Genomic DNA, 72,089 nt, shown 5'->3' with positions numbered 1-72,089 from the left:
GCTCCTCAAATGAATCTGAACTGAAGAAGAAGAAAACTGTCGACTTCATTTCAACTCTAGAGGAAGAGTTGAATGACTGGTGGGAGAAAATCAAGGAACGCTACACCAAATGGATCGTGTTTGCAAACATCCAAGGTGACAAGGAGCGCAGGAATGAAGCCTGGAAGTACTTCCTGATGCAATTGGAAGAGCGAGATCTTGTTCGTCGAATGCTGGAAGCTCAGATGGAATATGGAAAAGGCATTCATGACCCTCAGAAGAAAGTAGTGACTCCACCAAGGATCAAGAATGGAGTCGACAGAGAAAGGATCAAGAAAGAAGTCAGAACAGTTTGCAGAATTTGGAGAATTCATCCAGACTCCAGGGAAGGCAGAAAGATATGGGAAGCAGTCTTCAAACTCTACAATCAGAAACCTTGAGTCAGTTGAATGTCCTCTGTAATGTTCTTTTTCTGTTCTCAAGTTGTAATTTAGACTGATGTTTTGTCAGTCTTTTCGTAATGAAAAGAACAACTTCTTATTGATCTCAACCTGAAGACAATGACTCTTTGTCCAGGCTCTGATTATGGTTTTTCTGTCTTCTTTTTGTTCTGTTATAGAACTGTTTTCGTTTTTACTCTAAGTACAAGTTTTTAGGTTCTATTGTTAAGGGGGAACTGTTTTCACCCCATATTTAGAACTTGTACTGTGAGTTCAGTCTTTTTGCTGTCTAGAACTGCTGTGTGGTTTTGGCATCATCAAAAAGGGGGAAATTGTTGGGAACCTTGTGGAATATCCTAACCCTTGTTTTGATGATACCAAAATTCATAGGACTTATATGTAATAGACTAGAATCGTTTTGAACTCAAGTGTTAGAGTTCGTTTCTAGTTTAGTTGCGGTGTCGAAGACTGAAGACTGAAGACTGAAGAACGAAGACTGAAGACTGAAGACTGCAGATACCAACTGAAATATCAGTTGAAGAATCAGTTGAAGACTGATTATTTAATGCGCGCAAAGGACTGATACTAAAGTCAAGTATCAGTTGAACATTCCTCCTAGGACTGATCTTCCAACGTTCAGAGGAAGCCACGTACGCACAAGTACAGCCGCATTAAATGCAGAGATCTCAGAATATCTTATCTCTGCAGAGGTCATTCCTATCTGGTGGTTACTTTTCAGAGATGTCACATCTCCTGTCCATCAAAGAGAGCCGTTTCCACACAGACAAGGAACCTCGAAGATTGAAGCCTCAGCCCAAATTCGAATTGCTCTCCAACGGAAGAAATCTTGAGGACGATTTACGCCAACGGATCTATTCAAGAGTTCTCCTACAAATAGCGCTCGAGGATCACTTCAACCTTCACCGATTCAACGACATAAGCTGAAGCTCTGCCAAAATTGCTACTCAGCCTAAAGCTTAACCTCCCCAAAGCTTGAATCGAAGAAGAAAATTCCAAAGCCAAAATCAGTCACTGCTGATTACATACATTCTCTTAGACCCTAGGCATATATCTGTTTACCCAGAAGCCAAAGGTCAAACTTGCTTCAAAGAACTTGTTCTTTGTAAGTATAGTTGACACTCGTTCAAACCTCCTCCCCATAAGAGTGTTTGAGTGGTTCGGAGTTCAGGAAGGTACTCTGAACTCTGAGTGAAAAGTCTGAGCACGAGGTGTGCTTAGCAGGGAAATCCTACGCGAGGTGTGTGGGTGCTGAAGAAGGGTTTTCTTCAGTTTACGGTTGTGTGCACCAGGCAAGCACACGGGTACGGTTTGCAGTGCACCAGTGAAGCACTTGCGGAGTGGATTGTTGGTCTGATCAACCAACCGTGGATGTAGGAAAGGGTTTTTCCGAACCACGTAAAAGTCTCTGTGTTATTTACAGCTTTCAGTTTTACATTCTTACTTGTGCTATTTCAATTGATAAAACTGAACACTGAATAACAGCAAAGAGAAACCTTAATCCAACAACCTGCTCCACCGAGGCTATTACGAAACTAAGTTTAATTTCCGCTGCGTATGATATCAATCTGACTGAACTATCCTCTGATAGTAAGGAAGAGTGATATCATCTCTATTCTTTGCAAACACGACTGAAGCCCTTACTTGGATCAGTTAAGTTCCAGTAACTTAACTGATAACTCTTTACTGAAGAGCTTTCAGTATCAGTCGTCAACCCTGTTGGTCAAAACTGATTTCAGTAAAACATGAGTCCTTGTTTGCGTGCAAAGTTTCGTTTTGATCTCTGACTGAGATCCCTCTGATTGAGGTCAGTAGATTAAGTCAAAAATAGCCTATAGGTGTATTCCCCCCTCCATACACCTATTCGAGACCCTCTGGACCTAACATCGTATAATCACTTCATTCTAATTTTCCCCAATTTTCATTCATTCTTATTTATTTATACATTTCTAATCAATTTTTATATTTAAAAACTATTAAATAATCATATAAATTTATAGATAAATTCTATACTATTAAATAATCGTATAAAACTATTAGATAAAATCTGTACTATTAAATAATTGTATAAAGCTATTAGATAAATCCAACATATCTATTTAATTATAAATCCTACATATATTATAGCAAAATAAATCTTATCCGACGTGGCATCATATAATCACGTCATTCTAATTTTCCTCAATTCTCATTCACTTGAAAATTTTAACTTAATAAAATGATGGCATCCAGAATAGGAATCCTTATACCCACTTAATTGAGATTGTTCCAAGTGTGACTAAAACTTAAATAAAGTATACCAATAAATTAATCCACGAAAAGCAATCAATTCAAATGTCAATTCATTTTTTAGAAAAGATATTCTTCAACTAAATGTTATAAATAAATAAAATACATGCATATGCCCAATCTATATATATATATATATATATATATATATATATATATATATATAATAGCATAATAAATCATATCCTACGTGGCGCCGTATAATCACTATATTTTAATTTTCTTCAATTTTCATTCATTCTTATTTTTTTCTAAATTTTTAATCAATTTCTATATTTATATTTGTATTTTATTTTATTATATAATATTAGTTTAAGTTTATCACATCATACTCACAAATTAATATGTATATATATATAATACATTTATATATAGATGTATTTACTTAAATAATTAACTATATATATATATATATATATATATATATATGATAACACTCATGTTTCCATGGTTTTAGTGTCCATATGATGTCAATTTTATAGGAAATTGAGTGTTGGATGATTGTTTTGTGCTTAATTTGCTTTATCTTTTGAAACATGATTCTTACTCGAACTTTGAAGGAAATTTCAGGTTTATTGAGTTCGAATTTGGAAAACTGTGCTGAAATACAAGTTTTAGATCGTCTCGATAGGAGTTCGTGAGCACAAACAGATCGCAAATCCGAGTTCGGACGAGAAAGTTATGGCCAAAACGAAAACATCGCGTGCAGTAGTCAGAACCCGGCGGTCAAACACCGTTGACCACCGCCCGAAGAAGGATTTCCGGCGACCTGACCGGCGACCGCCGCCTGAGTCGCCGGATCTTCTGGAACGTTGGAAAAGACGCGGCGATCGCCGCCAGATTAAGGATTTTTGTGCTTGAGCCAATGACCGTCGGATGGGTCGCCGGGCAGGTCGCCGGCTACCCGGATTTTTTAGTTTTGCGCGTTTTTTGAGTTCTTCTGGGTTTCAAACTCTGTATTTTACCCTGGTACTATAAATAGGTCTTCTTATGACCTATTTTGGGTCCCTTTTTCAGTTCCCAACTTTATTTTCTCAGTTTCATAGCTTTAGATTATTATTGCTTTCCAGTTTTTACAGCTTGGATTGGATTTCCACAAGATTGAAGATTCAAGCCGCTACAATTATTTTATTCAGAGTTTTATTTAATTCAGTTCTTTCAATTGCGTTCAATTTAATTATGTTTATGTTTGATTTTATTATGTCTGGCTAGTCTTTTAATCTGAACCTAGGGTTTGTACATAGCTGATTAATTATGTGTGTATGATTTATTGATATCAATTTGCCCTCCAACTTGTGATTCATGATTCCTGGTGCTTAATTTCTTGTGAATTATTTGGCCAATAATTTACATGTCTAGCTGTTCAGTTTGAGTCTTGAATGCGATAATTGTTCAGCCGATTCAGGAATGCATGATATAGTGTTAGCCTTGAGTCTTGAATGCGATAGGTGAAGCTATAGGAAGCTATTCTTTATGTGCTATTTGGAGTTAATTTATTCCTTGGAGTCTTGAATGCGAAAAGGGATTTATTAATCTACGTTCATAGGTGGTCGTTAGAGACGCTTGTGAATAATATAGTGATCTTTCATCAGGGTTGGATTAAAATTGGTAATTGAATCAATAGGTTAAATGCATGTAGTTGATTAGTGAAAGTACATCCCTAGGGTCAGAGTTTTCCATATATTTGAGTTAAGTAATCGTTATTTATATGCTCTTTAGTTTTAGTTTGGTTAAATTTAGTTCGTAATTCACCTTCAATTTCGTTTCACTTGCATACTGTGAGAGTCTGTTTAGGAAGTAGATAGAGTGATTTCGTTTTACAGTCTCTGTGGATACGATACTCTGCTTACTGTTTTAGTACTACAATTACACTGTTTAGATGCAATTATTGTTGCTATAAAAATAGTGATCAATATATATATATATATATATATATATATATATATATATATATGATTGAATATGATTTCAAATTTGACGGTGTTGTTTAAAGTTTGAGGCGAGATTATTCTCATAACTTAATTATAGTTTCACAAATTATAGACAAAATGATACTTACAAGTAAGTTATAATCTTCAAGCTCCATACAAAATGATGCTCAAAATTTAAATGTGGTATTTCAAACTCCAAAGAATATGATTTTCAAAATTTTGACGTTCAAATGTCGTATGTGGTCTTTAGAGCTTCATATTATTATCTGGTCTTATTAGGTCTATATGAGATGATACTCAGATGACATATGTTTAATTAAATTATTTCTTATCCGTCAAATTTAAAGAATTTGAACAAACTTAATACTCCCTCCGTCCCCCAAACATCTTCCTAAGAGAGGATGACACGAGTTTTAATAAAAGTTAGTTATGCATTTGATAAGTGAAGAATGAGTCCCACAAAAAGTGAAATTGTAAGAGTGATAATTAGTGAAAGTGGAGAACGAGTCCCACAAAAAGTGAAACTGTAAGAATAATAATTAGTGAAATTGTTTTAAAAAATATGTTGGGAAGATGTTTTGGGGACGCACCAAAATAGAAAAAAAAAGGAAAATGTTTGAGGGATGGAGAGAGTAAATATTATCGATATATGATTAACAGTAAATGCGACACATCAATCGTACATCATATCATACTTCAAATTTACATATTTTTTTTCTTCTAAAATATTCAATCCCGCATCAACTTTTTATAAACTTCATCAAATGAATATTTATATAAAAATGTATTTCTATTATCACAACCTATATTTAATTGGCGAAAGTGATTATGATTAATATTATTTCAAATATTGTATTACTAATTTAATTTGATCATATCAAATTAATTAAAGAAATAATTTATATAAACTATTTCTTATGTTATAGTAATAAAAATAATTATCAATAATGACATAAAATAATTCCCGTCGAATTTCGACGAGTTAGACGCTAGTATATATAAAGTTGAAGTACGGTCTTTTCTTACAAAGTATTTTAAAGTAATGATAAATTGAACTCTAATATGTAGGGACGGAGCTAAGAATTCAAGAATGCACTGGCCAATTCTATCGAAAACTTTCAAAAAATATTTTTCGAAGACAACAAATTCCTCCTCAATATCGAACACCACTTTAAATAAAGAAACTAAAGTGAAACAAACTAAATGAGAAAGAAATTCAACTTTAATTATATTTTATAATCTATATCAAAAGTTTCTCAAAACAATACAAATAGATAATAGTTAATAGATATCAAAAACTACATGACACATGCACTTTGCAATTTTAAATTGTAACTTGTTTTCATGAGATCAATCTCATTTATAATTGATTTCATGTCAAAGCTTTGAACAATTATTTCTCGATGACATTATAAGAGAACTAGATAAAAAGTCATCTTGCATTTTGTTATGCAACCTTGATTTCACAATCTTCATCATTCAGATGTTGTTGTGGAAATCGAAAGAGCCAAAATAAGTTCAATCAACCTATCAATAAAAGAGTAAATGACCGACTTACCCGTCTTAGACATTTCTTAGCATAATTCAAAAAGTGTTCAACATGCATTGTTTGAATATCAAGTCCATAAAGTTCCAATTGGTACATAAGAAGCACTTCATCTTTACTTGAAAAATTAGTTCGATAAAACTTTTGGAGATAACTTGAAAATTTATCAATGTCAAATAACTTATAGCCTCGTCATGGAACGAAAGGTTAACTCAATTTTAACGATTCACATGCATCTTCATTAAATCTAAATCTCAGTTCTTGCAATATGTAATCTATCGTTCCTGTGAATATGTCAATTCAATGATGTCAAAATTCAAGATTTTCGGTAGGGATAATTTTAAACGAAATGACATATGATTTTGGATTATTTACAACTCAACTTCATTACCAGCATGAATCTCAAGATTAGATTGACCAACATTTAATTCGGTGCTACTTTTCGAAATATAAGATTTGATTCTGCTATTCCTTATTTGAAATTTGTTGCAAATAAGTAAACTAAAACAATATAAAAATGTAATAAAACAATCAAAAATGTTCTTTCCGAAATTTCATTCAGCTTTTACCCTTCTTCTAAATGCATATGAAAGAAAAAAGGAACATTAATGTAAAACTCATAAAACTAGTCGGGTCGGGACTGTCTGAAAATCGACCAGGCTGCAATTTACCAAGTCCAACCCAGCTCCATTTGGGCCATCTGACAGTCAGACCAAACCCGCTCAATGATGTTCTTTTTATTCATAAATCTTTTTTTTTTTGTTACAAAATGATGAAAAATATAATAAATTAAATCAACATTTACAACAATAATTATAATAAACAAAAATTTAAAATTGTTCTACAATTGACATCAATTATTTTAATTCAAACACAACGATAAATAAATGAAAACTTCATAATAGTAGTTTACTAAATGATGAGGAGTAAAATATGTAGAAGTCAGATCAGACGGCCATGAAGATCTCAGCCCTAGAGCCGAAAGAGCATAGAAGACTCCGGGCAATATTCATGGCGATCAGCCCGCATAGTAAAACCTTTTGAGCCAGATCGGAGGAACTCCGTTAAAGAAATTGCCAGAGCTGGCATAAAGAGACGAGTACAGCACGGATCGGGTAGCAGAGCTGGAGTAAAACAGGGAAGAAATGTCTCGCTTCATCGGACTAGGCTGACGCGTCTACTGAGGAAAACCCAAAGCTGGAGATGTTCTGTGCTGAATTATGGGCGAGGATGTACGAACTACTGGCAACTTTTGCGAGAGAATCTTCGTCCTAGCCAGGGGCGGATCTAGAATTTGCCGATAGGGGGGGCTGACCTTGAAGGTAATAAGTGGGGGTTCGAGGGCGGTAGCCCCCGAGCCAAATTTTTTGGGCAGTCCGTACAGTTCATTTTTATATTTAAGTAGAATTTTAATAGACTTAGGATTAGAATTCGATCACCTACTATAATAAATAATTATTCTCTTTCTATTGATTCAATAATATATACACTCAAAGCATATAAAAAGCTACAGCTATATGTTTTTAGAAAAATTAATCTAGCTTCTACAAGAATAAGCTTATTTTTATTAGTATATTAAAATGTATTTTTATCTTTTTATAAGAGCTAGACTGGGCTAAGACTGAACTATAGATTAAATATATTAAATATATATAAGACAAAATTTTGGGCTTGCACTGGGCTGGAGCCCAGTGTAGCCACCATGTAGATCCGCCAATGGTCCTAGCCGACTCGGGGTTCGTACGGGATATAAAATGACTTATTTGCCCTATTTGTAATATCTCTATAAATATGGAACTCAGTTGACATTGTAAAGGGACTATCAGAAATACAATATTCTTTTCACTGCTTTCACTACTTTGTTCCAATCTATCGGTATTTTGCACACTACAGGTGAATCATCCTGCTTTAAGTTAGCGATTGTAATAAACGAACTCATCACTAAACAACACTTCAAAGTATTTAAATTAATTTTTGAAGTCCTAATAGTAACTAGTAAATAATATCAACAATCAACAAATTCAACATCAACGACATTTTGGATCTTCCTTGGACAATCGTATTTCTTCATCTTCTTGTGGAGATGTATTACAAGATAAAAATATACAAATATTAATAACCCAACGAAAATATTATAAGTAAAATTTAAGCATGTTAAATATCATTATCACAATCATCACCAACCGCAACATCAAAATTATGAAACCAATTCTGAGTACAAACGGGTGCTTGTACATTTTCGGTAAATAAACAATTCTCATACTTGTGCAAGATGAAACCACCAATGCTAAATGTTGATTCTGAAGCGATATTTGTGATTGGAGTATTTAAAATATCAGAAGTCGTCCTTACAAGTCGAGGAATCATATGAACTATATTCATAGATGGAAATAGAAATCACTTCATCTTTTACCTAATTCTTTTATTTATACATTTTCACACATATACACACATGAAAAAGGATACAAATTCATATTGGACAGAATAATGAGTGTGAACTTTACATTTTTAACAATTTGTTTCGCGAACAACACCAACTCTAAGTGAGAGAAATGTAATCGGTGATTGACGGTGGCGGTGGGGTCGATGATGGTTTGCAATGGCAGTCGACAGTAGATATGGCGACGTCGATTGAAAATGTGAAGAGAATAGTAGGGTATATCGTGAAGAGTTTGAAATTCATCTATTTTGTTTCAATTTTTACAATGAAACATAAAATTTCGACATATAACTAAATAAAATATGATTAAATAATAAAATAAACGAGCGGACTTTTGGCCAAAAACCCTGAGCTTTTTAGCTCAAAATCCTGGGCAACCCGATTGGCTGACTGGTTAAGTTTTTTAGGGTTGATTTTTTAACTTTTTTTTTGAAAGCCCAACCCTATCCCCAGCTCAAACCTTGTGTCAGCCCATCGAGTCAAATTGATTTTGTCAGCTCTAACTACAACAATCAAATGTTCGAGCATAACAGAAAGAATCCTCATTTCACAATCCAAATAAGAAACAAGAATCTTTCAAACGAACCTATATGAATAAAATAAAGAACCCATAATTCAAGACCCAAAATGTTTATAGATAAGAAACACAATCAATTGCTTTGTATATACTACCCATAATTCAAGACCCAAAATGTTTGTAGATAAGAAACACAATCAATTGCTTTGTATATACTACTATTTTAGCATAATTTCCCACATTTTAATTATTAATTATAAAGCTCAAAACTATGATGACGAATCCATCGTTTAGCATCACGCAAATAAATTTATAGTCATGTGCCCACAACTTAATTTTAACTATCGGCAAGTCCAAGGTCGAGTTCATAAGGAACTGATTGTAACTTCTTTGTCACAGTGTCATAAAAAATGGTTTGAAATTTGCTACCTACTATGACTATTCTTATGGGCAAAACAATAAGTAAAATTGAACTGAAACAGAAAAGTGGTTTGGTCAAAAGACAAAGATAACTTAACTTAGATTTTAATCATTAAACATGAATACTACTCGGTCATAAATGCAATCATATTCACTACATGCATATGTCAATTGGTTATAGGTCAAAACAAATATAATAACACCCTTATTGTCACGTGTCACACACTCTAGAGCCCCTAACCTACTCTTTCATTCCAGTGTTAAAACCCAGAAATTATCAGTTGATGCATTTAACTATTCTGCCCAAAATCCTCTCCATGTTGGCCTTTTGCTTGAGGAGTTATGCCTAGAAAGCATTAAGATTTAGAATGACTCAATTCGGCTACGCATGTCAAAGCCACCAACCGCGACTCAAACATAAGTTGTATTCTTTGGAAGCTATAATTCCTTTTGCATTATGCCCAAAGTTTAATTGTGGCCAAAACCACTTAACCAATTAGTAGCCAGTTAATTAATTAAGTTGTCCAATCATTTGGAATTAAATTACCTAATGTATAGGGAACACATTCATGCAATTATTATGCCTAATTAGATCTCATGTGTTTTAAGTATTCATGCTCAAATCATCTTTGCCAAAATCAAGCCATTAAACTTAGCTATACATAAACGAAATGAAATGAACTAAGATATAAAGTAAAACATACTTCGATTAAAATTAGAAAACTTACGAAATAACAGAAGTACTTACTGCCAAAAGTGTCGCGTTGAACATGAATTGAAAACTAAATAACTATGCCCAACACGGGCTAGTTTGCTTCCTCACAATCACTCGAATTTAAAAGCAACAACAATGGTATCTGAATGTACGCATTTAGCTTGCATCCATGTGGTATTTATAGACGCGGTCTTGGGGTTGTGAAGGCCTAGCCTAAAGGAGTCGACTGGTGCAAAGAGTCTTCTTCCTTGCGATTCATATATATTTTCAGGTATTATCTTCACACATTTGGGTCTTAAGGGATAAGGTAGAGGTTTAACCTTATCGGCCTCTTCTAGGATGACTGCATCACCTTTTGCTCGTACCAAGCGTCCATAATTATATTCCTACCACGTTCACTTGTTATGCTTGCTTTTGCTCCGGACCTTTCGTCCCATGCTACTGGATTCCGTACAATACTTTGGTCAAAGGACTGGAACATTTGAGTAGCTTTACTTCAGACTTTTGCTTCACAATAAAACTTCCTAAATTTCCTTTTCGAGACGTCGACAAAAAAATGTCTCTTTCTATTTTTGGACTATACCTCACCACTAATAATAACTCATTTAACTTTACTTTTCACATTTTCACCACTCTCAATACACTCAACAACCTCATCTTAAAACATGTGTCGATCTCTCTTAGGAAGTTTTATTGTGGAGAGAAGGAGTACAACAATAATATATATGAATTATATATATATATATATAGGGTTGAGTTCAATAGATAATTATCTTTTTATTCATTATGAACAAATCTATTCATTTTACGAACAGATCAACATAAGTAATGAACAATTGTATTTAGTAAAAATAAAGAAACACTCGCCACCAGCAGGATTCGAACCCTTGACAAATTGTTGTTCATGTGGTACATTGATATGTTCATTAAAATTATAGATCTGTTCATTTTTATTTTACGAATTCTCTATTCTCCACAATATTTAGCTTCTCTATTGAACCCTTCTCTCTCTCTCTCTCTCTCTCTCTCTCTATATATATATATATATATATATATATATATATATATATATAGGGAAGGGCTAAAATAAGAGCATTTCTTAAGATATAAAATAAGAATCATTTTCAGTCCTTAGATCATCAAGATCTACGGTTGATTCATAATCCTGTTGGATGAATTTATGGTCCTGGGTTCGAATCCCAGAGGTAGCAAAAATTTATTTTTCACAATTCATACCTTTATACAACGAATTCATACGTGTTCTACATAAAATTCATACATTAAGAATTGCTCTTATTTCTTATTTTAAAATGTGCTCTCACGGTAGCCTATATATATATATTCATCAATTTCATATATATTTAATTTAAATTTAATGATATTAATAAAATTTAATCTACTACTTAATGAAATAATGAAATTATTCTATAACTAAAATTATCATTAATAATTCAAATAAAACGAAAGACCTACACATAAATACTATCACATAATCATATAACATTTACACATAAACAATTTTTTCGTTATTCTCTGTTCTTTTTCTTTTTTTTTGAATGGAAGTTTATTCGTTATTCTCATTTATCATGGAAGATAGTATTCTTACTGGATCTCAACCCGCTATATATAAATTGTTTCACAACTTTAAATGGTTATACTAACTTGTTTATCTTAAACCTTTTTTTACATATAATACATCAGATTACAACTCTCGTCATGGCCTTTATTTTAAATTACATATTGAATATATTTTCATTAACGGCATGATTTTACGAAAGAGTAAAATTATAGAAAATAAAATTGATATCTAACTGTAAATTTATACTCCCTCCGTTCCACCTCACTTGGCCTAGTTTTTTTCGACACGGTTATTAAGGAAAGTAAGATTGTAGTACAAAGATATATGTCTTAAAATGAAAAGACCACACTTATTATGAACGGACGAAAATGACAAAAAAATCATAGTTATCGTGGATCGTGGGAGTATAATTTAAGATGGAAAGGGAAGTGGCCTTCCCGGTGCATGTCGCAAATCCTTGCTGCAAGAGTTACATTGTCTTACAAAATAGAGGAAGAAGAAAGAATTCAACCACAAACATTGCAATTAGAAATGAATGTAGTAAAGGAAAACAAATCATCATAGGCGTATTCAGGTCAATCAAATCAGTAGGCAATAATAACTACACAAATTCAATAATTAAAAGAAGAAAAAAAATGAGGAACAAGTTCACACTAGAGACATGAAATCTCTCCACACTTAATCACTTTAACCACTTGAAAGCAGAAGCTGCAGCAGTCGTGGTTCATATTTTCCTGTTAAAATGGGAAAAATGACCACAACTTGAGCTTCATTCAGGACTTGCACTTTTCAAGTCCACCAATCCACAATCTATCCTATACTATCATACAGGTTCTCCTTAGGCACCTGTATAAGTCAAATCTACCTAGCTTTGCACGACCGATGCTTGCCAGAATCGGGCATGAAATAGCCGCAGCTCACAAATCATAAATACTCATAAAAAAGCTACCTTTCCAGTGACATTTCCTATAGTATCTCACTCTTTTTCGCCTTTGTTTGCTCGATCTATGCTGGTTAGTTCGAAGGGGCACATATTGCTTCAACTGACAGCCGCTTTAGCACATACGGACATGGATCATGCCCAAAGTTACTGTTGGATATTGTCACAGTGCATCTCTGCTGCCCAATGCACTTCTGCAAGGTTCAAAGAAATAAAACAGTTTGAGCATTGAATAAGATAATGCCTTATATATATAGAGAGAGATAATCTCCTGCAGTTTAAAGGAAAGAAGGAAGTATACCTTCTCTAAGATGGCATATGAAGTTGAAGCATGGCAAGCTCCTTGCTGGAAGTTACCACAGGTTCCAAGAGGAGTTCCGAAGCTTGCAAACTTAATGGAAGAAATGGACTGTCCAGGAGCACAGCGCAGATGAACCTTGGGTTTGTGGAACTCTTCAGGCTGGCCGTAGCTTTCTATTTGCCAGTTCTTAATGTTAGGGTGATACTCAGCAACGTCAGCACAAACGCTGGTTAGTGACCTCTTGACAAGAGCGATCCTCGTGGGATCTCCTCCAAGTTCTTCAAAAAGTACCAGCACATTTTCGGTTGGTTTTAGCCAAGAACGTGGTAGATGATACCTGAAAGAGTAGTCGTTTTTCAGCCTCAACTCGTAACTTCTGATTCTTTTTCTTTTGTTATGCCGTACATTCATTCATGCATCGACATGCTAATTAATAAAAGTTCGAATCAAGACCTACCATCTTTGAGTTGGTTGCCCACACCCGAGTTGGCACTTGGTTGGCCGGAAACTTCCTGTGTAACTACATCCATTGCAATCACCGGTGGCATAAGCAGTCCAGTATCTTCCCAGACTCTGGCCATTCACCCACAATTGGCCTTTGCCCATGCTACTCATGTCCAAAGCCAATGGCTCATCTCCATCTGGTGCTTCAAAATAGGCCTGCAGAGTTTGAACAGAACAAATTCACGATGCAAGTCTCTTGTCGACCAGGGTCTATACTTCATTGAGTATTTTGTTGTACCTTATGCCATGTCAAAGGCTGCTGCCTCTGGGCTATTAGTGAACCTTGCATCCACTCAACTGAGGAGAAACTGTTTGGAGAGACAAGATTCATAGCTTCTCCCTTAAGACCAACCTACTCAGGAGACGATCATGAGAGAGCGGTCCTAAACCTAAGACATTATGGTGGAAAATTATGATGTCAGTCGTCACGTATAAATACCTGGTAAGTCCATTTTGCCCAGGACAAATCCAATTTTCCGTGGTCAAGTCCTAGCAATGCAACGGGACCCAAGATTCCAGTGTTCCACGACTCATAATGTCCGCCAACATTCTCCAATTTAAAAGGCACAAATGTCAGGTAGATTCGCAAGCATAAGAGCTCATAAATGATAGATGAGCTAGTAGAAATACCCTTATATATGTAATCAAATCAAATGTTTAACAGTTTAAGTAACTAGTTATACACTGTAATTATATGAAATAAGAATGTGTCTATTAAAGATAAATGATCAAAAGCACTAACTGGCAATCCAACGGCCACACTCAGGAGACTAATCTTGTTAGATCCAGCATGAAAGTTAACTTTTCCCTTAAACATAAATCTCCTGTTTTGCCTCGTGCCAGAAGCAGAACCTAGACAACACAATTAGCATGACATAGATAATTAGCCTTATGTAAAGAAATGTAATATGACGTGTAAGGCCTTGAAAAATTACAGAAGCAGATTATCTACCAGAGAGCTGTCCGTTCACAAAAACATGCAGAGCATGACCAGTTGACTGAACAATAAGAGTTGGGAGCTCCCCACCTTGCAGAAAGGACTCTGATGAACCAATATCAACACTGCCAACACAGAGAAGAACACTAAATATAGTTAACTCTATCACAAGGGACACAATATTGCGTAAGTATCCGAGTTTCATATCCATATAGGCATAACAAAAGAATCACTAGCATGATACAAGTGTTACTTAATTTGAGAATTGCCAACCTCCAAATGATTTGTAAAAAGTGGCCCAGCTAGAAAAAATTTGCAAGTAATATACATATAATAAGAAGCGGTGGACACAAGTGGTTCACTTGCCAATTCAACTTACCTAGTTGTATACCAGAGATAATCGGTCGCATCTCTTGTAACATTTATCTGCTCCAAGAGACCAACAGCAGTGAAGGTTGAGCTGTCATCAAGAGAAGTTAAATCTTCGTTGAATGTTTCCCAGGAGAACACTTCTTTATTAGTCGGTAGCATTTCCATTTGTGATGTTTGAACTCCAACCTGCGATTCAGACAATAAAATCTCATCTCAGGGAGAGAAATTAAGAATAAAAGATACTTAGTTGCATAAAGTAATAAAGTCTCTACGAGAACCGGCCTATCACTGTAATGAATATTACATACTTTGGCTGTATTAAAGACAACGTTTCTGCAGTCAGGAAGGATGCTAATGGACCAAGGCGGCAGGTTGTAGTGCATGTTATTGAACATAACTCTCACCACAGACTTAGTATCATAATTAGAAAGAAATGCTGCACAATCGCCTGACTCTGAAGTGTATACATGAGCCTGAAAGAAAAATGAATAAATATTCAGAGGACAGCTGTCAAAAATGGCAACTGCATCTGGCGACAGAAGGTAAGAGGTAGAAACCTGCTGAAGGCTCCCTAGAGAAGTCACCACGGGATCTGCTGAAACTAGAGCTTTCTCACATAATTTGACAGCTCTATGCAGTTCCTTCAAATGGCCATATTTAGGTTGTCGGATCAAACCTGTCAGGTTAAAACAGCAAGCATTGAGTTTGCTTGGTGGTGTCAAATTTGAATACAACTCAAAAGGGCATAACAATCATCACACTGTTTTTTGCGCCTTAAGCTCAAGCCATACAGGAGAAAGCCTTGTTAACTTCTTTTATTAGTAAAAAACTTTTAACTAGGTTCCTCTCCTGATTAAGAAATCAAATAGATTTTTCTCAGGCACCCACAAACAACCTCCATCAAAAGCATTTACAAATGCACCTCAGTTGTTTCTCTCTGTGCCTTAAAGAAAGATTTTGCTATTTACAATATACCCTACAATGATTATAGCAATTCCAATACAATCTAGGATTGACTTACAGAATAAAGCATGAATTAGAATTATCTGTACCATATTCATCTAGTGGAGCATCATAATCATAGCTTGTAGTAATGAAAGGGCCTCCTGCGGAGCGCCCAAAATTCGTGCCTCCATGGTACTGTTTACAAAGAACAATTGTGTTGCCATGTTAGTTAACTACCATTACTAAATTCTTTGGGAAGAATGAAGCCATGACATTGGTCAATTATGAAACCAACCATGTAATAGTTCAAAAATGAGCCTCCCTTCTGTATAAATCTAGCCACAGCAAATGCTAAATCCTGAACAGGCCTCTCATGCGTTGGACCGCCAAATTCTGTAAACCTAATTGTTGATAAAAGAGAGATTCTACATGATCAATTCTGCGATTCTCCATCCAGTAAGTGATGAGAACTAAAAGATTTACTTACCAGCCACTCCAAGCTTCAGTCCACATTGTTGGCTTGTAAGGTTTGTTGGGGGTGAAAGCATCACAATAGAACCCATTGCATGTGTTAATCTGCCAACAACAGGAAAGAGTGAGAAATGGATGCACTCAGAATTCCAAGTCTTCTAGACAAGCAACGATTTTTTCTTATTTTACTACTTTCATCTGATATTAAAGATAAATATCTGTCTACGAGTGCCGCGAATCAAAATCCAATAAAAGCAATTAGCTAGGACCATTGAGCACTGACGGAAAATGCTGAGTTTTGCTTCAATAATTTCATACCACAGGATCTGGGGCATCTTCTTCTTTGCACATCACCCATGGAACCCCGGTGTCAAGTGCAACAGCCATGTTTGCAGCCCAAGTAGCATATTGATGGCCAGGAGCACCAAGTAGTTTCGCTTGTGGCCCATACTCATTTTCAATCTGTGTATAGACATTGACTTATCAGAACATATAACAAACAAGCAGAGAAGTAATACGAAAACCAACCTAGACAAAAGGGAAAACAGAAAATTAATCAGATGAAAACCACACCTGAGACAATATAATGGGTCCACCCTGTGATTCATACAGATTTTCACTCTTCATGAGATTAACGATTTTCTCAGCAAACCCCTTCATAGCCATCTGCCACCACAAAACCGTATAAATGTAATGCAGCTTAATAACAGTTTGACAAGGACTTCCCGTTCACAATTCTCAAATTTCATGCTTTGGAAAGGTCATATTCTATCTCCCCAACTCCTCAAAAAGAAAATAGTAACAAGCACAGAAGCAAAAGGCAGAACATTATAATAACCTTGAAAGGCTCATTATCTGTCCTGAAACTAATCCCTGGTACATATTTCAGCCACACTGGAAATCCCCTGCATATACAGAACAAGAGCATTTCAAGACACAGAACCTCAAAAATAGAATAGATAACACAATTTGTCACATTTGAAGACTAAGACCTGAAGCCAAAATGCTGGACTCAGTGGTGTGTGTGTGAAGGTGAGTTTGGAGCTTAATGGTTTGTAGGATAGATCTACACAAGATGAAAGGAATTGTTACCCAAAGTTCCATTCGGCACAAACATAAGGCCCCATACGGAGATGAACATACAACCCTGCTTTCTTAACAGTCTTCACAAACCTCACTAGATCATTTCTCCCTTCAAAGTTATACTGAAAAACACACACACACACACAGCATTCCAACCAAATTACAACAAGAAGAGGCAAAAGGTTACAAAAATTGAGAAGAGAGAGTAGTACATTGCCAGGAGAAGGTTCGTGAACATTCCAGAACACATAAGTATCAATGACATCCAGACCTCCATCTTTAGCCTTGTTAATTAGATCTTCCCACATCTAAACACACAAATGCGACCCATAAATTCACCAGAAATCTCAAAAAAGGGGGAAAAGATTACAACTTTACTACCTCAGGAGTGCTTCTTGGGTAGTGTATGGAGCCAGAAATGAGAATTCTTCTCTGGCCATTGATGACCATGGCCTTTCTGTCATAAGTCACACTACACTGCACCGCCCCACATCCAAGGAACACCGCCATGCACGCCCAAAAAACCCACTGCGGAACTCGGTGGTTAGCCTTCATGGTTTCTCTCTCTAATTTACACCTCCCTCTCTCTCTCTCTCTCTCTAGAATGGCTCCCCTCTCCTCTTACAATGTGCAAATTGCTTGCATTATACTATTGTTGAGTTTACGAAGCCAAATCTAAGGAAGAATGTGGGAATGTGACAAGTTGGAGTGTCGGAAAACAGAAAAACTGCGAATTGTGAGAAGGGAGGGAAGAAGCAGTTGACAGGAAAATGGTGGTGCGTATTATATATACAACTTGTGTGTACAGAGAATGGTATATTAATTAATCACTGCTTAACTGTGTCTGAACTCAATACTGATTTCTCTTTTCTTTTAATTTTTGGGGTTTTGGTTAAAGCGACAATAGAAAAGGTGAGGAATAACAGATAAAGGGGGGCAAGAACGAGAAGACAGCATTGGTTATTATTATTAGTATTAGTATAATTATTTAATAGTAAAATCCCAGTCATAAGTAAAATTTGACTATAGATTAGCGTGAAAATTAAAGTATGGCAGTGACACTCACGCTCCCGTTCAAGCGGTCCTGGATTTCAGGGGACACTATCAACTGTTTTTTTTTTTTTTTTTTTTTGAGAAACAAAACACTATCAACTAGTTTGTTTATTACTATAATCAATTAAAATTAGCACGCACTGAAATTTGTTCAATTTGATTTCTCTTTTTCTTATTTCTAGGAAAAATGTAGTTTACAATTCTATTACTCCCTCCGTCCACGAAATAAACTCCTACTTGCCCTTAAATATTTGTCCACGAAATAAACTCCCACTCTGCTTTTTGGACAATTATACCCTCCCTTGGTTTAAATTTACTACACTTTTATCTATTGGGCTGACTTTACTTCCACTTTATTATTATATTATTATTATTATATTTATATTATTATTATTATTATTATTATTATTATATTATTATATTATTATATTATTATTCTTATTATTGATTTTGTTAGTATTATTATTATTGATTATTATTATTATTATAGTATTATTATATATTATTATTATTATTATTATGATTATTAGTTATGTTATTATATTATTATTATTATTAATTATTATTATTGCTGTTATTATATATTAGTTATTATTGGATTTATTATTATTGTTACTATTATTAATATTTTATGATCCTAGATTATTATTATTATTATATTATTCTTCTATATTATTATTATTATTATTATTATTATTATTATTATTATTAGTATTATTATTATATTATTATATTATTATTATTGTTTTATTATTTATTATTATATTTTATTATTATTATTATTCTTTTTCTTATTATTATTATTATTATTATTATTATTATTATTATTATTATTATCCTTATTATTCTTATTACTATTATTCTTATTGTTATTATACTATTATTCTTATTGTTATTATTATTATAATTATAATAATAATAATAATAATAATAATAATAATTATTATTATTATTATTATTATTATTATTATTATTATTATTATTATTATTGTTATTGTTGTTATTGTTATTATTATTGTTATTATTACGATCCTTATTATTATTATTATTATTGTTATTATTATTATTATTGTTATTATTATTATTATTATTATTATTATTATTATTATTATTATTATTGTTTTATATTATTATTATTATTATTATTATTATTATTATTATTATTATTATTATTATTAGCATTCTGATTCTTTTTCTTATTATTATTATTATTATTATTATTATTATTATTATTATTATTATTATTATTATTGTTATTATTAATATTATTATTACGATCCTTATTATTATTATTATTATTGTTATTATTATTATTATTATTATTGTTATATATTGTTTTATTATTATTTTATTATTATTATTATTATTATTATTATTATTATGATTATTATTATTATTATTATTATATTGTTATTAATATTATTATTATTATTATTATTATTATTATATTATTGTTTTATTATTATTATTATTATTATTATCCTTATTATTATTATTTTATTATTCATATATTATTATTATTATTATTATTGTTATTATTATTATTATCCTATTATTATTATTATTATTATTATTATTATTGTTGTATTATTATTATATTATTTTTATTGTTATTGTTATGTTGTTATATTATTATATTATTATTATATTATTATTATCAAATTGTTAGTTAAAGATTAGTAAAAGTAATCACAATACATAAACACTACCCTTTTAGTCTTTTACACCACCTTTACACCACATTTTTCAGCTTTCTTAGTCTCCGTGCCGAACCCCAACTGGGAGTTTATTTCGTGGACGGAGGGAGTATTATTTTCCTTTTCCGGTTTGGGCTTTTTCTTATGTCACTAGCCCCATAATAATAATAATATTAATAAGTACCATATTTTCAAAAAAAAAATCTTCTTCCAAATAAATGTCATATCTTAGATTCGATCCAAAATTGATGATAAATTATTAAATTCTTTATACTACTCTCGCTTTACATAATTTCCATATTCCTCACAATAATTAAAGAAAAAAAGATGCAAGAATAATGTAGCATGAGTTTGCAAGTTTAAATATGTATGCAATAGCAAGTATGAAGTAGGTATTGCAAATTTTTCTTTAAATGAAAACTGAACAACTTATGTTTAATGGTCCAACCATATAAATGAGAAGATAAAAAAATAATTATAAGAATGAGAATACATAAAGAAGGAAGTAGATGTCTTGGGTTGGAACTAAATTAAATAGGGAAGCCTCGGCGAGTCACCGACAGAAATATACGTTTCATTAAATTAAATTGACATAAAAAAGAGAGCGGAAAAGAAAATGAATGCGAGAGGATATAATAGTAAAGGAGAGGAATTGAAGAAGCTAAGATGAATGCATGTGTGGAGTTTGGGGCCAAAATGGCAAATAGGCCCACACACCACTCCCCAATCTTCTTCCATGTGAAATTGCATCTTTCTTTCTTTTTATATTTATATTTTGATCAGTTGTTGAAGGTGTGTCGTTTTCGTTACAAATGAGACAGCGCAACTAATCTTAATAACCAGAAAAAATTACAGCTTCGTCTATCTTCTCTTGGTGTCAGAAATCAGAATTTACGTCACTTTCTTTTACTCCATTAGTCTTCACGGGATGCGCTTATATGTGTAATGTGCTGTTCTCTTCTCCAGCACACACATGTACTAGTATATATGTATGTGTTTTTGGTTTGCATTTTATAAAAGTTACACACACGTGATCAAATTTACTTACTACCTCAACCAATTCTTACACGGCTTTCATGGATTACTAATTCTATACTCTTAAGATGAAAACCAGATGTATACTATGGTCTTTACTCATTTTTGGGGCTTAGACTTTTACTTTTTAGCAATACAATTGAGTGATGAAATTTCAATTTAATTATTTTAATTCGGCCCACGCCACAACCCTTAATTTGACAAATGAAACTAGATTTAAATAAGTTCTTTATAAGCTTGCAGCTCGCAGTAATCTAATTGGTGAAATATTCGAATTTGATGTTCAAAATATCTTTAGTGCGTCACATGGATCTTGTTCAGTACTGGTTGTTTGCTTTACATGAAACAAGGTCTATTGGGAGCTTACACAAATCTCTCTCTCTTTGATTGTTGGCTTTTGTATCATGAAAATGTGGCATCCCAATTAATACCTAAATTAATTATTACTCCAGTTATCGTGGGTATGTGTGAACAATATATTAAACATATAAAATTAATGTATTCGATTGTTAAATTTAATATATTCAAAAAATAATAGTTTTTTCATCATTCTTCCAACTCATGTGATGTATTTATTCAATAATATGATGCATTTATTGTAAATCTTCATTATAAAAATCTAAAAATGATTCATAATTCTCGCAATAATTTCGCTGGATTTAGGGAAGCAACTTAATTTGACCTCAAATGAAAATAATAAAATAAAAATTAGTTTAAATTCAATAGCCGGACCAGTCAAAAAATGCCAAAGTTGATGAAAGGTAAAGGAAAACAGTGAGAAAGGACACTTTAGTTAATGATGAGATTGCAACTAATGGCGATTTAATTAGTTAAAATAGGTGTGGGAGTAGTGATGAGTGAGAGTGACATAGTCAACCAAATTAAGAATCCTAACTAGGGTTCATAAATTAATAAACTTTGGATACTAGTTTCTGCTCCACTTTAACCTCTTTTCTGGTGGGAATGCTTTTTCCCATATTAGATTACGCTTTCTAAGCTTTCAATGGCGCCATCCACGGAGATTATTGGGTGGGTGGGTATGACTAAAATGGGTCGAATAATCTTTTTTTCCCACCCGTTGACTATTTATATATCTAATTTTCCGATAATTATGGTGCATCTATCTATGGTGGAACTATATTATCTACACCCCCGTCCCATATGCTTAGGCTAGTTTTCCTTTTCTGAATATCCTATTTATATAGGCTTGTTTTCATAAAAAAATAATGTTTTTTTACTCATTTATAATTATATCCCTATTTAATTCTTTAATTTACTCCCACTTTAATACATCATTAAATAATAAATATGGGCATACTAGGAAATTTACTTATATATTTTTATTTTCCAGTGATTTTTCTTAATCTTTGTGAAAATCCCAATCAGCCTATCCATATGGGACAGAGGGAGTATATGTAACACAAATGGGATCCTCTGTCCCAAAATATAGTGTGTACCACGTGTACCACTCTTCATTTCTTTATATTTATAAATTATTTTTTATTCCATTTTAATTTATTATGCTTTTATATATTATAAAGATAATTAACAAGGGTTCACTCATCTATTTAGGGTTTATAATTATTTTTTTATATTTATTTGAATTAATAATAGATTATTTGGGTTCATTAATTCAAAGTTAGGGTATATAATTTTTTAAATTTTAATTTTTCAATGATAAATACTAATTAGAGTTTATAATAATATAATAATTTTTATTTTTATAAAAAAACAATTTATAAAATAAAGAAATGAAGAGTGGTACACGTGGTACACACAATATTGTGGGACAGAGGATCCCATCTGGTATATAACACTATCAAATAGAAGTTTTTTTATTTTCAAATTTTCTCTCCCCTCTCATTTTTTTCTTTCAAATTTTCTCTTTTATTTTTTATTTTAATTATTTTCAAAAATTCGTTAATTTTGATTCATAAAAAAAATATTCAATGTGAATGTTAAATTAAGATTACGAGAAGATCATTAATTCAATATAAAAATTATAAAAGATAAATTTGAAATAAATGAGTTATGATCATTTAAAGTGTCAAAATAAATTTTCATTCTCTCATATTTATCTACAATGTTGAACATCATACTCTATTTTTATTTTGTTTTCGCTTGTTAGTGAAAAAATAAGTAAATTCCTTTTTTTTCTTTCAAAAATCTTTACATGGTTGTTTAATTATAATTATTTTAAATTTAAATATTTTAAAATTATAGTAGTAGTTTTAATGAAATTAAGGAGAAGGAAATTTGTATTAACTTTGTAAATAAAAAATTATTTATATATCTTAAAATTAGAATTGAATATATTATATAGATTTATTTAATTATATGTATGAATTATTTGTTTATTTATATAAATATATTTGTTGTAATATTTTTCTTTTTATATTATTCATATTTTTCCTGATTTTTTTTAATTAGTTTTGGGCTATTTGAATACGAACGTTTAATAATAATACAGTTTGAATTTTTAAGAGCCCAAGATTTTTGGATTAAATGATGACTATTAATTTTGTTATATTGATGGTTTAGTGTTATTTGCTCAAACAAAGATTGACTTATTATTATTATTATTATTATTATTATTATTATTATTATTATTATTATTATTATTATTATTAGGGTTAATTATGCGAAAAATCATGAACTTTGGGCCGATTTCCAAGTTTGCCATGAACTTTTTTTTAATCAAATTTTCCCTAAACTTAACCAACTGATCAATTTTGCCATAGTTTTGAGAAAACCCCAAATAGAGTGCTGACATGGCACTCTTTAAGTTATCTGAAAATTGACGTGGCATCGCCGGCGGGAACAAGAAACGACGACGTTTAGGTGGGGTAAAACGTCATCGTTTTGAGCCCAAAACTTCTCTGTGTGTGTGTGTGTGTGTGTGTGTCGAGCTTGCCGGAAAGAAGCTCTTCTAACCACCTGATACTGCGAAGGGGGGCGGCGGATCTGCGAGGTGGTGGGGAAGGGCGGTGGAGAGAGAGGTGTAGTGTGGGGGAAGGCAGCGAAGGGGGCGGCAGATCTGCAAGATGGTTGGCGGCAGATCTACGAGATGGTTGGGGGAAGGCGTAGCGGATTTGGTGATGGTGGTGGGGGAGGGCGGTGGAGAGAGAGGTGTGGTGGTGGGGGAAGGTAGCGAAGGGGGCGGCAGATCTGAGAGGTGGTTGGGGGAAGGCAGCGGAGGGGGCGGCAGATCTGAGAGGTGGTTGGGGGAAGGCAACGGAGGGGGCGGCAGAGGGCGGCAGATCTGAGAGGTGGTTGGGGGAAGATGAAGGCGGTGGATCTGGTGTGGTGGTGGGGGAAGGTACGGCGGATCTGGTGATGGTGGTGGGGAATGGCGATGAAGAGAAAGGTGTGGTGGTAGGGGAAGGCAGCGGAGGAGGCGGCAGATCTGAGAGGTGGTTGGGGGAAGGCAGCGGTTGGGTCTGTGATTTGGTGCCGGAGTTGGTCACTTGCTCCACTTCGTCAGTCGGCAGCGGCGGCGTTGCATGTTTTGGGAGGAGGATTTTTTCTAGACAAAGAAGATGAGCGGCGGTTGGCGGTAAGATGGAGGGAAGAGCGGCGGTCGGTGGTCCGCAGGTTTTGGCAAATAATTGATTTTCTATTTTTTTGTTTATTTTTTTTCCAAGTAGGCGCCACATCAGCTCGGTATTACCACGTAGGCGCCATGTCAGCTCGTTATTGCCACGTAGGCGCCAGCTAAGACCGGACCTTCACCAGAGGTAAAAACCGTGGCAAAATTGATCAATTGGTTAAGTTCTGGGAAAATTTGATAAAAAAAAAGTTCATGGCAAACTTGGAATCGGCCCAAAGTTCATGATTTTTCGCGTAATTAACCCTTATTATTATTATTATTATTATTATTATTATTATTATTATTATTATTATTATTATTATTATTATTATTATTATTATGCCCACGCATGATCGTCTTATTCGGCACGGTTTGATCATGCCGAATTGGTGTGCTATCTGCATGAAGGATGCGGAAACGACGGATCACATTTTTGGGGGCTGTACTCCTGTTCAGCGCGCTTGGATGGAATTTTTAGATTGGTTTCAGTTTCCCCAAGGCAGGCAGACGTTGGATATTCATAGCTTTTTGGTCTTAGCATGGAATCGGGAGCTTAGCACTCAGGTTGGCAATTTCTGGAAGGCAGGCATTATTACCATGATTTGGGCGATTTGGTCTTAGCGGAACAGCTGCATTTTTTACGACAAGAATTTCTCCTATAAGCATGTCATTCATGTTGTCAAGGTGGATTTCTTGGAGATAGAGAATAATTTTAAACATCTGGGTCGTATGAGCAACACTTGAACCGATTATATTATTCTTCGCACCATTGGAGTTAAAGGCAGGGCTGCCCCTCCGCCAAGGTTTATTACTGTTAACTGGTGGCCACCTACGGAGCATTGGATTAAAGTGAACACAGATGGGTCGGCTTTAGGTGCACCGGGGGTGCTCGGAGCTGGTGGTGTTTTTCGTGATCACTGGGGTTGGGTGCGTGGGTGTTTTCACTATAAGGCCGTTGGGCGTGGGCTATGCCTTCGAAGCAGAACTTTTTGCGGTGATCTCAGCTGTGAGAATTGCCAAGATTAGAGGATGGACTGATCTCTGGATTGAATCAAATTCTACTTATGTGGTTGGTCTCTTGCAAAATCGTGCTAAAGTTGTCCCTTTGGGAGGAGGTTTTGGGTTTTCTTTCGACTTTTAGGCTTCACATCACTCACATTTTAGAGAGGGTAATAAGGTTGCTGACATCATTGGCCAATCCTGAGAGAACTGTGGGGTGGTGGCCTCACGAGATTGATGAGATTAAACATGTTGTTCGTGTTGACATGGCTACGCATTCTCATATTCGCATGGTCACTTAATTGTTGGCAGCTTTTCAAGTGGCAATCGGTTTGCTGGTTTAGCAGGATTGATGAGTTGGCTTTGGAGGTGGTTTGTGGCTGGTTTGATGTGGTTTGGAGTTGGGGTTGGGGCGTCAGTGGTGTCCTTTTTCAGCATCTGGGTGAGCTCGGTGCTGAGGCGCAGCTGGTCGGGTCCCGTTGGTTCTCCGTGAACGACCTCTTGGGGTTGTTTAGCGTCGAGTCTGGTTGGGAATCAACAGCTTCCGTCATTGATAGGTTGATTCTTGGAGTGTTATCTCCTTTATTTTGGGTTAGCTGGTTTTGGTCTTCTTTCGAGTTTTCGTTTTCGATTGTTTTCTTTGTTTGTTGGACTTTCTTTTTCGGCGCTTGGGAACCGAGCTGCTTAGAGGCGATGGTTAGCCCGGAGCTTCTGAAGCTGTCTCTTTTCAGCTCCCTCGCAGATTTGACCTTAAATGAGTACTCTTTTTCCCTTTTAAGGATTTTTCCTCTCGGGTTTGCCTTAAAAGGGTTTTAATGAGGCTCGGCCCTTAATTTGCTTCTTTGTGCTCTCAAGGGTTCTTGGTTTTGCTTTCTTTTTCTTTTCTCCTTTCATAAAATCTTAATTTAATAAATAATAATAATAATAATAATAATAATAATTATTATTATTATTATTATTATTATTATTATTATTATTATTATTATTATTATACAATACTCATTAAATTTAATATGATACTCATTAAGTTGATAATATTGTTATTATAAACTATTTTAAATCAAATACTAATATTTAAATTAACATAATTCTTTTATTACCAATTAATCTAACTCGAAATAATGAATGCTGATATTTTTACATAATTTAAAATTTTAAAAATAAATATATTGTGGCTCGTACATCACACGGGAGGACATACTAGTATAGTATTAAAATATAAATATTTAATTATAAATCAATTGAAAATTTTATGATTAAAGTAAAATTGAAGGTTTGTTTGTATATTATTTTTTTCCTTTCTTTTTCTTTTTTTCTCTTTTAAATAATTTTATTCTTTCGTAAAATCATGTTATTCTTCTAATAAAAATATATTCAATGACTATATGTGAGATTTAAATAATTTGATATGTAAAAAGGGGTTAAATTGAACAAGTCATGATCATTTGAAGTTGTAAAATAAATTATGTGCACATTAAATATTGATGTATAGATACATAAAATTACTATATTTGGCACAAATAGTGCGAATAGACCTTTCCGCACCATTTGTCTCAAACTCTATCGAGCCCACACTTGGAACGAATGGTGCAAAAGAACTCATTTGCACCATTCTTTCCAAGTGATGGTGTGCAACATTTGACATATGTAATGGGAAAAAACTCATTTGCACCATTCATTCCAAGTTTTGTCGTGCAACATTTGGCACAAATGGTGCGAAAGTATTTATTCTCACCATTCATCCCAACATCTTTTGCACCAACACTTGGCACGAATGATGCCAAAGAACTTATGCGCACTATTTGTGCCAAGTGTTGCGCGCCAACACTTGGAATGAATTGTGCAAATGGATTCTTTCGTACCATTTGTTCCAAGATTTGTCGCGCAAAAATGGCACAATTTGTTCCAATAAAAAAAATTCACAGTTTTGCAGTTTGTTCTAACAAATCCAAGTAGAATTGATGAACAAAATTCAAATCAACATTCTTTTTGTCTTTAATTTCTTCATTTTTCAACACATCCAATTACAAAATAAATTACCAAATTAATAAATAATACGAGATCTCACAAATCTAGCTAACTAAATTCTTGAACTAAATCTTCATTTTCATCATTTACTTCACTTTCTTTCACTTGAGAAGAGAATAGAAAGGCGTCGTCTGGTGACGGCGGATGGTTGGAGATTGTTGTCTTTTTCACCCCAATAAGCCTTCGTTTGCGCACTTAATTAGCACGAATAGTACGAATTAAATTTTTTCGTAATTAACACTTATGGTCATAGTACTAAAACAAAATGATTTAGTAGTGACACAATTTTAGTGACATCAAGAGTTGTATCATAAAATTTGTTACATCTTTAAATGTAACAAAGTTTACTAATACATGTATCTATGTACTTTAGTTACACAAAAAAATATAAATTTTTTTGTTACATTTAAAAATATAATAAATTTTGTAACATTTATTCATGTAACAAATTTTGTGGCATCCAAAATTATCACAGAATATTTTTGTTACGCGTAGGTATCACAATATATATATATATATATATATATATTCCCTCTCTGTGTGTGTGTGAATGTATCACACTCTTTCACAAATATTTTATATATACCCACAATATTATATTACTTTTAACTATTAATAAAATTATTTTTTAAATAAATATTTAATTATAAATTATATTGTCATAAAAAATATCTACACTCTCACATATCACAAAAATAACTACACTTTTACATGTCACAAAAATAATTACTCATTCAAATATTACTAAATTTAGTGACATGTCTTAGCTTTTGTGATACACATAATAACTACCCAACTATAATATGTAACCATTTTAATCAGTCACGTTTATAAGTGTCATTATTTATCAAAAAATATGTCACTATTGAAATAGTTTGTTGTATCATATCATGTAATATTGTTATCATTCAACCTAATAACAGTACTATCTATATAGATATAAAAGATGAGTTTTTTCCTTCCATTTTCCCCTTCTCTTTTTCTCTCTCTTCTCCCACCAATTTTTTCACTATTTTTTATTTTTCTTTTTTTTTGTATTTTAATTCTTTTCTATAGAGCATCAAATTTAATTCATGAAAAAGTATTCAATATGCATTTTAAATTTAAGGGGTAATTGCCTGTAAATTCCTAACGTTTACACGGAATTGGTTTTTGCACCTATTTTTATTTTTCTTCTTTTAAATACCTAACCTTTAGTTTTTGTCTCAAATTTGTCCGGAGATCGATTTTTTCTTACGCTGGCGCCGAAAATGCCACTGTGGCAGCCGGAATCGACGAGGTGGCAGCCGGAATTGACACCTAAGTATATATTTGACATGTGGAATAAAATTAAACAAAAAAAAAATTCACATGTGGAATAACCCCTCCCCTCCCCCGTTTTCTTCCCCCTCTCCCTCGTTCCCCTACCCGCCGCCCCTCCTCCTCTCCTTCCCCCACCATCTGTCACCGGGCGCCGATCTCTGCAAATCGGCCACGCCACCACTGTCTCCCCTTCCCCCATCCTCCGTCGACCCCTCCCCCCCGTCTTCTTCCCCCTCTCCCTCGTTCCCCCACCCGCCACCCTCCCTCCTCTCCTTCCCCCACCATCTGCCACACCGGGCGCCGATCTCTGCAAATCGGCCACGCCACCACCACCTCCCCTTCCCCATCCTCCGTCGACCCCTCCCCTTCCCCCACCCTCCGCCGCTACCTGACCAAATCGAGAGGCCCCTCTCCTGTCTTCCTCTGTTGGCCTCTCTCCGTAGGCCCCTCTCCAATTCGAGAGGCCCATCTCCGTCGGCCCCTCTCCAAATCGAGAGAGTTGCTACTGTCGGCCAATGTTGAAACAGAGGAAAGAGAGTCATTTTTGTCGTCGAAAATCGGAGGGAATGGAGGCTAGAATGTCGCCGCTGCCCTGAGTCGCCGTAGAAGAAGAGGTGGGTGTGCCAAGTTTTCAGAGGGAGACGAAGATGGCGGCGTAGTTTTGAGGGAGACGGAGGTGCCGAGAAGCTCTCTGTGTGTCACGGCGACGGAGGTGGCGGCGTAGTTCTGAGGGAGACGGAGGTGCCGAGAACCTCTCTGTGTGTTGCGGCGACGGCGAAGGGAAGGGAGGCGGCGCCGGTGGTGCTGGCAGGGGGGAGGCGGCGGCTTGTTGGGGGAGGGGGATAAGGGTTTGAGGAAGATGATGATGATTTGGAATTTTTTTTTGTTTTTTTATTTTTATTTTTTTGCCACATGTAAATAATATGTTTAGGTGTCAATTCTGGCTGCCACCTCATCAATTTCGGCTGCCACAGTGGCATTTCCGGCGCCGGCGTAAGAAAAAATCGATCGCTGGACAAATTTGAGACAAAAACTAAAGGTTAGGTATTTAAAAGAATAAAAATAAAAATAGGTGCAAAAACCAATTCTGTGTAAACGTTAGGGATTTACAGGCAATTACCCCTAAATTTAATATAGTATAAAAATCATGAAAAATTAATTTAAACGAATATATTATGAAAACTTTAAAATTTAAAATATTTTCTCTTTTTCATTAAAATTTTGTAATTTTTTATTTATGTTTGTGTATGCAAATATTTATTTATTTTTGACACGTAATACTTTATAATAATTATGCGTAATGTTAATTTTTATTATCGAATAGTTTTTAAATTTATTTAATTACTGTAATTTTCATAACATGATAAAGTTGAAAATTTATATTTTCAAATTCAGGATTTTATTGAATAATTGATGTGGATTATTTTATTTTATTTTATTTTAAAATATATTTTATATTTGTTTATATTTTAATTTTATTTAATATTTATATATATTTATGTAAATATATCTTTTAATTTTTAGTACACATAAATTGTCAATTCCGCCTAGAGGGGAAAAAAGAAAAGAGAGAAGCTGCCGAAATAGGTGATTTTATCAAATATCTAATAAATAATTTTCTCCTAACAACAAAATCAATGATGCGAATGTGTTTATTAGGTCTGTGCATTCATTTTCCATTTGTTGATATTAGGCTATCTAACCTACCGAAATAAATTGGGGCTATATATATATATATAAAGTCAGTAGGAAAACTTTTGAAATAAATTCAATTTTCTCAACGATGCTACCGAATTCCCAGAGATTATATTGCTCTTAGATTAATGCATTTAAGTTTGCCCGAGTATCAAATTGAAGTTGGGAAACTCTTTATATAAGTTATACTATTATAATTAGTAATCAAATAATTAAAGAGTTAAGGTTAAAACTTAATTTATTACATACGAAGAATTCAGAAATTAAATTTCATGTGTTATTTATTCCCCCAAACAGTAGGCGACGGATTTGTTGGACTTTGGAGATGATGAAAGGTGGTGTCCTGTTGGGTACAAGGAGTTTCTCGATGATTTTTTTTTCTTAATAGCGATTTAAATTGAGGTTTTTTATAAAAGAAAAAGTAAAAAGAATCCCTTGAGAGCACAAAACGCAGACTAAGGGCACGAAACTCGAAAAGAGATCGTTAAACAAAGAAACCTGAAGACACTAGCGATCCCATAAATCAGGATAGTCGTCCATCTCATCTGACCAACGTCTATGAACTATGTTATTCATTGCATTCATGCTATCACTATTGCTATAATCAATCACAAAGTTCCTCGGATTGTAGCCCATTTCCCCCGCACTCCTGAGGCGACCTTTTATGCTACCTTCCGGAACTGCTTGCATGGGCTCACTTCCCATGCCCTTTCCCGTGCCCTTTGGGCGGCCACGTCCCCGCTTGGTCGTCTTGTCCGAGAGTAATTGCATCCCCTGACTAACCTGCTCCTCTAACCGACTAATGCGACTAGTAATATTGTCCGGCCCAAGAGCGGCCAAATCCTTGTTACCTTCATGCGAAACACCCCCGCTTTTGTCCAAAGTTGGGTCACGTTCGAGAGCAACTGTTGTTTCGTCAATAATCGGTTTGTTCAAACCCGTGCCATCCGGAGCCTCCATCTCCAAAGTTTCCTCCACATCAGAGTCCTCCTCGTTAATGACCAAGTCACTATCTTTAATCACATCTTTATTCCCCTGAATCGGAACCAGTATTTTGTCCAACAAATCCGGCTCAGATAAATGAATCCCGAAAGACGGTCCAGAAATAGGATCCACGCCCGTTCCCGTATCCAAACAAGTCTCCGCATTATTCTCCAAGTCCAGAGCCTGAAATGCATTTCGTGTCTCGACAGCCTCTTTCTGAAGAATCGGAACAACAATCTGTTTTTTTACCGCCTGTTCGGCGATCTTTGACCAAGCCGCAGCATTCCGTCGGAGCAACCTGCTGCTGCTTCTTCAAAGTGGCAGCCTCCTGCTGGCCAAACTCTGGCTGCACCGGATTCCAAGTTAGTTGTTGTTGGACATTTATATTTGCAGCCTGTTCATTCGAGGTAATCGTCGCCTGGCAATGCGGCCCATTGTTAGCCTTGTCATTGACAGTGTCATTCTGCTCACCCATCCCCCCAAACTTCGACTTGCGGCATCTATCGGGGGAGTGTCCCGTAATCTTGCAACGACCACAATAAAGAGGGAGATTTTCGAAAACAAACTCAATATGAAAAGAAAAATCCTCCATATCAATAAGAAGAGTATTAGGAAGAGGGTGAGACATATCTATTTCTTTTTCTTAATAGCGATAATTTTTATTATTCTTATAAAAATTAATTAATAGTTAAAAATAACGCAACGTTTACTTAATAATTTTCATATTATTTTAAGGATGAAAATAAAAAATATCAACGGGTGAGTCAAAACCCCTACAACAAATATAGAAAAAAATAGTTTCGGCATATGATCGCCTGAAAAAACTAAGAAGATGATATGTTTTTGAAGCCATTGTGCTTTCTGCAGTCATTGTACATGTGTGTTTTCATTGTGTAAAGAAAAATCCTCGCTTCTCTTTTTATCTTGTTTTTTATATAGACCTTATAAGTAATTAGAATGTGTTTAAGAGTGTCATGCGTCTTTGGTCCCCCAATATTATGCTTAATCCTTGAATGAGATTAAGAAAGTTAATTGAGATTAATTAGGGGTTTATTAGTAGGGTAATTGATGTTTATGAGTCTGTTCGATTCCGTTCGAGTCTGCTCTGTTTTGTATGAATTTGCTATGTTCTGTTTGGGTCAAACCCTAATAAGGGCCCTGTCAGGGTCAATTTCATTCTATGGATGCACTTATGAATCCAAAAAGGTGTTCCAAGGCCTAGAATACACAAAACATATGAGAACGAATGAGGATTGAGGTATTATTATATCAATATTGTTGACTCAATATACACTAAGGAGGACTAGTTCAAGCCACAATGTCCACTAGGTCGTCGGTATAGTCGATGATATTGACTACGGTAGGTTCAAAGTCACAAGCTACATTTCCAAATGCAATAGTGTTTCTTAAGATGATCGAGCTAACTACATGCATATATTTGTATACGACTTTCTCACTCATGTTGAAAATTGTCGGAAATATATATAGCTTGAATAACCATTTGGTTATAATAATTATTTTATTAAATATTTATTATTTGAATAAAATAATTATTGGATGTTAATATACGTCGTGAGTAGCTGAACATGGTATACTCGAAGTTTCAAAATTGATTTTCGGTGAGTAAGATATTGTATGCCGAAGGTTAGATGTTGGAGTAGCTAGAGAAGTAACATTTCAAGTTGGAAATGCAACTTGTCCATATTGGCAAAAGAGAGAAGTTCTCTCTTGTATATAAGTTGTTAAGTCCATGGACTTAATAATTTGTGGGCTTGGAGAGAGGGCTTCCCTTGGGCGCCGCTAGCGCCGACGATCGATCGATTGATCGGACATACAAGAGTGTCAGGTTCAGGCTGCGACCAAGATTGAATCAAAAGCACTATTGAAGCGAAATTCTTCTTGCGGACAGAGATACCATCTTGACTTGGCAATTTGAATAATCTATTTTTGTTTATCTCCTTTTTAGTTCTGATTTTTTTTTTATTGTTTGATTTCTGCTTTTCTATTTCCTTAAGTTGTAAAAGTTCTTGTTCATATAAATTCGGAGTTGCAATTTCTTTATCAAAGATTGCATAATTCTCAAATTTAAACAACATTTTACTCTATTAATTTTCGTCAGCTGAAATTACTCAAGGAGCACACACAAAGCTAAATTAAAAAGAGGAGCTAAGTGTGTGTTGGTATAGCGATAGGAGGTTAATGTTCAAGATCTGAGGTTTTGAGTTTAAGAAGTGATCTTTAATTTTTTTATTTACTATGTTATTTAAATATATATATGTATATATATTTACGCCCAATATAGCGGAGAGTCTATTACCGAATGGAATATATATATATAGGGGAAGGCTAAAATAAGAACGCTTATTAAAATATAAATTAAGAACCATTTTCAGCCCTTAGATCATCAAGATCTACGGTTGATTCATCACCTTGTTGGATATATTCATGGTCATGAGTTCGAATCCCAAATGTAGCAAAAAATTATTTTTCCGATATTCATACCTTTATACAGTTTATTCATGCGTGTTATACATAAAATTCATGCATTTTTGCTGGTTCGTAATTCTTAAAATAAGGATGGTTTATTGAATAACCGCCCCCTATATATATATATATATATAGGGAGAGGTTCAAGAAAGAACCATAAATAAAAGAAGACCGGAGAACCATTTTCAGCCATTCGATCATCAAGATCTACGGTGGATGCATCATCTTGTTGGATGAATGCAGATCCTGGGTTCGAATCCTGAAGGGAGCATTTTTTTAAAAAAAAAATTTAGTGCATTAATTTTAATAGCGAATGCATTAATTTTTACAGTGGATGCATTAGATTTGATGGTTCTCTCGTTCTCACAAATAATGTAGTTTTCTCTAGAACCACACCCTATATATATATATATATATATATATATATATATATAGGGAGGAGCCGAAGATTACTGCAAAATCTTGATCGGACATGTTCCATATTCTAGCTAATTAAATTAAAGCAATATTTGAAATTCAGCCCAAATTCTATGAACTATATATATTTTTTAAATATCTCAAGCCTTTTTCAATGAATCAACTATATATAAGCAGTTGACTATAACAGGCTATAAAATCACCGGCAATTTTTTTAGATAAACTTCATGAAACAATGATGAAAACTCATCATCTTATTCTTGAGTAAATATCCTAGGCGAAATTCTATCAAATAACTCGACATAAATGTCATAAATTAATTTACAAGTAAAATGAATTCAATAACCACGCCTAACCAATTGGGAATTCAATACTAATTTAAGTTTGAATATTTAGACGAATTCAAATATATCAAACTTAAAAATAATCACGATTTCACGGCTGAATTAGCCAAATAATGAGCCATGATTTAAAATAATCAAATTGGGATTGGACCGAATTAAAATTACGAGATAGCCGATCGTGAAATCAAAGGTAGCCGGCGGTCGACTACCTTGTTATTTGGGCTAATTCGGTCAAATTCAAGTACAAACGTGATTAATTAACTCATATAATAAACAACTTTTTGATATGTAATTCATGTTCAATTAACTTAATAAAGATAATGAAGCGCAGCTGATCAGTTGGTAAGACGATTCCCCCTCCAATCAATAAATCGGGAATTCGAGTCATGACGAGGTAAATGGGGAACCATGCATTATTGATCACTTTTTTAAAAAAATAAATAAAAATAGAAAACTTAATAAAATAAGAATTTATATGAAAACCTTAATACATGCTTTAAATTAAAAATATCCTTGCCCAAAATATATCCATGTAGTATGTATCTCTTGCTCTCGCCGAATTTCTCATTGTCGTTGCAACGTTGTATCTCTCTCTCTCTGATGGAGGTAGCCGTGAAATGGGGTGGTAGCCATGAGAATTTTGACGTAGCCGTGAGTGAGAACGAGGAAGAAGGGGAGGTAGCCGTTTATTTATGGGGTAGTATATTAGGATTTTTTGTTTAATATGGGTGAGCCCATGTTGTTAATATTCAAAAAGTATGGAATATGACATGATATGTATGGTAAAGGATTCTTAATATTTTGGAAGGTAGCCGTTGGAGTGGGAATAAGGGAAGATAAGGGACACTGGCGGATCCAATGTGGTGCATGGGAGTGCAATTGCATTCCTAAAAAAAAAAAAAATTAATAATATTAATATTCATATATAAATTATTTTAAATTTAAGGTTTGCACCTCCAAATAAAAGTTTTAACTCAAAGTAAAAGAAAAATTCAATTTTTAAAATCCTAAATTCCATTGGCCCAACTAAAAAGAGAGCTCATCATCTCTTTCTTTTTCATTCTTTTGATCGAGCCGATCATTTAATCAATCCATTACCTCAATTCTTATTTAAACAAAAAAGTTACAAGTACACATTTGTATTTGAAATACAAAGTTATTACTATTATATTTATATTTTAATAAAAAAATGTCTAAAATGTTTTGAAGGTTCTAAATTTTTTTCTTCGGGGGCTAGCCATGCCCTTTAAATTTGAGGTAGTCGGCTCATAAAATTCGAGGTAGCCGTACGGCAACCTTAGTTAAATTGGGACGGCAACCTCTAATTTTTAATACTTCCTTTGATTTTGTGGTACCCAATGAGCATTCAATTCATAAAGTATATAAAAAACATCATTATTCTCGGATAACATCAAATCATTTTCATTGATTTTTGCTGGAAATGTACAATTGTATAAGAATTTTGTCTTCTAAGTACAAATTGATGTAGACATAAATGTTAATTTAAGCAATTTGAGAATAAGATGGTTTTTTTTTCTTTTTTTTTAAGAGTGAGTATTTTTAATTTTAACATAATCAATGTGAACATTTTTAATTTCCTCTATATATTATATTTAGATTTTTTTCTAATTATATATATATATATATATATATATATATATTGTCACAGCCCGCCCTAACTAAGGATAGTTAAGCCGAGTGATCTACGACTAGGGATGGGGTTAAAGAAGAAGGGGAAGAAAAGGGGCGTCATTTATAGCCGTAAAACTTACTCATCATAATAAAACTCGTCATTTTTTATTCATTAATACTCAATTGAAAATAGTCTATGAAAGACAGCATAAAACTTAATTAATATCATTAATCAAGTTATACATCATATGAAACCATTCTCTTAAGACTCAAAGTATGACATAACATACTATAACATCAACAACATCTTGCAGCGGAAAGTAGCTAGACATATGTATGAAGACATATTCTAGACAGGTTAACTATTTATTAACAACCCTGGAGACTCCGCTCATTGCAGCACCATCATCACATCAGCTCAACCTGCACATTTAGAAAACATATGCAGGGCTGAGTACAAAAGCACTCAGTGGGCACGTATGCCTAGGTATAAAAATACATGCTTCAAAACTGTAAATTGTCATGCCATCATAAACAGTACAGCAAGGGAGTTTTTCGCTAAAAAGGCCCAAGCTTACTAAGTTCATTTGTGATTCTTAAAGTTCGTCTGATCAGACTAAGTTCTTTTGTAATCTATCATATCTGAAACTGTATGCCGGAGAGGTGGCCACCTCTCACGGTCACTTGACCGGCCAACCCGCTAGATGACTCACGGTCACTGATGTACACTAGCCCTAGCAGGATAGCTATCAACTGCTCAGGACCCGAATTCGATTGCATCATTGGCAAAGCCAAAGCAGATAGATATCATACTAAAATTGAAGCATTTTATGGCAAGACAATACTTGAAATAACTTCAATTCAAAGATTTTGTCATGAAATAACTTGTTCAACTGTAATATGAAACTCATTTGATATATATGAAAGTAATGCCCACCTGATAGCAACTTTTGCTTTGGTAAAGTAGCTCCTTGACTGGCTATTATTACTCTCGCGCTTCACCTTTATTGCGATGATATAAAGTAAGATATTTGCTCGAATAAAATCCTCAATTAATGAGAATGCGTAATTTAACTATGCATGACTCGTATTCCGATAATTATTATTCTGAGATAATAATCTGGGAGATTCTATTATAAATTCTGATTGTCGGATTAAATAAATAAAATTAACTAATTGAGGATCGTCTCATGAGGGTGGATAAATAATTAATCCGCTCATCTTAGAGTATTCTAACTCACTTACTAATTAATAGCCTCGTTCTAAATTAATCAATAATTAGAATTAGCTCAATTTAATTAATAGATTAATCTAGACTACCCTTAAATTGGGCCTGATTTTAAGCCAAAAATAATAATGGCAGTCCAAATAAAAATTAACTCTAGCCCAAACTAATTAAATACAGCCCATTATCAATTTAGATCTGCAGCCCACATAATTAAAATGAAGGCCCAATTTTCGGCCCAAAGGTAAAAAAAAATCAGATGGCCCAACACAAGCCCACACATTTTAAAACTCCTAATTCCTTCTCCTACCTCACCCACTCGATTCTCTCCCAATTTCTCAAAATTGGTCTCAGCCATTTCTCTCTCTCTTTCTCTTCAAATCTCTCTGCGTCTGGACGTCCGCCGCCTCCGCAGCTCCGCCGCGAACGGCCCCGGCGAGGCCGTGTCCGGCCGAGGGTGCCGTCCTCGGCCACCCGCCCCTCTCAAAGAATCGATGCCTCCTTCTCTCATCTCATCACGGTTCGATGCCGCCGCCTCTGGAAGACCAGCGAGCAGCGCCGTCGTCGCGTCGCCTCCGCGTTCGATTTCTGGCGAGACCCCGTGCTTGGAGTTCCACGAACCGCGCTGTGCTTCAAAGGAGATCAGCAAGGGCCGCCGTTGGTTTTGTACATCCGGCGAAGTCGATGCCCTTCGCCCGCCTTCTAATTCTCTCACAGAATGGCTCAATTCCTCCTTTCAAAACGAGCCCTAGCTCTCCGCCGATTCAGGCGAAATCGCCGCGCCGCTGGGCTACGTCCGCCGCTGCTCTTGAATCCAGCGAAGTCGAGGCGACCGTAGGCGCCGCTTCTGAAATCCCGGGTCACCGCCCTGGTTCGACGCCGTTGCGTCTCCCTGGAGTCCGGCGGAGCAGGGCAGTCAACCCCCTCCTCTTCCGTGCGATTAGCGTCGACGTCAAGCCGTCATCTTTCCCCGTTTAAATGAAACAGGTACCTCGAATAAGCCTCCCTCCCCTTCTAAATGCTAAGTTCAATATTTAAGTCTATGTGGAGTCTTGGTTTTGCTACTGATTTGTGAGAGTTTTCTCATTGCCTTTATCTCAAGTGGAGAAAATATATATGTATAAATTGATTTCTGTATTATGCTTAGTCCCCTTAAACATATAATCATTTGTATACTCTGTATTCTTTAACTGATCATGGTTGTTGGATGAAATGTGAATGGATTGAAGTAAGGGAGCTTAGTATATACCTGTGAAGTTTGGTGTTTGGATGGCTGCTGTGATTATTGAATTCAATGGGGAAGGAACTGAAATTTGCAAATGTTGTTTCCTCAACAAATGCAGAAAGAACCAAGTATGAAATGAAGAAACTTAGGCCAAGACTCACCTCTCGATACTTGGCAGATGGCAGCAGGAATTAACTTCTCTTCATCTCCCTTTCTGGTGGTTGGTGTATGAGAGAAGGAATGAAATGTTAGGCTGGTGCTTTAATAAGTGAGTTGTTGGCTATAAAGTCAAAGGATTGGAGATGGTGGTTGGCTGAATTTGAAGGGAGGAGCCGATTGGTCTTCTCTCATTTTTCTTCTTTTTATTCTCACACGTTATCTCCCGCATGCTTGTAGGTATGTAGCTGTAGTGTTTTGTGATAGTGATAGGTTTTGATTGTAAGTAGGGAATAGTGGTGATGTAAATAATTCCCTACAGTCATTGTGTAAAGTTGTATCTGAAAATCTAATTTCTTTGTATCATCGCATATCTATAAAATTGGTTCTAGGTTTTGCTGAATAACTATGCTTCGATGTAACATCTCTACGAATTAAATAACTAATTTAACTCGTTCTCATTAGTCGGAACTAAATCACGACTTTCAAGTAACTAATAGAAATAAAATCTCTATCGCATATAAAATAACAACTTTAACTTGACTTTGCTAAGTCAATTATAAATCTGAAAATATAAATTATTGACTGGCTCAATAATTTATATTGCGGTTTTTCTCACTCGAGTTAACAAGCACAACTAAAATAATAATAGGCATAGTATACATACAATTTAGAATCATAGCTGAATTTTAAACATAAATAATTACTGGATTTCATTTACTGAAGAATGCGATAAATAAATATCGCATTTACTTATCTTAATCATAGAATAAAAGAGCGGGCTATTACATACTACCCCTCTTAACAAAAATTTCGTCCCGAAATTTGCATATCATCACAAAGGTTATGATATTTTTCTCTCATCTTGCTTTCTGTCAGACTATCTTAATCATCTCATTCATCGTGTCTAGTCCTAAAATTCTCCTTACACCTACTTTATCTCAGTAGAGTGGTGATCTATATTTTCTTCCATACATTGCCTCATAAGGCGCCATATTGATTGTTGCCTGATAACTATTATTGTAGGCAAACTCAATCAATGACATCACTGTTCATCACTTTCACCTTTTTCCTTGTACTACTTTTAACGTGTCTTCGAGAGTCTGAATTATTCTCTCAACCATCTATATGTTTGTGGGCAAAAGGTGGTACTGAAATCTAACCTTGTGCCTAATTTCTTCTTCAAGTTCATACAGAATCTAGATGAAAACTTTGAATCTCAGTCCAAAGTGATTGACACGAGCATACCGTGGAACGCACAATTTCCAAAGCTAGGTGACAAAGCCAACCTATACGCTATTGGACATATCTTTTGCAATATCTCGTAAGGACTTATAACTCTGGGTCTAAGCTGTCCTTTAACTCCAAATCTATTCATCCCCTTTGAGGGTGAAACTTTCAAGAAAACTTTGTCTCTTATCTCGAAACTTTGTCTCACATCTTATAGGCAAACTCAATTAGTGGCAACACATTCTCCCGATTTACTCCTCTATCAAGGATAGTAGTTCTTATCATATCTTCTATCGTCTGTTATGCTAAAATTCATCCTTGTACCCAACTCTTTCAGTAACTCATCCAAAAACGTGATGTAATATATATATATATATATATATATATATATTTTTTTTTGAGGTGATCTACACCGGTACTCAATGCAATCTTATAATGTCACGAACATACAATTGTGCTAACTTATCTAGTCCATACGCGATTTGGATCGGTATGAAATGTGCAGATTTTGTTAGTCGATCTACAATCACCCAAATTGCTGTATTTCCTCTTTGACTTTTCGGTAAAGCTATCACAAAATCCATCGCTATATGATCCCATTTCCACTCGGGAATCTCCAACGGTTTTAACTTCCCATAGGGTCGTTGGTGTAATGCTTTCACTTGCTGACAAGCTAAGCATCGCTCTACAAACGAAGCTATGTCTCATTTCATTTCGTCCCACAAAAATCTATTTTTCACAACCTGATACATCTTTGTGCCTCCTGGGTGGGCGGTGTAAGGCGTGCCATGAGTCTCACTCATGATCGTATTCTTAAGTTCATCATCGCGGGGAATGCATATTCTCCCCTCAAATAAGATAGCATTGTCTGATGCTTTTTGGTAACTCTTGAGATCTCATGCTCTTATCCTTTCTCGTACTTGTTCATTGTCTCATCTTTCCTTGTGCTTCAATCACCATTTTCCTCAAACTAGGCATCGTCGCAACAATACTCGCTATCGTCCCTGGTGGTTTTATCATCTCTATCCTCATCTTGTCAAAGTCCTTTATAAGCTCATTCTTTCTCGTGAGAAGACATCCTAACTTTGACGAGACCTTTCGGCTCAATGCATCGGCTACTACATTGGCCTTGCCAGGGTGATAGTTAATGTCGCAGTTAACATCATTTACTAATTCGAGCCATCTCCTTTGCCTCATGTTAATATCCTTATGCTTGAAAAAATATTTCAAAGTTTTGTGGTCCGTGAAAATCTCACATCTAACTCCGTAGAGATGATGTCTCCAAATTTTCAGGGCATGCACAAAGGCTGCAAGTTCTAAATCATGCGTTGGATAATTTATCTCGTGGGGTCTAAGTAGTCGTGATGCATAGACTATAACTCTTCCTTCTTGTATCAAAACACATCCTAGCCCATTTTTTTTTTTTACGCATCGGTGTAGATGGTATACTCTTTATCCATTTCCGGGACTAGCAGCACTGGTGCTGTAGTCAATTTTCTTTAAGCTCTTAAAAAAAAAACTCTCTTTACACTCCTCTTTCCAATTGTACTTAGCTTCTTTTCTCGGTCTTGCTATCATGGAAAATCCTTTAATAAACCTCTCATAGTATCCTGCTAAGCCTAAAAAGTTGCGAATCTCGTTAGGCGTAGTTGGTGATCTCCACTCATGTACAGCTGGTACCTTGGCGGGGTCAACTTTAATTCCTTCGGATGATACAATATGTCCTAGAAAAGTTACTTCGTTCAACCAAAACTCGCACTTGGTGAATTTGGCAAAAACTTCTCAACTCTTAGCGTTTCCTACATCGTTCTCAAATGTTTTGGCGCTCCTTCTTATTCTTCGAATAGATGAGAATATTGTCTATGAAAACTAGGATAAATTTATCCAGTTATTGATGGAACACTCGATTCATGTGATCCATGAAAACTACTGGTGCCTTCGTCAAACCGAATGGCATAACTATGAACCCATAGTGCTCATACCTCATTTGAAAAGCTGTCTTAGGTGTATCTTTCTGTCAAAGTTTGAACTGATGGTAATATGATCTCAAGTCAACTTTCAAGAAAAAGTCGCTCCTCGTAATTGATCAAACAAGTCATCTATCCTTGGTAAAGGATATTTGTTCTTGAGTGTCAATTTATTCAGCTCTAGATAATCTATGCACATTCTCAACGTGCCATCCTTCTTTTTGACAAAAAGGACTGGTGCTCCCCACGGGGATACACTAGGTCTAATAAAACCTAACTCGAGAAATTCTTGTAGTTGAATCTTCTCGCTTTGGGTGCCCTTAGGCGCCATTCCATAGGGTGCCTTCGACACTAGTGCTGATCCAGGTTCTAGGTCGATAGTGAACTCCAACTGTCTTGTTGGTGGCAATCCTGGTAAGACCTCGGGAAATACATCTCTATATTCCCTTACCACTACTACATCCTCAAAGTTTTTACTTGATTCTCCTTCATCATTCAAGTAAACTAGGTAAGCTTGTGCTCCTTTCTTTTTTTACCAATTTCGACGCCTGAAGTGCCGAAATGATTGGAATTCTCTTCTTTCTATCAATGTCTCCCAGGTGGTTGGAAAGTTATCTGTCTCTTCTTACAATCAATCGGGGCAAAGTTCTCTGCCAACCAGTCCATCCTTAGAATAATGTCTACGTTCCATATAGGCATTAAGTGCAAGGTTCTTGTTTTCATCTTTAGTGATTCTAACTCAAACTCTAATTTAGAAATCATGTGAGAAACTGTAGTAGCTCTTCCTACAGGAGTGATTACTCTCAACTTGGGACTAGCCCGTTTTGGTTCGAGTTTGAAGGTAACATGCTTCAAACACTTAAAGAATGCGAGGCTCCTGTATTAAACAGGATTCTAACTGGTGCATCCAATAACTTGCCCATACTACCTTAAAGTCCTGCCTTAAACCGGCACATAAAACTCAGACATCTCTTCATCAGTATCCATCTTCTGATGAGCAAATCGTGATAGCTCACAGAATTCTCGGTTATACTCTACAACCGATTTCTTTTCTTGCATCAAACTTCGATAATCAGCCTCTCGCTGCTTACTGTACTCCTTGGTACATATTTCTCAAGAGTAGCCTTGAATTGTTCTCAGATGTAGTTTACCAGTTGCTCGGGTGTTAAAGTCCTCTGACGTGCCTCTCACTAGTCTTATACATCAAAAGAATCTACTAGGATAACTCAAAAGTTGTAAGGGTTCAACCCTAGAATGACATCAAAACAAATTGTTCAAGAGACTCAAATGAATGACCAGAGGGTAGAATGAAGTAACTACCAGGTCGAACAAAATGACCTAGAGTAATAACCCATCTGGCTTTTCAACTGAAAGTTGAAACACATGGGTTTATAAACCCAAAACACGTCTACTGAGATTTGGATCATGCGGACTGGCCAGGTCCAACATAATCACTCCCCAGTCACACGGGATATACTATCCCGAACTTGGAAATTCTGTGTCTTCTAAACCCTCAACATACTATATTTAACAAAACTTAAGTTCACACCAGCAAGCTAAAAGCTTAAACTCAGGGTCCTATGTTCTAGACTCTTGTTTCAAAAGTTCAATATTTTTCGACTCTCCTCTCATGTTGCGGTGGTGGTGGCGGAGTATTATCCCGCCTATCCTTCACATCACACTCTTGATGACATCTTTGAGGCATTTTTGAAATCACAAAAGGAAAACTCAACTCGACCAACGCTCTAAGCATCCTCGAAACTCAAGTTCAATTTACTAACTCAACTTTAAGGAAACCCTCACGGTCACCTTAACATTCATCTGTAAGGCAATAAGCGCTCACGAAATGCTAACAAAAAGACCAGTCTGGTCAACCTAATATATCCATCAGTAGAATGCCTCTTTTTAGAGGACTTACATAAAGGGGTTATATAAACCTTACAAAAACCATAGTATCTATCGTAATGTCCCTTCTAAACCGACACCATTAATAGTACTATGTCTCGGTCTGGACCTCCTACGGTAATTGCTACCAGTTAACTCATCTAGTTGCTACTTTAGCACATTAGGAACATCCATCTATTTAACATCAGTAGGGTACTATATTCGCATGCTTATCTATCAGCATGTCAAAAGCTCAAGTATCAGTATCTCCTAAGTAAGTTATATACATCGCAATGTAATCGAAACTAATCAAAAACAAGGGTGTACCGCTCATACTCTCAAGATCATCCTTAGCTCTAGCCTACATCGGCGTCTCTTCTCATCCTCATCAACTCTAGCCTTTCTTGGTTCTTTCTCATCCTTTCATAGTCGATGAACATGTGTTTGAAAATCTGCTAGGGTATCTCTGTACCACATACTGTACGCCTCGTCCTCGTATCCGATCTTCCCTGAGTTCGATCTCACAACAGTCCACTTTCGTGCAGTGCCAACAGTCCTGGCCAACCTATAAGGAGAACTTAAAGGTGACTCTAGGAACTAACTCTACTTGGCTCCAGCAACAGAAATAAACAAAACATAACTTAGCAAAACTCCTACTAAGTGGTATTGTTATCTTAAAACTCAATCTCAAAACATCTAAATTCTCATCTCGTCCCATCTTTACTTAGTAGGGAATCTTTCTAAACAATAATATTAGATCCCTTAATCTAAATCATCGTGACTCAGTAAGACAACTCAACAATTCTCTCTCAAAGCCATCTCCAAAGACTATGGCTCATGATACCTCCTCAAGTACCATTAAGGTTGCGTGAGCAAAACTCGCGTCACAAAACAACTCAACATATCGTACAATATCTCATTGCAGCATGCTAATAACTCATCATTAATCATGCTATTATACTCAAGCTCATAACTCAAACTCATAATTCAAACCAACAAGTACTTAAAGCAATTGCTAATTCTCTCAAGCTTTAGCTTTAAGTTCTCATTTCATCCTTCTACTTAGTAGAAAATCTCTCTTAACAATGACATTAGATTCCTTCATCTAAATCATTGTGACTTATCACAACTGTTCAAACAATTCTCATCACAAAACATCTCAAATACATCACATCATATCTCATAATTATGCATCCTCAATCATATAACATCATATGATATAAACGCTCTCATGATTCATCATGTAACGTCAACATATGCTCTTACAACATAATAACTCATTATTAATCATGTTGTCATCCTCAAACTCAAACTATGCACCTTCAAAGTGTAACATCATAACTCATCATATAACCTCAACATCATGCTCTTCAAAATTTAACGTCAAATAAACTTTGAAATTTTACATACCTCGTTGAGCCTGGTGTGATGGTGCGCTGAGCTCACGGTTGTTAATAACTATTAGTCTAGTGACTCATTCTAGACTAAACTCAAGACTTCTAATTCAGAGCTTTCCTTCGCTCTGATACCACTTTGTCACAGCCCGCCCTAACTAAGGATAGTTAAGCCGAGTGATCTACGACTAGGGATGGGGTTAAAGAAGAAGGGGAAGAAAAGGGGCGTCATTTATAGCCGTAAAACTTACTCATCATAATAAAACTCGTCATTTTTTATTCATTAATACTCAATTGAAAATAGTCTATGAAAGACAGCATAAAACTTAATTAATATCATTAATCAAGTTATACATCATATGAAACCATTCTCTTAAGACTCAAAGTATGACATAACATACTATAACATCAACAACATCTTGCAGCGGAAAGTAGCTAGACATATGTATGAAGACATATTCTAGACAGGTTAACTATTTATTAACAACCCTGGAGACTCCGCTCATTGCAGCACCATCATCACATCAGCTCAACCTGCACATTTAGAAAACATATGCAGGGCTGAGTACAAAAGCACTCAGTGGGCACGTATGCCTAGGTATAAAAATACATGCTTCAAAACTGTAAATTGTCATGCCATCATAAACAGTACAGCAAGGGAGTTTTTCGCTAAAAAGGCCCAAGCTTACTAAGTTCATTTGTGATTCTTAAAGTTCGTCTGATCAGACTAAGTTCTTTTGTAATCTATCATATCTGAAACTGTATGCCGGAGAGGTGGCCACCTCTCACGGTCACTTGACCGGCCAACCCGCTAGATGACTCACGGTCACTGATGTACACTAGCCCTAGCAGGATAGCTATCAACTGCTCAGGACCCGAATTCGATTGCATCATTGGCAAAGCCAAAGCAGATAGATATCATACTAAAATTGAAGCATTTTATGGCAAGACAATACTTGAAATAACTTCAATTCAAAGATTTTGTCATGAAATAACTTGTTCAACTGTAATATGAAACTCATTTGATATATATGAAAGTAATGCCCACCTGATAGCAACTTTTGCTTTGGTAAAGTAGCTCCTTGACTGGCTATTATTACTCTCGCGCTTCACCTTTATTGCGATGATATAAAGTAAGATATTTGCTCGAATAAAATCCTCAATTAATGAGAATGCGTAATTTAACTATGCATGACTCGTATTCCGATAATTATTATTCTGAGATAATAATCTGGGAGATTCTATTATAAATTCTGATTGTCGGATTAAATAAATAAAATTAACTAATTGAGGATCGTCTCATGAGGGTGGATAAATAATTAATCCGCTCATCTTAGAGTATTCTAACTCACTTACTAATTAATAGCCTCGTTCTAAATTAATCAATAATTAGAATTAGCTCAATTTAATTAATAGATTAATCTAGACTACCCTTAAATTGGGCCTGATTTTAAGCCAAAAATAATAATGGCAGTCCAAATAAAAATTAACTCTAGCCCAAACTAATTAAATACAGCCCATTATCAATTTAGATCTGCAGCCCACATAATTAAAATGAAGGCCCAATTTTCGGCCCAAAGGTAAAAAAAAATCAGATGGCCCAACACAAGCCCACACATTTTAAAACTCCTAATTCCTTCTCCTACCTCACCCACTCGATTCTCTCCCAATTTCTCAAAATTGGTCTCAGCCATTTCTCTCTCTCTTTCTCTTCAAATCTCTCTGCGTCTGGACGTCCGCCGCCTCCGCAGCTCCGCCGCGAACGGCCCCGGCGAGGCCGTGTCCGGCCGAGGGTGCCGTCCTCGGCCACCCGCCCCTCTCAAAGAATCGATGCCTCCTTCTCTCATCTCATCACGGTTCGATGCCGCCGCCTCTGGAAGACCAGCGAGCAGCGCCGTCGTCGCGTCGCCTCCGCGTTCGATTTCTGGCGAGACCCCGTGCTTGGAGTTCCACGAACCGCGCTGTGCTTCAAAGGAGATCAGCAAGGGCCGCCGTTGGTTTTGTACATCCGGCGAAGTCGATGCCCTTCGCCCGCCTTCTAATTCTCTCACAGAATGGCTCAATTCCTCCTTTCAAAACGAGCCCTAGCTCTCCGCCGATTCAGGCGAAATCGCCGCGCCGCTGGGCTACGTCCGCCGCTGCTCTTGAATCCAGCGAAGTCGAGGCGACCGTAGGCGCCGCTTCTGAAATCCCGGGTCACCGCCCTGGTTCGACGCCGTTGCGTCTCCCTGGAGTCCGGCGGAGCAGGGCAGTCAACCCCCTCCTCTTCCGTGCGATTAGCGTCGACGTCAAGCCGTCATCTTTCCCCGTTTAAATGAAACAGGTACCTCGAATAAGCCTCCCTCCCCTTCTAAATGCTAAGTTCAATATTTAAGTCTATGTGGAGTCTTGGTTTTGCTACTGATTTGTGAGAGTTTTCTCATTGCCTTTATCTCAAGTGGAGAAAATATATATGTATAAATTGATTTCTGTATTATGCTTAGTCCCCTTAAACATATAATCATTTGTATACTCTGTATTCTTTAACTGATCATGGTTGTTGGATGAAATGTGAATGGATTGAAGTAAGGGAGCTTAGTATATACCTGTGAAGTTTGGTGTTTGGATGGCTGCTGTGATTATTGAATTCAATGGGGAAGGAACTGAAATTTGCAAATGTTGTTTCCTCAACAAATGCAGAAAGAACCAAGTATGAAATGAAGAAACTTAGGCCAAGACTCACCTCTCGATACTTGGCAGATGGCAGCAGGAATTAACTTCTCTTCATCTCCCTTTCTGGTGGTTGGTGTATGAGAGAAGGAATGAAATGTTAGGCTGGTGCTTTAATAAGTGAGTTGTTGGCTATAAAGTCAAAGGATTGGAGATGGTGGTTGGCTGAATTTGAAGGGAGGAGCCGATTGGTCTTCTCTCATTTTTCTTCTTTTTATTCTCACACGTTATCTCCCGCATGCTTGTAGGTATGTAGCTGTAGTGTTTTGTGATAGTGATAGGTTTTGATTGTAAGTAGGGAATAGTGGTGATGTAAATAATTCCCTACAGTCATTGTGTAAAGTTGTATCTGAAAATCTAATTTCTTTGTATCATCGCATATCTATAAAATTGGTTCTAGGTTTTGCTGAATAACTATGCTTCGATGTAACATCTCTACGAATTAAATAACTAATTTAACTCGTTCTCATTAGTCGGAACTAAATCACGACTTTCAAGTAACTAATAGAAATAAAATCTCTATCTCATATAAAATAACAACTTTAACTTGACTTTGTTAAGTCAATTATAAATCTGAAAATATAAATTATTGACTGGCTCAATAATTTATATTGCGGTTTTTCTCACTCGAGTTAACAAGCACAACTAAAATAATAATAGGCATAGTATACATACAATTTAGAATCATAGCTGAATTTTAAACATAAATAATTACTGGATTTCATTTACTGAAGAATGCGATAAATAAATATCGCATTTACTTATCTTAATCATAGAATAAAAGAGCGGGCTATTACATATATATATATATATATATATATATATATATATATATATATATATATATATATGGGGCGGTTATTCAATAAACCACCTTTATTTTAAGAATTACGAACCAGCAAAAATGCATGAATAAACTGTATAAAGACATGAATTGCGAAAAATAATTTTTTGCTACCTTTGGGATTCGAACTCAGGACCATGAATTTATCCAACAAGGTGATGAATCAACCGTAGATCTTGATGATCTAAGGGCTGAAAATGGTTCCTAATTTATATTTTAAGAAGCGTTCTTATTTTAGCCTTCCCCTATATATATATATATATACATATTTATCTTACTTATAACTACTACCATTCATTGCATGGAGGACAAATTAAGTGAGCATTTTTTTTTCCTAAAAAGTGTATCATTTTTTTCATTTTCTTCCGGTCTCTTAAAAATGTATCATGTCTATTTTGGGATATGACTCCCCACACCTCCTTATATTTTTATCCACCACACCTAAAAAGTAGTGGGTTTGTTTATCCACTCAACACATTATGTCATTATCTACCAACATTTCTTATTACTCATGTCGTCAACCAAATAATACATTTATTAGGGACAAAGGGAGTATAATCTTAAAACAGAATTTCAAATGTTTTTTATATTTATTAAATCTTTAATTATGTTTGTATGCTTTTTATATTTATTTATATATATTAACATATTTGCTATTATTATTTTTTAATTATTATATTAGATTTACATTTACGTATATATTAAGAATCGAAATGACTCATTGGAATATTATTAATTAGAGAACCATTTATTGATCAGTTTTAGGATTAAAAATAATAGTTTAATTTTGTAATAGCACGTCTACTTAAAATTACTAAGATCATCTACATTAATTGAAAATGAACGACAATTGTGACATATCCAACCCTTTTATTCACTAACCCATTGATGAAAAAAATATTTATCAATAAAACAACATAAATTAAAATATAGATGCATATAAAAATAATTATTGTCATACTTATTCAAGTTACTTGGCTCATATATGTTTACGACTCGCTAGCTAGTACTAGTAGCACCATTATTCAAATGTTTTTTTTTATTATTATTAAAAGCGAAACCCAACTATATGAAATACTTATTATTCAATATTATAAGAATAAACTTAATCAATTGGGCAATTTTATTTATGAAAATAAATCCTATCTCTTTTTTTCAAACTCATATTTTTTTTAAAAATAATTATATCTAACAAAATGATAGAATAAATATGATTTGATTATAAACTCAAAAAAATATTAAATTATGCAAATAGATGATTTTGTACACTTTATCTATATAATACATAATGATACTCATTATTATTTATGTTTTTTTTATGAATTTATTTATCTATACTCATTATCAATTAAGATTTTTAAGTAATTGATATTTCAAATATTGAAAATTCATATTTTATTGAATAATTAGTGTGAATTATTTCAATCTAAAAAGATGATTTACATTTATTTATATTTAAATTATACTATTTAATATGCATATATTTTTTTAAATACTACATCCGTCCACGAATGAACTTCATACTTGATGAGGAGTAATATATGCAAAGCAGATGAATGAACTCGGATAGAGGAATCACTCTGGTCAGAAGAATGGGTTCCGCCAGAGGAACGGGCTAAGTCAGAGGAATCACCAAAGACAGAGGAATTACTAGGGTCAAAGGAATGGGTTCCGCCAGAGGAACGGGCTCAGTCAGAGGAATCACCAAAGACAAAGGAATGACTTATCACTCAAGATAGGCAGCGGAATGAGCGACCGTTTTACCCGGGAAGAGCCAGAGCAGAGGAATCGCTCGTCTGCAGGAAAAATTACTACTATACCCCTGACCACGCGGGGAGCATGTTTTCAGAGATGAAATTACTATTTTACCCTTCTATTGTACTCTATAAATACTCCATGCATTCCCTTTGTATAGACTACGTGCTCTCCATTCACTACAACAACAATTTCATTTCTTTCTGGACAATTCAACTTTTTCTCTCAACTTTTATGCTCAAACACTAGGTAAAACTCGCAACTTAGAATTAGGTGTTGATAAAATACATTATCAACACTTTTCCTTTTTGAGATGTCCACAAAAAACTTCCTACCTATTTTTTTACTAAACCTATCACTTATAAATATCTCATTTACTCTTATTTTTCATCTTTTCACCACTTTCAATACTAATTAAAATATATTTTTATCATTTTCAATACACTCAACAATCTTTTATTCACTCAAATAATTTTGTTTTTTTAAATTCATATACTCAACAATTTTTTTTCACTCAAATAATTTTGTTTTTTAAAATTCATATCGCATCTTAATTTTACAAAAGGAGAAAATATCATTTAATTTGAATGTTGATTGTGCATGGCAGAAGTGAACCCTGAGCTGAGATGATTTTTCAATGAGGCTGTCGATTTCACTTTTAAGGATGACGTTGGATTTATCCATAGACATAGTCACACCTCGTTAATGCCATACAAAAACGTGGTAACCGTAGTTAAGGGAATCATAACTGAAATAGTGATTGCTTGCGCTGCTGCGCATCACTACCAGAGAGAGAGAGAGAGCTTTACGTAATTATTTTCAGTCGGTTCATAATTTGGTCCCTCGACATTCCAGACAAAAACATTTTGTACAATAAATCATTTCTTTAAGTTGCTAACGAGAGTAGTAGTAATAAATTGTCTATGTGAGTTCACGGTGCCAAGCTGTAGAGAATATAATAAAATAACTAAATTCTATTTTTATTTAAAAAATAAATTAAATAAATCAAGATTTTCCTTATTATATTAGTTTGTGAGTGACCATAATGTGGCTACATAGATTTATTGATTATAAAAAAACTAATGTTAGACAACAAAAGTATGGCCACAGGCCACCCACACATTAGGAGTCAGAGGGTTTTTTAGGATAATAACTTAGGTTGATTTTAAAAATTAAGACAACAACTTTCGAACTTGTAAAAATAGGACACTAATTAATAAGCGTTGCACCCGCAAAATATTTATTAGCTAATTATTGAATTTTGGGATTTTTTTTTGCACAGACCAAGCACATGACAACCCGCACGAAGGGATTGATTATATGACAAGCACGTCATTTCTACGGCTCCAGATAGGATGTCATGTGCTTGATCCATGCGGGAAAGTCCAAAAATTCGATAATTGACCGAGAAATATCATGCGTGTGCAACATTTATTAATTAGTATCCTATTTTCACAAATTCAAAAATTATTATCCTAATTTTTAAATCAACCTAAGTTACTATTCTAAACAATCCTAGACTCCACACATTAGTATTACAATTCCAACTAATTAAGATAAAAGTTCGATATACATTGGCCTCCAAAAAGGTAATGATGTGGTCTAAGGAAATTGGAACAATAACTAATTGCTTTATTACAAGATGCATGGGATGAGAGCAATGAGTAGTGTCAGTTACACACAACAGTTGGAATTATTCATGAAGTCATCATGCATGTTTTGTGTCTGTTTTGGGTTATTCTCATCGCACGTTATGTAGACATGTCATCAAACAAACATCCCTTTTTTTTTTAGAATTTCAAACAATTAAACATCCCTTATATATATACGCGTAACAAATTATAATGTCTGTATGAATTAAAAAATAAAACTTTCATGGATGTGAATTATAAATTGAACCTCAATAAGTGAGGTTCTTATTTATTAGTTAGTGGTATGAATGATAATTTCTAATCAAAGCATCGGTATATATTTGGGCTATTTAGTTTCTCCATCCATCTCATTACTTAATTCTTTTGTCGGTAAACCTTAAATTTCCTAATTTTTTTAGGGAAAATTTCCTAATTTATGATTGATGCTCCCAGATCATTATATATAGAACAAATAAAAAAAGATTAAATACTTTTAAAATAATTTATTTTAAAAAAATTATTCTAATTTAAAAAAAATAGTTATCTTTATTGTTTTCTCCACATTATAATTTTTTTTATCAATTTTTTTAATTTTACTTTTTTTTTAGTTTTTATACTTTAAAAATAATAAAAAATAAAAAGTTATTAAAAATTATGGAGAAAACAATAAAATTAATTAAATTTATTTTTTTGAATAAAATACTTTAAGGGTTAATTGCCGCAAAAACCATATACTTCTTCGATTTTTGATTTTTTCTCATGACAAAAAAAATCTGAACAGAAATCCATGAATTGAAAAAATAATTGCAATTTTTCCCCGCGTCCATTTTCCGGCGATCTCCGATGGAGCTCCGATCCAACGTGGCTTAACTGATTCCAAGTGTTAAAATAAAATCATGACATGGCAGCCACATTACCTTAATTTTCCACCTCACCTAAACCCGTAATTTTCCACCTCACCTCAACCCAAAACCCTCATAGAAGCCTTAATCTACTCTGGCGAGTTGTCAGCTCTGTCAGCTTTGGTGGCCTTGGTCAGCTCTGGCTACCATTTTTTGAGCATTCCATTTTCAAATTTTTGAGAAAGCATGGTCAAGTTAAGAACTAGATTTTTGCTCTGCATTAAGAACTACATTTTGAGCAGATTTTTGGTGTCATTCCATTTCCAGATTTCGAGCCATTAAGATCTACAAAGGAATCGCCGAAACGGATTTTTCTCGATGTGAGATACACGAAGAACGGCTGGTATTCCACATCCACATTGTGCAGGCGGTTGCAAAGCTCCTGAATTCGAGCTTCCAGTTAGGTTTTGGGACATTTTGCTCGACGAACCCTAAGCTTCAGATTTTGTAATTCAATTGTCAAAAAACCATAAAACGGCGTCGTTTAATTATAATTAAAACGGCGTCGTCTCGTTCAATTCCCGGCGATGACACGCTGGAAATTTGATTGCCACCTTGGATTCAATTTGGGGAAAAAATGGACGCGGGAAAAATTGCAATTAATTTTCCAATTCATGAATTTCTGTTCAGATTTTTTTTGTCATGAGAAAAAACCAAAAATCGAAAAAGTATATAGTTTTTGCGGCAATTAACCCATACTTTAACTAAATTCATTTTTTAAATTATTTAACTATATTTTATTTCGTCATATTTTATCCAAATAGCATTATTGTATAAATAATGGAATTGAAGATTGCATAGCGCAGGAAATGCGTGATTGGCTGAGTTACAAAGGGCGGAAAGACCACTGCACATGAATTTCCATTTCAATGAAGCCCACCAACATATGCCCTTTTAATTGCGAAATTGTCCTTTGCCCCCAAACACAATTATTAACGCCGTCATCCCCACCGTTTTCACATTTATGACCACTCCATTTTAGCATTAATGAAAAGTTTCTTTGTTCAGGATGGATTCTGATTCTTCCATTGATTCTCCGAAAGTAAGATGCTATTGTTTAACACTCCTACAAATGAAAAAACCGAGTCACTCAAAAACTCTATTTTGTGAAAGATTTTGAGTTCAATCTCATCTGCGGGTGGATAGTATTTCACCTGCGTGCGATTTCTTTTTCCTCTTTGTGTGGTGTAGAGATCATGTCTACGTGCGAGTTACTGATTTGATTATATATTAGATATCTCTTATAATTCCAAAAAAAAAACACCCCTATAAATGTAATTATTGAAAAAGCCATAACCTAATAATCATAACTTTTAATTAAAATTGTTCACTTTTATAAAAAACTTGATTCTATGTCCAAATTATAGTGAAGAGCCTAATATTTCTTTGTATGTTAATGCGTTGTCATTGTTTTTAAACTTTTCTTACACAAGTACAATTACATAAGAAAAGTATAAGAAAACCAAGATGATTGCATATTTAGCAAAAAAATAATTAAAGGGAGTTCACAAGGATGAGGACAAAAATATGCATTCCTTGAAGATCACAAGATCAAATGAAGTTCGGCCCAAATTCACCGATAAACAGCATTGTTGACCGCCTAACAGCCCCGCAACCCTGTTTTTTACGGGATTCAACTCTATCTTGAAGATTATGACGTGTTCAACAAGGAAAATAAGATCTCGAATATGCTGATAGACATGAAGAATTATAGTTCTATTATAAGTACATAAGAAGTCTTATTCTTATTAGAATTCTTACTATTTTAGTCTACAGACATTGTAAAAATAATCATTCAATATCGCTTAATATTACTCATTTACGCATAAAATCAATACAAAACCCTAAATTCTATATCATTCTTGTGTTCGTTTAGCTTTGTCATTAGAACCATTATTTTTATGCACAACAGTATGAACTTAAAAGTCAATTTAAAAGGCAGTTTTTGTAATTTAAATGACATTATAATTATATTAATGATTAACATTATTTATTTTTAATTTAATTTAATTTAACTTTTTGTAATTTAATTTTCAATTTTATTAAAAAAATTGAACTCCTAAATTGAAAGTCTGGCTCCCCCGCTTACCACAAGCCTAAAAGATAATAGCATTTCTGATTGATGACCTTAATCAAAGAAGCTCTTGAAGCTGCTGATGCGCAAAGCTTGTTAAACAAAAATGAGTCCCTTTTGATTCACTCAATTTTCGTTCTCTTCTCTCCAAGAGATCAAGAAAACTTGCCCAGAAGCGAGTGCAAGGAGATTGCCGAGATTATTATTATTATTATTATTATTATTATTATTATTATTATTATTATTATTATTATTATTATTATTATTATTATTAAGCATCAACCGACATTGTTTTGATGTTAGGCCATCTTTAGTGGAGGGGCGATAAGGGGGGATCGAGTTGGCTGAAGGCACGCACCGCGCGCTGGAGACCTGCGGCGGTGCGTGCCCGGGTTGATTCCTCGCCTCGAGGTGATTGGGGTGTTTAGTGTTGCGCGTGTTGTACACGCGCGATACGTGTGTTGTACACGCGCGATACTTAAAAAAAAAAAAAAAAAAAACGAAAATTGCTGAATTAAAAAATGAAGAAGCTTTTGCCAATTTTTTATTTTTGTGGCAAATGACCGTTGCCTTGTGTTGGGACACAAAAAGATATATCCAACCTCCTGGTTTTGATGATACCAAAACTATTAGAAAGCTCTTCTAGACTGATATTCTCTTTAAGAAATGTAAGTGTTTTAGTCCTCGTTAGTTTAGACGGGAGCGGCAAAGACTGAAGACCAATGTCTGAAGACACCAGACTGAAGACTGAAGCATGAGATTAAAAATACATTTTCAGCAGAGCCGACTGGAGAAATGACACTGAAGTCTATTTGACAATACTCGGACTGAAACTTTGGAATGCATCAGTCAATTGCTCAAGAAGCTAAAGTAGTCAACCGTCGTAGAAGGTGAATTTAATGCAAAGGACAGAAGCATTGAATGCCAAAGATAGGAGATCGTCCTTCTCGACACAAAGCTTCTCTTTCCGTGTCACATCGGCCTGCAAACACCATCTCCAAGCGAAAGAAGACGTTACCACTTTTAGCTTTATGGAGATCAGAAGATTGAAGACTTGAGCCCAAATTCAAACATGTCTCACAACGACAATTTCTGAAGAACATCTCCTCCAACGGATCTATTCAGGACATTGCCTATAAATAGACTCAACGTTCAAATTCATTCTTCACCGATTCAAACACACAAGCTAAACCTCTGCCGAATTTGCAACTCAGCCTACTCACAATCATCCAAAGTTTGAACCGAAAAAGAGAATATACAAAGCTCAAATCAGATTCCTGATTACCTACATTATCTTAGAATACTCAGGCAATACATTGTAAACCTTTAGCCTAAGCACTTATTACAGAGAGCATGTTCTCTGTAATTTAGTTGGAAGAATAAACCCCTTTTCAACCGAGCGAAAAGAGAGTTTGAGTGATAGAGCTATAGACGGTTGTCTAGACTCGAAGAGTTCTCAATCCCCGCAAGCAAGACGAGTGGAGTCTTAGCGTTTCTGCGAGATTGAGAAAAGAGACAAGAAGTCCAACCCAATATGTTGGCACTGAAACAATTTGTTGTGCACCCGTAAGCACAAGCGAGTACTCGTCAACCTGGTCGACTGACCGTGGATGTAGGAACGTGTTTCCGAAGCACGTAAAAATCTTGTGTCATTTATCGCTTTCAGTATTTTGTTTTCGCTTCTTGTTCTCAATCACTTTACTGAAATTGATAACTTAAAAATAGAAACTTTAAAATACGTAACTTGTTGCTCTAAAGGCTTTTTCAGTTCATTTAGCTTTCGCACCTATGTGAAAACTTCTACTGACATTCCTTTTGTTTATTGAAAAGTTTTCTCACCTTACTCTTGTCACGACCGGCCCTAATTAAGGATAATTAAGCCGGGAAAACCGTGACTAATGAAGCGAGATTATAAGCGGGGTAGAAAGGGGATAATCAAACAAGGAAGGATCGCATTTCATCATTTAACAAAAGGGATATTTATAATATAACAGAGGTTTAGTCGTATAGACTCAAATAACTAGTAAGTTCAGATAACTCTGACTTAGCCAAAATAACAATAAACTTCTGAGTACGCAGCGGAATAAGGTTCTGATTACATGTATGAAGACATGTAACCCTAGAGTTTTTCATAGCATATAATATTGCGACAAAAGAGGATTCCACTCGTCACTTCATCACCATCATCTACTGCTCAACCTGCACATTTAGAAATACATGCAGGGCTGAGTACAAAGGTACTCAGTGGGCACATATGCCTACTATGAAATATAACATGCTTCGTAAAGATTTAAATTGTCATGCCATCATAAACAGTACAGCAAGGGGTTTTTCGCTAAAAAGGCCCAAGCTTACTAAATTCAGTTGTGATTCTTAAAGTTCGACTGCAGTCTAAGTTCTCTTGTAATCTATCATATCTGGAACTGTGTGCCGGAGAGGTGGCCACCTCTCACGGTCACTTGACCGGCCAACCCGCTAGATGACTCACGGTCACTGGTGTACACTAGCCCTGGCAGGATAGCTATCAACTGCTCAGGACCCGAATTCGATTGCATAATAACTGGCAAAGCCACATCAAATAGATATCATACCAAACATTGAAACATTTATGGCAAGACAACAGTTGAAATAATTTGTCACTTCAATTATTTTGTAACGAAATAACTTGCTCAAATGTAACATTAAACTCATTTGCTATATATATGAAAATAACCCACCTGTTAGAAACTTTCTGTGGTACAGTAGCTCCTTGACTGATTATAAATCTCATGCTTGACCTTTATTACGAGAATATAAATAAGATACTGCTCGAGTAAAATCCTCAAATAATGAGAATACGGAATTAACTATGCATGATCCTTATGCATGAATTATTATTATGAAATAATAATCAGGAAATTTCTATTGTTAATCCAGGCTATCGGATTTAAACAAAAGCTAAGTCTCGTCTCATGAAGCCGGATAATTAACAAAATTAATATGTTCTCTTAGGGTGTTCTAATCCGCCAATTAAATAAATCTCGCTCGAGGTAATCGATAGAAAAGAAATAAATAAATACTTCGACTTATTTGCTTTATAACCTCATAAACTCAATCGGGCTTAATAAATGGGAGAAAGTACTGTAGTAAGATTAAATAATTAAAAGGCTCAACATAAGGTAGCCTAATAATTAATTAAGTAGAAGTGAGCTTGAATAATTAATATGAGAGGCCCAATTAAATAATTCATCGGCTCAAGTAATTAAATAAATCTTGGCCCAATAAATAAATAATTTGATTAGCTGGGCTCAATTAAATAAATCAAACGAGGCCCAACGAAGATAATATAACAGCCCAATTAAAATAAAATAGATGGGCTTCAATTTAAATAAATTCGGCCCCATGAAATAATGTAATAAAAGCCCATCCGAGTAAAATAAATAAGGCCCAACTGAAATAAAATAACCAAGGCCCAACTGAAATGATACAGCAGCCCAAATAAGTGAATAATCAAAGGCCCATAAAATAAAATCAGAGGCCCAATCAGTAATTAAAATCGGCCCATATAAATAAAATCAGAGGCCCAACTCTTATGGAATAATTAAAGCCCAACCTTTTAAAATATTTCGGCCCAAAAATAATTATATAGGAGCCCAAAATCAAATAAATGGTGAAGCCCAAAATAAACAAAATAGGGCCCAACCCATGTATATCACTCGACTCTCTCCCTCTCCAATACCAAATCTGTCTTTCTCTCTCTGATCTCTCTCAAAATCACGCCCAAAATCAAACAGACGTCCCTCTCTCTCTTTTCCTCCCTCTCGCTCCGCCTCCAATCGGCTCCGCCGCGAGCGGCTCCGGCGATCGGGGCCGCTGCTGTCTCCGTCCTTGGGTCTGGCGAAACTGTACTGCCATCTCTCACCCTCAATCTGCCTCCAGTCGAGGCGTCCGCCACCGCCGCCGTAATCCGACGAGCCAGCCGCCGCCTTCACCTTCTCACATCTCTATTCTCCCTCTCGATTCACGGACGAAAGCAAAACGAAAGGGAGCCCTGATTTCCTCCCCAAATCAGAGAGCGCCGCCGCCTGGAGCCATCGCCGCTGTCCGGAGCTGCTGCTACTGGAATCTTCGGCGACGTTGTCGCCTCAAGCTGGCGTTGCTCCGATTTCTGGAGTCGGTCAGCCTCTTCCCCTCTAGCTTGTTAACGCCGTAGCTGTCGCCTTCAAATCTCGCTAGCACCTTGCCGCCGCCGCCGGGTTCTAGAATCGGCGAGGTCTCCGTGCTCCCCTCCCTGTGTTCGTCCGGCAGGTAGCAATCCAGAGGCTGCCACCGCCAAGGGGCAGTCGCCCTTCTCTTTCTCCGGCCGGCGTCATGGTTAATCTGATGCAGGCTGGACAACGAGAGTTCGCCGCCTTCTCACTCCATTCCGGCAGTTGGGGCTCGGCAGTTGCTTGGGCAGTCGGCCCATTTTTCCCAAAGCTAAGTAACTCATCTCCATTCGAATAAAAGTCCTAGTTTTTGTGGTCGTGAGTTCTCGTAAATGCTATTCTGGAGTGCAGTGAAAGTGAAGCATATAATTCCTTCTTTGCTAAGAAGTTAAGAAATCTCATTGTGTTTATAAAGTATAGTGAAGTATGCCTACAATTCGTTCCATCTCCTTAAGCACTTCATAGATGATCGATTATGCTATGATATGATGACAGTATATGTGGCTTGAATGAGTTGAGAAAATGAACTGAAACAGTAGTATATACCTAGAAAATGATTAGAGGTTTGTTGTTGTTGCTGAGTTAAATAAGCTGATTGGATCTTGTTGAAGTTTGGCAAAATTTGAACTGCTCTATCTCTCTCTCTTTCAAGTGTTAACTGGTATCAAATGATTGAATCTGAAAATGGTAGTATTTGTTGTTGTTTAATGAATACAGGTAAAATCATGGAAGAAGATGGAGAGTTTAAGCCAAAGCTTACCTTGAAGTTGGCAGGACACTGGATGAGGATTTCTCCTCCTCCAAAAGCTTCCAAGTGCAGAATGAGGAGGATAGTGAATTGGAGGCTGATTAGCATTGATTTACGTTGCATAATTGAGTGTAGTGGTGGGGATAGTTGGTGGAGTGGAAAGCAAAGTGTAGTGGTGGTAGTGGTGGTAGAAATGGGGAGCAAAGGTTGGTGGAAAGAAAAAGAAAGAAAAAAAATGTAGAGAAGGATTAATGATGTATTATCTAAGTCTCGGTGATTCTGTAACTGTAATAAAATATTGGCTTCGATTCTGCTTGATACTGTATATTTACATAAATCTCGTATTTCGTCATGTGATTTCTTGCTAAAATCGATAAGTTATAAAATGAATCTAAATTAAATCCGTAGATTTAATTTGTTTGTTGTTCTAATATTTAAATTAAATCCGCAGATTTAATTAACTCACGAGTCGAAAATAATCCACGACTTAAGTGAAAAAAAAAAATCTAGTTCCATCTCGTTAAATAAATAACGTGACTTTGCTAAGTCAGTTATAACTCTGAAATAATATCATTGACTATTTTAACAATATAAATTCAGGATCATCAGCTGAATTCATATCAGGATAATAACTGGTTTCATTCACTGATGAACAATAATAAACACGCATTACTGGATTTAAAAATATATAAAAGAGCGGGTCACTACATACTACCCCTCTTAACAAAAATTTCGTCCCGAAATTTGCATATTTCTTCTAAAACAGTTCGGGATATTTCTCTTTCATTTTGTCTTCAAGCTCCCACGTGGCTTCCTCTTGTCCGTGGTGTCTCCATAAAACTTTCACTGATGTGATTGCCTTATTCCTGAGTTGCTGTACTTTTCGATCTAGAATGACCTCTGGTCTCTCGTCATAGCTCAAGTCTGGGCAAATGATCATCTCTTCTTGGTGGATTACGTGCTTTGGATCGAAAACGTATTTTCTGAGTTGTGATACGTGGAAAACATTGTGAACGTTTCCAAAACTTGGCGGTAATGCCAACCTATAGGCTACTGGGCCTATTCTCTCCAAAATCTCATAAGGTCCTACAAACCGAGGTTTGAGCTTTCCCTTGACACCAAACCTAATTATCCCCTTGGAGGGAGATACTTTCAGGAATACCTTGTCTCCTAATTCAAACTGTAATTCGGTTCGGCGTGCATCAGCGTAAGATTTCTGTCTATCTTGCGTCTCCTTTATTCGACCTCGGATCTGGCGAACTATCTCAATCATCTCACTGACCGCATCCGGTCCTAAAATTTTCCTTTCACCCACTTCATCCCAATAAAGTGGTGATCTACATTTTCTTCCATACAATGCCTCATATGGTGCCATATCGATAGTCGCCTGGTAACTGTTATTATAGGCAAATTCAATCAACGGCAGCACTGCTTCCCAACTTCCACCCCTGTCTAACACCACTGTTCTCAACATATCCTCGAGGGTCTGAATTGTCCTTTCAGACTGCCTGTCTGTCTGTGGGTGGAAGGCGGTGCTGAAATTTAGCCTCGTGCCTAACTCCTTTTGTAAGCTCATCCAAAATCTAGAAGTAAATTTTGAGTCTCGGTCTGAAGTGATTGACACGGGTACACCGTGTAAGCGTACAATCTCTCGAACATACAACTGAGCTAGCTTGTCTGACCCGTGTGTGATCGGTATTGGTATAAAATGAGCACATTTTGTGAGTCGATCCACTATTACCCAAATGGCAGTGTTTCCTCTCTTTGTTTTGGGCAAACTGGTCACAAAATCCATTGCTATGTGCTCCCACTTCCATTCTGGGATTTCCAATGGTTGTAGCTTTCCATATGGCCTTTGGTGTAGGGCCTTCACTTATTGGCAAGCTAGGCATCTCTCTACAAAGGATGCTATGTCTCTTTTCATGCCTTCCCACCAAAAATGCTTCTTTAGATCTTGATACATCTTAGTACTCCCGGGGTGGGCAGTATAAGGGGTATCGTGAGCCTCACTCATGATTTTATCCTTAAGTTCATCATCGTGGGGGATGCATATCATTCCCTCAAAGAGGATAGCATTATCTGATGTTTCTTGATAATTCTTGACTCCTCCTTTCCTTACTGCTTCCCGTAGTTCTCCATTTTCTCGTCTTTTCTTTGTGCTTCTACAATCATCTTTCTCAAGCTAGGTATCGTTGCAACAACGCTTGCTATCGTCCCTGGTGGTTTAACCACTTCTATGCTCATTTTTCCAAACTCTTTGATGAGCTCATTCTTTTGGGTGACGAGGCATCCCAACCTAGATTGAGTTTTACGGCTCAATGCATCAGCTACTACATTGGCCTTACCCGGGTGGTAGTTAATACCGCAGTCATAATCCTTCACTAGTTCGAGCCATCTCCTCTGTCTCATGTTGAGGTCCTTTTGCTCGAAAAAATATTTCAAGCTTTTGTGGTCTGTGAATATCTCGCACCTAACTCCATATAGGTGGTGTCTCCAAATCTTTAGTGCGTGCACCACTGCAGCTAACTCCAGATCATGAGTCGGGTAATTCAGTTCATGTGGCCTAAGATGTCGTGCCGCATATGCTATCACTCTTCCTTCTTGCATCAGCACGCAGCCAAGTCCATTTTTGGACGCGTCTGTGTAAATCACGTATTCCTTATCAGCTGTTGGGACGGCTAACACTGGTGCCGTAGTCAACTTTTCCTTGAGTTCTTGGAAGCTCTTTTCGCACTCCTCTGTCCAAGAAAATTTTATTCCCTTCCTGAGTAGTTGCGTCATTGGCCTTGCAATTTTGGAAAATCCTTCCATAAACCTCCGATAGTAACCTGCCAATCCTAAGAAACTTCTTATCTCATTAGGGTTAGTAGGCGATCTCCATTCGCGCACCGCTTGCACTTTCTCAGGGTCCACTTTAATCCCTTCTGATGACACAATATGTCCTAAAAAAGTGACTTCGCTGAGCCAAAACTCGCACTTGCTGAATTTGGCATAAAGGCGCTCCGTCCTCAACGTTTCTAGGACAATTCTCAGATGTTCCTCATGGTCTTTCTCGTTCTTCGAGTAGATCAGGATGTCATCTATGAATACCAAGACAAATTTGTCTAAGTACGGATGGAACACTCGATTCATGAGGTCCATGAATACGGCTGGCGCGTTGGTTAGCCCGAATGGCACAACTACAAATTCGTAGTGGCCATACCTAGTTCTAAACGTCGTCTTAGGTACGTCTTCTGGTCGAATCTTCAGCTGATGATAACCAGATCACAAATCAATCTTCGAGAACACGCTGGCTCCCTTGAGCTGATCGAAGAGGTCATCTATCCGTGGTAAATGATATTTGTTCTTGAGTGTCACTTTGTTCAGTTCTCTATAGTCTATGCACATTCGCAATGTGCCGTCCTTTTTCTTCACAAAAAGTACGGGTGCACCCCAAGGTGATACACTTGGCCTAATGAATCCAAGTTCCAAAAGTTCTTGCAGTTGTATCTTGAGTTCTTCCAACTCTTTAGGAGCCATCCGGTATGGTGCCTTCGAAATGGGAGCTGCCCCGGGCTCCAAATCAATGGTAAACTCAATTGGTCTGTCCGGTGGTGGCCCTGGCAGAATCTCTGGAAATAAATCTGAAAAATCCCGTACAATTGCTACATCTTCTATGCTCCTTTCAGTTCCCGGTTCTCCGTGCAAGTATACGAGGTAAGCTGGGTATCCCTTCTTCATCATTCTCGTTGCTTGTAGAGCGGAGATGATCATCTTTCTTCTTCCCATGCTAATTCCGTGGAAATGTGACGGCTCCCTTCCTGGGGGTCGAAATGATATCCGTCTTTCATTACATAGGATGGTGGCGTAATTTTCAGCCAGCCAGTCCATTCCTAGAATTATGTCCACGTCTCTCATCGGTATAACATATGAGTTGTGCACCACCATCTTGAGTGATCCTATGTTCAATTCTAAGTTCAAGCACACATGTTTGACTATCGTCATCCCTCCTATAGGTGATGATATACTCAACTCCTGGTCAGCTCTTTCCATTTTAAGTTTTAAGGTGTCGACACATGTACTTGAAATGAAAGTATGCGATGCGCCCGTATCAAACAGAAGTACGACATGGGTATTAAGTAGCATGCCCATACCTGCCAGGTTTCCCTGGTTGTTCTCGGGATGCTTCTGCCTCATAGCATAGGCTTTAGCACGACGAGGCTTTTCATGTTGTTTCTGTTGTCGCTGCTGTTGTTGGCGGGCCTGTTGCTGATACGGTTGTTGAGGTTGTGGTTGGTACGGTAGCTGTTGGTGCTGCTGTGGCTGCTGATACTGTGGTTGCTGCCTTGGGTATGGTTGGGGCAGAGCTTGGATTGCTCGCAGATGCGGAGCCTGGATAGGTGGATTCGGCCTTGAACTCGTCCCATGTTGCTTATTCGGGCACCGGTTTGCATAGTGCCCCTTCTGGTTGCAGATATAGCAACTATCACTGCCGGCCTTACAGATTCCCACATGACTTTTGTTACATTTGGGGCAATGTGGGGCCCTCTGTTGGTTATTTCCCATCTGTTTCGGTGCGCCCTGGCTTCCATAGCCCTGTGACTGGAAGACCCGTCCCTGCCATGGCCTCTTCTCGCCTTGGTTCGGGTTACTGTTGTCCCATCTCCTCTTTCCTTTGAAATTCTGATTATAACTTTGATCATGTGGAGGTGCTGGCGCAGGTACAGTTGCAGGTCTTTCTCCTGGCATGGCTGCCTCAATGTCTAACGCTCGGCTGAGCGACTCAGTGTAAGACAATCCTCCGTGGCTTGCCAAAGCCATCCTAATTTCGTGCTTCAGACCGGCACAAAACTTTTCAGCCATCTTTTCATATGTGTCAACTTGTTCCGGCGCATATCTAGACATATCGCAGAACATCCTGTCGTATTGAGTTACCGACATCTTTCCTTGCTTTAGATTGTAAAATTCAACTTCCTTCTTCTTGCGGTAGCTCTTGGGTATATACTTGTCATATATACCGACTTTGAATTGTTCCCAAGTCAAGTTTTCTATCTGCTATGCTGTCATCGTTTTCATCCTTGCTTCCCACCAGAAATCAGCTGACCCAGTCAACTGAAAGGACATACAAGTCAGACGCTCCTGATCAGTGCAGCGCAGGAAGTTGAAAATGCGCTCAATAGCGCGAACCCAAGTCTCAGCTTCTGCCGGGTCTCCTGTCCCGTTGAAGGTGGGTGGGTTCTGTCGCAAGAATAATTCCTCAATCCGCCGTTCTGGCTGAACAGGTGGTTGAACTAATTCAGGTTCTGGCCCTGCTTCTGGGCCTCTCTCATCATTCCGGGGAATCCTTCCCCCTCCTCTCGGACGCCCTCGTCTTGGTGGCATTCTAATGAGTAAAAACACAAGTTATCAGCGCATTAAAATGCAATAAGGACATACTATCATTTCTATAGTTACTCCTTAACTCATCGAGTTCTGCTCCTGCTAAAACTTAAGCGAACATATAAATAAAACATAGCGGTTCGACTTGTCGCGAAAGACTGATAGGGTCGCTACATAGACATGGGAAATTAGTATCAATGAGAACTATTTCATCAACATTTGAATATAGATATGGTGATCTATCCAAGCATTATACATGATGAACTGGCTATCTTGCAAATTCATCATGAAAGAGCTCAGTTCCAAAATGCCCTATTAACCAGCGTTTCCGTACTAATACTAGTCAAAATAACTAAGCCAACATAGGGGCATACAAAAGTATCGAAATGATCATCGTTTTCAAAATACACAAATAAGGTCCTACTAAATGCACAAGAGATTGTCTGTATGCATTACGTGCTTGACCCTTGGGTTGAAGCATACGTGTTTGACTGATTTAATCTGATGAGTATCTGTTTGTCCTTGGGTGACAGAAAATCTACCAACAGCTAGTAGATCGCAATGATTCAAATCACAAATGGCAATTAGGCAAAGTGTTTCAATAATTTGCCAAACAATTGAAAATGAATAACCATAGGATAGAAATGAATTGACTGAAAGGTCGAAACGAAATGACCTAATAGTCTGAACCCGTTTGGCTTTTCAGATGAAGGTTTAAAATATATAGGTTTAAAGACCCATATATGACGACTACTGAGATTTTGGCCATGTGGACTGGCCAGGTCCGACACAACTACTTCTCAGTCACTCGGAAATACTTTTCCGAACTTGGTAATTCTTGATCACTAGCTGCAAAAGGTACCTCTGTTATAAAATCTCCACTTTTTTTTTTTTTTTAATATCTAAAATCTATCATTGAGAATGTTCTAGAGATTCTCAAGATTGAAGTCTATTTTCTATAATCAACATCATTTCCTAAAATCTTCTATGAGCGAAGTAAGACCTTTCAACAGTATTCAAACTTACTCAACAATCTAAACGATCTTAATATGTTACTTCTAGCATTGAGCGTTCATTCTCATAACGCTTGAAATGTGACCATGTAAATTGAAACACTAACGTGCCCTTGCGAAGGACCTTCTGAATCATGACATCTTTCATAATGAAATAGATTTTGCTTCTCTGAGCATCTTATTTAGTATGGATCGCTACACATAATACTAAGTCATGGAACGACTTTAGTCAACGCCTTCATTCTGGTCACTATGTTGATCGTCTAACCCGAGATGTTGTAATTGGGGCGATGTCTTTGATAGAGTAAGGTATGTATACTTAACTTGAGTATACTCTTAGGGTCTCGTTAGAATCTCAATCCTTTAACCCCATCGTCGAACCGTTGCCGACATTTCAAGCTCTTATTAAACTTGCAACCATCCTTGGGAATTTATCCCATTTTATGCATTTGCATAGATTTTTCTTTTGTCAATCATAATGGTTGGTAACTGCTAGTATCCATGTCACATCTCGTCTTTCGGATTCGTAGCACGTGATCATAATCAATAAGGGTTCTCAACCATGTCCCGTGTAATGTAATAGGTAATGTAAAAGGTTCCGTATATCAGGAATTGCAAGCTGAAAGTTCTAGTCGCAATACTATATCATCATTAAACAAAGCGTTATGACCCGATGCGAGTCTAACTCTAAAGTTTGAACATAAATCATAAAGGTTCTCTTCATGCCATAACTAGTGATAATCGAGGCTAGAAGTGAGTCTCAACTTATTAGGGATTAGCTAACTGATTACATAAGTCACACTCATCGCTATAAGCAATATCATACTTAAACTATCATTGAATAAGGCAATAGTCGATTAGGTGTTCCGTCTCGCGTGAACAACCTGAATGAAGAACTATGCCTGCTTCAGTGATTCGTGCGTGGCACTCTGCTTGCACTGCTTTCATTGGATTCTCTTCCTCTTTCTCAGCTCTTCACCATGGCTATAGTGAAATATAACTGAGTTTCTAGCTTCTATTGTTCTTCTCGTAACAGTGATCATGCATTCTTAACGCATCTAAGTTCATTGAGATATCTAATCAATCAATAATGCAAAAACTTGAATGTAAGCATCAGTACATTCATATAAAACGTGAACTTCTCAATGTTTTAAAATCATTACCACCTTCTTTCTTGCTGAGCATGACGATGTGATGAAGTGCTGAGCTTTTGTCGACTGACTATTTCATACTAGTTATCATACTAGAAAAATTGGTTAACTCTAGGGTTCAGAGCAAATGATTTGCTCTGATACCACTCTGTCACGACCGGCCCTAATTAAGGATAATTAAGCCGGGAAAACCGTGACTAATGAAGCGAGATTATAAGCGGGGTAGAAAGGGGATAATCAAACAAGGAAGGATCGCATTTCATCATTTAACAAAAGGGATATTTATAATATAACAGAGGTTTAGTCGTATAGACTCAAATAACTAGTAAGTTCAGATAACTCTGACTTAGCCAAAATAACAATAAACTTCTGAGTACGCAGCGGAATAAGGTTCTGATTACATGTATGAAGACATGTAACCCTAGAGTTTTTCATAGCATATAATATTGCGACAAAAGAGGATTCCACTCGTCACTTCATCACCATCATCTACTGCTCAACCTGCACATTTAGAAATACATGCAGGGCTGAGTACAAAGGTACTCAGTGGGCACATATGCCTACTATGAAATATAACATGCTTCGTAAAGATTTAAATTGTCATGCCATCATAAACAGTACAGCAAGGGGTTTTTCGCTAAAAAGGCCCAAGCTTACTAAATTCAGTTGTGATTCTTAAAGTTCGACTGCAGTCTAAGTTCTCTTGTAATCTATCATATCTGGAACTGTGTGCCGGAGAGGTGGCCACCTCTCACGGTCACTTGACCGGCCAACCCGCTAGATGACTCACGGTCACTGGTGTACACTAGCCCTGGCAGGATAGCTATCAACTGCTCAGGACCCGAATTCGATTGCATAATAACTGGCAAAGCCACATCAGATAGATATCATACCAAACATTGAAACATTTATGGCAAGACAACAGTTGAAATAATTTGTCACTTCAATTATTTTGTAACGAAATAACTTGCTCAAATGTAACATTAAACTCATTTGCTATATATATGAAAATAACCCACCTGTTAGAAACTTTCTGTGGTACAGTAGCTCCTTGACTGATTATAAATCTCGTGCTTGACCTTTATTACGAGAATATAAATAAGATACTGCTCGAGTAAAATCCTCAAATAATGAGAATACGGAATTAACTATGCATGATCCTTATGCATGAATTATTATTATGAAATAATAATCAGGAAATTTCTATTGTTAATCCAGGCTATCGGATTTAAACAAAAGCTAAGTCTCGTCTCATGAAGCCGGATAATTAACAAAATTAATCCGTTCTCTTAGGGTGTTCTAATCCGCCAATTAAATAAATCTCGCTCGAGGTAATCGATAGAAAAGAAATAAATAAATACTTCGACTTATTTGCTTTATAACCTCATAAACTCAATCGGGCTTAATAAATGGGAGAAAGTACTGTAGTAAGATTAAATAATTAAAAGGCTCAACATAAGGTAGCCTAATAATTAATTAAGTAGAAGTGAGCTTGAATAATTAATATGAGAGGCCCAATTAAATAATTCATCGGCTCAAGTAATTAAATAAATCTTGGCCCAATAAATAAATAATTTGATTAGCTGGGCTCAATTAAATAAATCAAACGAGGCCCAACGAAGATAATATAACAGCCCAATTAAAATAAAATAGATGGGCTTCAATCTAAATAAATTCGGCCCCATGAAATAATGTAATAAAAGCCCATCCGAGTAAAATAAATAAGGCCCAACTGAAATAAAATAACCAAGGCCCAACTGAAATGATACAGCAGCCCAAATAAGTGAATAATCAAAGGCCCATAAAATAAAATCAGAGGCCCAATCAGTAATTAAAATCGGCCCATATAAATAAAATCAGAGGCCCAATTCTTATGGAATAATTAAAGCCCAACCTTTTAAAATATTTCGGCCCAAAAATAATTATATAGGAGCCCAAAATCAAATAAATGGTGAAGCCCAAAATAAACAAAATAGGGCCCAACCCATGTATATCACTCGGCTCTCTCCCTCTCCAATACCAAATCTGTCTTTCTCTCTCTGATCTCTCTCAAAATCACGCCCAAAATCAAACAGACGTCCCTCTCTCTCTTTTCCTCCCTCTCGCTCCGCCTCCAATCGGCTCCGCCGCGAACGGCTCCGGCGATCGGGGCCGCTGCTGTCTCCGTCCTTGGGTCTGGCGAAACTGTACTGCCATCTCTCACCCTCAATCTGCCTCCAGTCGAGGCGTCCGCCACCGCCGCCGTAATCCGACGAGCCAACCGCCGCCTTCACCTTCTCACATCTCTATTCTCCCTCTCGATTCACGGACGAAAGCAAAACGAAAGGGAGCCCTGATTTCCTCCCCAAATCAGAGAGCGCCGCCGCCTGGAGCCATCGCCGCTGTCCGGAGCTGCTGCTACTGGAATCTTCGGCGACGTTGTCGCCTCAAGCTGGCGTTGCTCCGATTTCTGGAGTCGGTCAGCCTCTTCCCCTCTAGCTTGTTAACGCCGTAGCTGTCGCCTTCAAATCTCGCTAGCACCTTGCCGCCGCCGCCGGGTTCTAGAATCGGCGAGGTCTCCGTGCTCCCCTCCCTGTGTTCGTCCGGCAGGTAGCAATCCAGAGGCTGCCACCGCCAAGGGGCAGTCGCCCTTCTCTTTCTCCGGCCGGCGTCGTGGTTACTCTGATGCAGGCTGGACAACGAGAGTTCGCCGCCTTCTCACTCCGTTCCGGCAGTTGGGGCTCGGCAGTTGCTTGGGCAGTCGGCCCATTTTTCCCAAAGCTAAGTAACTCATCTCCATTCGAATAAAAGTCCTAGTTTTTGTGGTCGTGAGTTCTCGTAAATGCTATTCTGGAGTGCAGTGAAAGTGAAGCATATAATTCCTTCTTTGCTAAGAAGTTAAGAAATCTCATTGTGTTTATAAAGTATAGTGAAGTATGCCTACAATTCGTTCCATCTCCTTAAGCACTTCATAGATGATCGATTATGCTATGATATGATGACAGTATATGTGGCTTGAATGAGTTGAGAAAATGAACTGAAACAGTAGTATATACCTAGAAAATGATTAGAGGTTTGTTGTTGTTGCTGAGTTAAATAAGCTGATTGGATCTTGTTGAAGTTTGGCAAAATTTGAACTGCTCTATCTCTCCCTCTTTCAAGTGTTAACTGGTATCAAATGATTGAATCTGAAAATGGTAGTATTTGTTGTTGTTTAATGAATACAGGTAAAATCATGGAAGAAGATGGAGAGTTTAAGCCAAAGCTTACCTTGAAGTTGGCAGGACACTAGATGAGGATTTCTCCTCCTCCAAAAGCTTCCAATAATGTGCGGATGCAGTCCGATCCGTACTTCCAATAATGTGCGGATGCACTTGGGAGACCCAGCTTCACACCGTTGCAGAAATGCACGGTTGCTATTCATATGCTAGCAAGTGGAGGTGCAGCTGACCAGTACGACGAATATCTACGGATTGCAGAGTCTACTTCGTTGGAGTGCTTGCGCCGATTCTGTCGAGTGGCCATCCAACTCTTCGGCGCGGAATACTTGAGGAGACCGACCCCTGCCAACTGCCAAAGGCTCATAGCAATGTACGAGAAGAAACACGGCTTCCTAGGAATGCTAGGAAGTCTTAATTGCATGCACTGGGCATGGAAGAATTGTCCAACGGCATGGCAAGGAGCATATACTTGAGGTGATCAGGAGGAGCCAAAAATAATCCTCGACAAGCGTCTATGCGAGACACGGAGATGCATGCTCGCCGCACTTGGGATTTGAAGGAGCACATTTGGTCTCGCTTTGTTCCGATTGAGCCCTAGAAATTTATTGTAATTTTTATTTTTATTATTGTATTTTAATTAAGTCTTGAATTTTATTTTAATTATTGTAATGTTTAGTTTATTTTCAATGAAAAATAAACATTTTAGCATAAAAGTGTTGAAATTGAAATTTTGGTGGAAATGAAGAT

The 72,089-nt window shown here is 36.2% G+C and overlaps 1 protein-coding gene and 4 long non-coding RNA genes across 7 annotated transcripts; 2 read left to right on the top strand and 3 right to left on the bottom strand.

The window, feature by feature from the left end:
- Positions 1-12,412: 12,412 nt before the first annotated feature.
- Positions 12,413-18,321, bottom strand: LOC131021656 (beta-galactosidase 3-like). Its single transcript, XM_057950907.1, has 19 exons — positions 17,809-18,321; positions 17,640-17,735; positions 17,437-17,549; positions 17,183-17,249; positions 16,918-17,010; positions 16,663-16,806; positions 16,361-16,449; positions 16,169-16,274; positions 15,981-16,068; positions 15,486-15,604; positions 15,237-15,401; positions 14,936-15,114; positions 14,572-14,681; positions 14,362-14,471; positions 14,059-14,169; positions 13,858-13,971; positions 13,573-13,775; positions 13,116-13,452; positions 12,413-13,008 (listed from the first exon to the last, which is right to left on the bottom strand). The coding sequence occupies exons 1-19, from the start codon at positions 17,980-17,982 to the stop codon at positions 12,889-12,891; spliced, it is 2,538 nt and encodes an 845-aa protein (XP_057806890.1). The 5' UTR covers positions 17,983-18,321; the 3' UTR covers positions 12,413-12,888.
- Positions 18,322-36,849: 18,528 nt separating this feature from the next.
- Positions 36,850-39,395, bottom strand: LOC131021654 (uncharacterized). Its single transcript, XR_009101022.1, has 4 exons — positions 39,301-39,395; positions 39,164-39,220; positions 37,627-37,691; positions 36,850-37,112 (listed from the first exon to the last, which is right to left on the bottom strand). It is a non-coding gene; the product is annotated as an uncharacterized LOC131021654 (long non-coding RNA).
- On the top strand, positions 38,242-39,704 carry LOC131021655 (uncharacterized). Of its 2 annotated transcripts, none has more exons than XR_009101023.1 (2): positions 38,242-38,901; positions 39,258-39,704. It is a non-coding gene; the product is annotated as an uncharacterized LOC131021655 (long non-coding RNA). The 2 variants fall into 2 exon arrangements; XR_009101024.1 differs by having other exon boundaries at positions 39,144-39,704.
- Positions 39,705-46,041: 6,337 nt separating this feature from the next.
- On the bottom strand, positions 46,042-48,587 carry LOC131021652 (uncharacterized). The gene is made up of 4 exons (XR_009101019.1): positions 48,493-48,587; positions 48,356-48,412; positions 46,819-46,883; positions 46,042-46,304 (listed from the first exon to the last, which is right to left on the bottom strand). It is a non-coding gene; the product is annotated as an uncharacterized LOC131021652 (long non-coding RNA).
- On the top strand, positions 47,434-48,893 carry LOC131021653 (uncharacterized). Of its 2 annotated transcripts, none has more exons than XR_009101021.1 (2): positions 47,434-48,093; positions 48,450-48,893. It is a non-coding gene; the product is annotated as an uncharacterized LOC131021653 (long non-coding RNA). The 2 variants fall into 2 exon arrangements; XR_009101020.1 differs by having other exon boundaries at positions 48,336-48,893.
- Positions 48,894-72,089: the final 23,196 nt, after the last annotated feature.

This window comes from Salvia miltiorrhiza, chromosome 4, assembly GCF_028751815.1.
Source record: "Salvia miltiorrhiza cultivar Shanhuang (shh) chromosome 4, IMPLAD_Smil_shh, whole genome shotgun sequence".
Taxonomy (NCBI): domain Eukaryota; kingdom Viridiplantae; phylum Streptophyta; class Magnoliopsida; order Lamiales; family Lamiaceae; genus Salvia; species Salvia miltiorrhiza.
This window is presented reverse-complemented; position numbering and strand designations above follow the sequence as displayed.

Bases quoted from the DNA above. Each gene is read 5' to 3' on its own strand.
- LOC131021656 (XM_057950907.1), bottom strand. From the start codon at position 17,982: ATGAAGGCTAACCACCGAGTTCCGCAGTGGGTTTTTTGGGCGTGCATG. The intron at 17,011-17,182 runs GTTATTATAATG...TTGTGGTGGCAG, and splicing joins CAGATAATGAGCCTTTCAAG to ATGGCTATGAAGGGGTTTGC. The intron at 16,275-16,360 runs GTAAGTAAATCT...ATCAACAATTAG, and splicing joins ACTGAAGCTTGGAGTGGCTG to GTTTACAGAATTTGGCGGTC.